This window comes from Heptranchias perlo, chromosome 11 (assembly GCF_035084215.1).
Source record: "Heptranchias perlo isolate sHepPer1 chromosome 11, sHepPer1.hap1, whole genome shotgun sequence".
Taxonomy (NCBI): Eukaryota; Metazoa; Chordata; class Chondrichthyes; order Hexanchiformes; family Hexanchidae; genus Heptranchias; species Heptranchias perlo.
The window spans coordinates 64,821,344-64,893,432 of record NC_090335.1 but is presented as its reverse complement, the minus strand read 5'-3'; the positions used below and the strand labels follow the sequence as shown (position 1 = coordinate 64,893,432).

The following is a 72,089-nucleotide window of genomic DNA, read 5'->3' as shown; positions in this document are numbered from 1 at the left end:
CTGAACTCTGGAATTCGATCAATCTGTCTCAATGCAAAGCTGAAACTGTTTGTGTAGCATAACTGGTTTATAACCTATCAGTAAGTAGCTGTGCACCTCCTTCACCAAAGTGAACTTCCTAATACAAAAATGCAACCTAAAAAAATCCTCGAAACATAAATAAAGAAATCGTTAAAACTTATAAGAAAATAATTGTCAAACATTTTCCATTATTGGTTTTGTCTCATTTTCTCAAATTGTTATATTTCTCACAAACATAGAATTGAATTTCAAACAACACATTATGAGTGATACAGTATGGACAAGCAGTCTCTGTTACCAGCATTCAATGTTCCTGGCCTTATCCTCCCAGGTGATAATTCACACCCAGGCAGTACAGACAGAAATCTACCCCTGTGTTCTAAGTGTGGTTTCACCAGGGCTCAATGGAATTTCAGTATTATTTCCTTGGATTATACTCCATCTTGCATCTTCTTTCTCTTGCCAATTGTTGCTATACAATAATTTCAATGTTTGCTCAGTTAGAATATCCAATTTTTTTCATTTGCACTTTACCAAACTATACCTTACTATGTAATCACATTTGCTATTTTCAGCAGTGATATTAAGTGCTATTTGCCATTCACCCTCCCATTTTGTAAGAGTCTGTAGTCTCTGAACCATATCCCTTCGGTCAGAACATCCTGCTTTCTCACAATTGGTGCTGTGATACAGAGAAACTATTTCCTCTAGTGAGGGAATCCAGAACAAGGGGACATAATCTTTAAATTAGAGATAGGCCTTTTAGATGTGAAATCAGGAAGGATTTTCTCACATAAAGGGTAGTGGAAATCTGAAATTCGATCCCTCAAAAGGCTGTGGATGCTGGGTCAACTGAAATTTTCAAGATAGATTTTTGTTGGGTAAGGGTATCAAGGGATATGGAGGAAATGCAGGTAAATGGGGTTGAGGTACAGATCTGCCAGGATCTAATTGAATGGCAGAACAGACTCGGGGGTCTGAATGACCTATTCCTGTTCCTATGAGACATTCTAATTTCAATACCTTTGTCAGGGTCATTAATAAAAATTATGAACCGAGGTCCCAAGACCAGGTGGACTCTACTTGTCATAACTCCCCAATTACAGCTATTACAATTGATGACTACCTTCTGTTTCCTATTATTGACACATTTAATAGAACAATTTACATCTTTTGCTCACAGTCATAGTCTATGTGCTTTGCTGGGTCCATCTTTATTTCAATCGGCATACTTTCATTAACAGCCCCTCAGTTATAGTGAATCAGTTATAAAGTTACTGAACTATGGCTCTTAACACTTTCCTGTTACACTATATAGTTTGGGATATTCACTTATTTGTCTGCTGCACCTCAGTTTATAATGAAAGTAAGGTATTGTATTTATTCGTAAATATAAACTTCATAAAATGACTTTGAATAACAGTGAATATAGAAAATATTCTGTACTTTATTAAAAATGAAAGTCATTAGCATTTCTGCCGTGGTTTGGGATTGAGAAAGGTAAACCAGAAAGGATCCAGATTTGAATCCTTATCTATGCTAGATCAGCCAGTCTACAGTGGGGTCAGTTTAGTTGGTCTCAGTTCTCCTCGACCGGTGAAGGAAAAAACTTAGCCAGACTTCCTACTCCTCATTGGTGCCCAAACTGGAACGAATGTGTGTGGAAATCAGGTGAAGGCAAGGTTAGACCTGACTGAGATGGCCTTAATGGTTGAACAGCACGCCAATAATGCATGAAGAACGACCACTTGAGTAAGGTAACTAGAGGGCTGCCAGTAAGCATAAAATCAAGTCACCGCCTTCAGGACAGATGGAGAAAATTGAAGAATAAGTTTCTTTTTGTATAAAGTGTGTGTGACATGCAAAATTAATCATCTTTTTGCTGCTATTCAGAAGACAAGAGTAAACAGTTGAAAGTGCACTGCAATATATGCTGAATACTGAGAGACAACAGAAGCCTTAACACTCTCACCAGGTAGTGTTGGCATGCCACGCACTCAAATATGGAATGGCAGCTGGAGTTAGTTTGGGGGATTTCAACTCCTTTTTGCAGTAGATCTGGTTGAGACTGTTCAAGCTCATTTGACTTGCAATTTTAATGTGCGTCAAAGAGCAGAGATTGTTTCATTTAACCAGCTCTGGGCTATATAATCAAACGCAAGTCTCTAGAGAGGAACAGAGTGCTTGAGAATGTGACACCAACCAGCAGCACCTGCTCGCTGCTGGATACACTTATGCTCCTTTAAAAAAAAACTTTTGACGCTTCTGACATTATAAATGAAGTAGTGGTATGCCCAAAACAATTTGCCATTCTGATCCCTAAAGTTTCAGTTCCCACAGGTATAGTACCACCATGAGTTATTGTGAAACCAGAAAACACTCCAGGAGTTTCAACTTCTATCCCCTGTAACAGCCAAACTTGCAGCAGATTGAAAGAGAGATCATTTCAATTTCCGATTATGTCTCCTAATAATGGTAACCAATTTGCTAATGACTTAGAACAGAGTAGAGGCAAAGATGAACTTTAATCTGAAATGCAGTACAGATTGGACCTGAAATTCTTTGTAATGGATCTGTACTGCCAGTGTTAATTGTAATCAAGTATCTGTTTAATCATTTAAATGTTTGGTTTATTTCAATCACCTCCCTCCATAATTCTACTCCAGAATCCTATTTGTGCCCCTACCTTGTCCTCGTGTGATGTCTTGTCAGTGCTAGTGACTGTATTGCCTATTAAGTTATGGTATATTTTCCGACCACAGTAGTCACTGAGGAAGTCTGATAAGATTTTTTACTGGGGTTTCCATTTCTATGTCATAGCTATTGCAGAATATTGTGAAAAGAGCTGTGTGGAGAAAACTTGATTTTAATTTTGATTTTAGGCACAAGATAACAATACCAACTTGCATTTATATAGTGCCTTTAACATCGCAAAATGTCCCAAGGTGCTTCACAGGAGTGTCATCAAACAAAATTTGACACCGAGCCACATAAGGAGATATTAGGACAGGCGACCAAAAGCTTGGTCAAAAGGGTAGGTTTTAAGGAGCTTCTTAAAGGAGGAGAGAGAGATAAAGAGACGGAGAGATTTAGGGAGGAAATTCCAGAGCTTAGGGCCTAGGCAGCAGAAGGCATGGCTGCCAACGATGGAGTGAAGAAAATTGTGGATGTGCAAGAGGCCAGAATTGGAGAAGTACAGAGATCTCGGAGGGCTGTAGGGCTGGAGGGCTGGAGGAGGCTACAGAGGTGGGGAGGGGTGAGGCCATGGAGGGTTTTGAAAACAAGGATGAGAATTTTAAAATCGAGGCTTGGCTGGACCGGGAGACAATGTAGGTCAGCGAGCACAGGGGTGGTGGGTGAACAGGATTTGATGCAAGTAAAAACAATATATAGTCCGTATGGCCCCGATTTTAACCGAACCCACTCGGCGGGAATGGGATGGATGCAGATGCATGTTGTTCACTTGTGACTGAGCGAAATCCATCTTATTTCAGAATTACAAGCTATGATAGCATATATTTCTTCCTTTGTTCTTTAATTACATATATAGAGGGTAGGCAAATGATTTTTCTGAACTTGCTAGTGTTAAAATGAAAGCTGTCTTTTCTCGAGATCACAAGCCAAGAACAAGATCAGGCTGTCCTGGAAAAGCAGGCCAGATTGGTCACTGGTCAGATAAGAAGATAACAGAACTAATTTTCTTTTACTGGTGTAAGTCATGTCTAAACGATTGAGAACTGGTATCATCTCACCTGAGTGGTCATATCCTAATAGCCCTCAAATTTCCTAGTTCAGCGCGTTCCTATAATTCTTCACAAATCCAGATGCAGACTTGAGCAAGTGTAGACAGAACACTAATGGCACCATAATATTACTTGTAATTGAAATTTAAAGGGATTGTGACAATTAAAGGGGAATGTCATAATGAGGGGACAAAAATTCTGAATGCCTTTAGAAGGCATCAAAAGGCACCTTAAGTTATTAGTAGCCTTTGCTGAGGCTGATGGGGCAGGGGGGGTTAAGAATTGACACCCACAAATGAAAGGAAATTATATACTATGTGCAGGATTGAGGCCACAGCCGAAATGTTCTGTCAATAGCTATGCCAGCCCATGGTGCATGTTAGCAGCAGGTGTCCTTACTGCAGATGGCACATCTGACTTCAATTGAAATAAAAATTGGGAGAGATGTTAAACGGGCTGCCAATTCACTATCACCTGTTTTACACTATCGCACAAAGTCAAAATCTACCCCTGTGAGCGCAATAGTGTGTACTTATGTACATCAAAAGAGCTTTGTTATTTTGGTTCCATAAAAACAGTTTTAAAGTACCAGTGAGATTAAGTATGTATTATTGTTTTGATCTACTGATTTAACCCCTTTGATTCTGTACACTTTTACTCCCTACAATGCACATTAATAGTTTTAGCCTAAGTTGCACAGTCCATCAACTGGATGTTTTCCATCAATTTGGAGAGGTTTCGGAGTATACGGAATCCTATATTATTTCCTGTGTATACCCCAATGATATAAGGGTTCATTTTTCTCCTAGCAGTTTGCTATCCAAGATATTTTGCATATAAGATTGTTTGGTTTCATAAGGCTTGGCCAAGAATGCTGACTTTAGCAGAGAGCATGAATAGAATATTGGGAGATAGCCCAAATTGTAACACTTGAACTTATTAAGAACTGATTGATACAGTTCATAGTCTTTTCACTCAGAATCCTCTCAGCGATAGAAAAAATCCTTCTTCTGAGAAATTGTGACATTACTTCAGGTGTTGGGTTTCCTGTCCCACTGAGGATTAATTTGCAGTGTACTGATTAAACTCACCACGACAACTGGTGTGAACTGGACTTGAGCCCAGTCCTCTGAGACGAAAGGGCAATGTTCTAATCCGCTTTGTTAGCTAGATTCCTCTACTTGTAATTTGTGCGATCTTATTTGCTTGACCTGCTAGGAGGCAATGATTTTATATACAGAACAGTGATATTATATTTTGAAAATGAAGACTGAAGTTGAAAAATGACTCCCATTCAAGGAACTATAAAAGTAAAAGAAGCACATTCCCTATCACTCTACTTCAGTCCATATAATGCCAAGTAACTGGTATTAATTCAGTTTTAACTGATAGCTGTAATAAATTAACATAACATTTTACCAAAGTCAATTTATATTAACATGTTAAACTCTAGTCTCCATTGCTGCACAAATAAACAATTAGAATCCAGCCCAGTTGTTGTGGTGAGTTTAATCAGTACACTGCAAATTAGTCCCCAGTGAGACAGGAAACCCAACACCTGAAGTAATGTCACAATTTCTCAGAAGACTGCAACAATTGAACTGTTTCTATACATAATATACATTACTCTAGTCTATAAAATATTACATTTATTTTAAAGGATATTTGGGAGTGATTAATTAACGTTCAACCTTGAGGAAAGTTTAATTTTTTGTGCCAATGCTTAACTGAATACTTCCTCTTAAGAGTAAGGCAAATTGTGTACTTAAAAAAGAATAATTAGATCCCAATTATGCAAATGGCTGAGGAATTATTATTAAAGAACAAGGCACTCTTTATTAAAATTTTAAAACCTTATTGTTTGTGTTATAAATATCTCTGGACTGTAAAAATAAAAAATAAATGACTGACAGGTAACAATATAATTGAGACAGACACAAGGTAAGATTACACCAACCTGCAGAAAAACAGGTATTTAGAAAATGGCAGGGACCATAGGAAATATCTGCCAAGTTTGCAAACAGTCTTGGATAAGGCTGAAAAAGAACTGAAGAGAGAGACAACAGCAAAGAAATGTGACTGATTTTAGACATCAGTTTAGTTTACAATGAAAGCAATGAGAGCCTTTGAGATTCTCATTCAACATGTAACCTGCAGAAATTCTTTCTAAGTCACTCTCTCATTTTATATTAAATCTGAGTGATTCACTTGTCTTTGTTTGGAGATCCTTTCAAGTTATTCAGATTTAGAGGTGTTTCGCAATATAATTTCTAAGATTATAGATGTCAGATTTGAAACTTGATTGAAATCGATATTAAAAAATATCTCATGCTCTGACAGAACTGTGGCCATGAACCAAGAATGTTTATTGCCAGCGATGACAAACAAGACAAGAACAAGACAATTCTGGGGAACCGTGTATTGAAGATTTGAATATTGCTCCCAGATAGAAATTCACCTCTTTTTATAATTTCCTATTTGCCATACCAAATTAGTAAACAATTTTACAACACCAAGTTATAGTCCAGCAATTTTATTTTAAATTCACAAGCTTTCGGAGGCTACCTCCTTCCTCAGGTGAACGATGTGGAAGGAGGAAGCCTCCGAAAGCTTGTGAATTTAAAATAAAATTGCTGGACTATAACTTGGTGTTGTAAAATTGTTTACAATTGTCAACCCCAGTCCATCACCGGCATCGCCACATCACGCCATACCAAATTAGGGTATGGAAAATGGTAATGAGGACATAGAGAGGCTAATAGGATGGGCAGATAGGTGAAAATTGCAGTGAATGTAGAGGAATGTGAAGTTAATATATTTTGGGCGTAAGAATAGGCGAAGAAAGTACATCTTAAATGGTAAGATTTTTAAATGGGAGGAAGAGAAGAAGGACCTCGAAGTGCAGATAAACAGATCATTAAAGGCAGCAGTGCAAAAAGATAACGGCTGAGTGAATCCTTGATTTTGTAACTAGAGGAATAGAATACAAAAGCAAGGAAGTGATGTTAACTTGTGTAAACCTTAGAAAGGCTATAGTTCGAATACTGGTGATGATGATACAGACCGAACACCCCACCACCAGCCAGATAAAATGGTCAACACATTTGCATAATATACTGGCATTCGGGACATATCTCAGATTATGCGCCAGGAATGGCTGGGCCACACTGTCAGGCAGCAGCAGCCAATAAAAGGGCTGCTCAACGTGCGTCAGGCATTTTCCCGGCTGGGGAGAGGGACATCAAGCAGAGGGCCAAGGGTTAGGGGAGGACGGGGACACTCGAATGGAAGTTTGGTGTCAGAGGGACGTGCACTGGGAGGGCAAAGGACAGGGGTGCTTGATTTTTTTTTAAATATGCGTCCTCCCCTACAGTACCCATTCCAAATGGGCACTATCTGGTTGGAGCTCTTCTCAGGTGCCTCAGTCACATTATGGGGTGGGCACCTCATTTAATTAGAACTCAAGGGCCTGACGACGCCAGAGCACAACACTGGGCACTGGCTCCCAGTGTGCTTTGCACTCACTGGCCTCAGGCTCCTGCGCCTGATTTTCCGGTGAGTATGCGCCCAATGTGTTGAAGGGCATCGAATGCCTGCCAACATTTTATTGCCCTCGTTGTGTATATTTCTGGGCATCCCACTATAGGAAGTATGTTAAAAGCAATGGAAAAGGTGCAAGTTAAATTTACTACGATGTTACGGGAATGAGGAGTTACGGTTAAGATGAGAGATTGGAGAAGATGAGGCTTTTTTCACTGCAGCTGAGAAGATTACGGGGTAACCTGATCGATAACTGCAAGGCTATGAAAGGTTATGATAGTGTAACTAGTGATAGATTGTTTCCATTGGCGAGATGGTAATGAGCGGGCACAAATGTAAAATAATCATTAAAAGAATTAAAGGGGAAGTTAGAAAAATATTCTTTACCCAGAGGGTGGTCAGAATATGGAATTCTCACAAAGCATTGTTGAAGCAGAGTCCATAAGTGCTTATAAAAGGGAATTAGTTGCTTGAAAAAGAGGAATATTAAAAGGGTGTAGGGAGCGAAGAGGAAAAGTGGAATTGGATTAGCTCGCTTTTACGGGAAAAACACCAGTGCAAACTTGATGGGTCGATGTTTCTGCACTGTAATATTCTGCGATTTTATATTAGCTATTTTTGTCCATCACTCAGTGTCTGTCCCCGATGTCCAGGTGAAATCCAGAACTCATTAAATGGGGTTTACTGGGGAAGACCTGTATTTCACTAAATCGCTGCACGGTACATTGCTACACCAACACACTGAGCCACTGGGTCAGCTGACCCTCTCTCAGCTGTATATTTTTATTATTTACATTTGTGGCGTTTGACAGATGTATAAACACGATCTTACCTATGTGTACCTGTAATGAAATTATACACACCAAAACGTTTCAATATAATCTGTTAAAATAATGATATTCGCAGCAAATCTCCTTTTCATCTGATGAAGAGATCTATGTTGTCTTTATGGTTAAAACAGTATTTATCCTTTGGGCCATGAAATAAGGGTATAATTTTAATGCCTCTATTTTTATATCCGGCAAGCTCTATCACATTGGTATAAACCTTCCGCTTTTCAAGTAGTTATCAGCTTTTCCAGCCCCTGTGCGAAGGACAGGAAAACAGCTGATCTGGGGTTGGGTGAAGTCACTCCATAATCCACCACAATTCACCTTTTCTTTATTAATTCTTGAGATATGGGCATCGTTGGCAAGGCCGGCTTTTTATTGCCCATCACAAGTTTCCCTTGTACCAGGCTTGCTAGGTACCGAAGACCTATCCCACACCAACGAGGATACGTTGGTGTGGGATTGGAGTCACATATAGGCCGACAGGGAGTTGTGCATAGGCCCCCGGTAGCAGCTGTAAAGTGGCAGAATGTATAAATGCAGAGATTAGACAAGCATGTAGCAAAGGCAGATTGGTTTTAATGGGGGATTTTAACTTTCATATAGATTGGGATAAGCAGACGAGCTCATGTCAGAAAGGTAATGAATTTCTTGAGTGTGTTCAGGACAGCTTTCTGCAACAATATGTCCTAGAAACAACAAGAGGGCAGGCCATATTCATTTTAATAATGAGTAATGAGCCAGATTTAGTTAACAGCTTAACAGTGCGTGAACATTTATCTAATAGCGATCATAATATGATCGAGTTCAACGTTGTGTTTGAAAGGAACAAAGCCGCAACAGCTACTAAGATTCTAAATTTAGGTAATGCCGACTTCAACAGGATGAGACAGAGACTGTCCACAGTAAACTGGGCAAATCTGTTAATGGGCAAAACAACAGAAGATCTGTGGAAGTTGTAGTTTATACCCCTAAGGGGCAAGAGTTCCACTTGCCAGAAAAAACAGCAATGTACGACATAAGAGGTAAGGGATAACATAAAACTAAAAGAAAAACCATACAAAAATGCAAAAAATTGCACAGATCCTGGCAACTAGGAGAGATACAATGAACAGCAAAGGGTGAGAAAACAGATAGTAATAGCTACATAAAGGGAGTATGAAAAGAAACTTGGAAGGGATATCAAAATCAACAGAAAATTTTTTTGCAATTATATTAGGAAAAAGAGGGTGGTCAAGACAATGTGGGCCCCTTAAAAAGTGATAATGGTGATATTGTAAATGAAAATAAGGAAATGGTGAACATGTTAAATAATTACTTTGCATCAGTATTTATAGTAGAGGAAGAGGATAGCATGCCGGACGCCCCAAGGAAACTAATTTTGAATCAAGAATGGGGACTCACCATAATTGATGTAAACAAATTAACAGTAATGAAGAAAATAATGGCACAAAAGAGTGACAAATCCCCAGGACCAGATGGTTTCCATCCCAGGTTTTTAAAGGATGTAGGTGACAACATTGCAGATGCCCTAACTATAATCTTCCAAAGTTCTCTTGATTCAGGAACCGTTACTTTAGATTGGAAAATTGCACATGTCATTTCGTTATTTGAGAAAGGTGAGAGAGGGAAACCAGGGAATTATAGACCAGTTAGCCTAACATCTGTTGTCAGGAAATTACTAGAGTCTATAATTAAGGATAAAGTGAATGAATACCTTGAAAATTTTCAGCTGATCAGTGAGAGCCAGCATGGATTTGTAAAGGGTTGGTCATCCTTCAAGAATCCGATTGAATTTTTTGAAAAGGTGACTAAAGTAGTGGATAAGGAAATGTCAATGAATGTTGTTTATTTGGACTTCCAGAAGGTATTTGATTAAGTCCCTCACAAGAGACTGTTAGCAAAAGTTGAAGCTCATAGAATTGAGGGCAAATTATTGACCTGGTTAGGAAATTGGCTGAGCGGCAGGAGGCAGAGAGTAGGGACAATGCTCAGGTACTCAAATCGGCAGGATGTGACTAGTGGTGTCCCACAGGGATCTGTGTTGGAGCCTCAACTATTCACTGTGTTTATTAATGACTTAGATGACAGGATAGAGAGCCATGTATCCAAGTGATGACTCAAAGATAGACAGGATTGTAAGCAGTGTAGATGGAAGCATAAAATTACGGAGAGCTATTAATAGATTAAGTGAATGGGCAAAGCAGTGGCAAGTGGATCAATGTAGACAAGTGTGAGGTCATCCGCATTGGACCTAAAAAGGATAGATCAGAGCACTTTCTAAATGCTCAAAACAGTGGAAGTCCAAAGAGACTTAGGGGTCCATGTACATAGATCATTAAAATGTCATGGACAAGTACAGAAAATAATCAAAAAGGCTAATGGAATGCTGGCCTTTATATCTAGAGGACTGGAATACAAGGGGGTAGAAGTTATGCCACAGCTATACAAAGCCCTGGTTAAACCACAGCTGGAATGCTGTGTTCAGTTCTGGGCACCGCACCTTAGGAAGGATATATCGCCTTGGAGGGAGTCCAGCATACATTTACTAGAATTTTACCTGGACTCCAAGGGTTAAATTATGAGGAGAGATTACACAACAGGTTGTATTCCCTGGAATTTAGAAGATTAAGGGGTAATTTGATCGAAGTTTTCAAGATATTAAGGGGAACTGATAGGGTAGATAGAGAGAAACTATTTCCGCTGGTTGGGGAGTCTAGGACTAGGGGACATAGCCTAAAAATTAGAGCCAAGACTTTTGAGAGTGAAGTCAGGAAACACTTCTACATGCAAAGGGTGGTAGAAGTTTGGAACTCTCTTCCGCAAACAGCAGTTAATGCTAATTCAATTGTTAATCTGAGATTGATAGATTTTTGTTAACCAAAGGTATTAAGGGATATGGAGCTACGGCAGGTATATGGAGTTAGGTCACAGATCAGCCATGATCTTATTGATTAACGGAACAGTTTCGAGGGGCTAAATGGCCTACTCCTGTTCCTATGTTCCTAGACCAGGTAAGGATGGCAGGTTTCCTACTCTAATGGACAGTAGTCCTTTCCACGGTCAGTTTCCAGATTTTTTGAACTAAATTTAAATTCTCATACTGGGATTTGAACTCATTCTGGATCAATAGTCCAGGTCCTACCAGATTACTAGTCCAGTAACATAACCACAACACCACAGTACCCATATGAGTGATAGATGAGTCGTGATGGATTATAGAGCAACTTCCTGCAGCCCCAGATTAAATGTTTTCCTGACTCAGTGTGAATAACACAAACAAAAGCTGATGTCCACATAAAAAGGTGAAGGCTGTCAACAACATGGAGTATTGGCTATAGTTGCAGCTTAAGTCATGATAATTTCACATTACTGTAGTCTCAAGGTAGCTACTTTTTTTTTCATGCATCATACATTGTAGTGGGTATGGTAGCTGTGTGTTTATGGTCCTAGAGGAAACAACCCAGAGATTGTTAATTCAAATCCCACCATGGTAAATTGAGAGATTGCATTCAATAAATCTGGTAATTTGTGAACTAGTACCAGAAGAAATGACCATGAAAGCTACCAGATCATCATATAAAACACAACTGGTTCATTATTGTCTTTAGGGGTGGGAACCTAATGACATCAGGGCAGCTAGGGATGGGCAATAAGTGCTGTCTTGCTGGAGGTGCCCACATCCCAAAGTTAAAAAAACACATGAGGCCATTGGATTACAGTTTTACAGAAAAACAAACTGAATTGCAGATCCCAAAACATTAATAAAAACCCCAAAATGTAAAGGAATTTAATTTATTCAGTCACCTTGAATCAATAGCCCACAGGACTTTATTCAGGGTTGGTTTTCAGTCGTACATTGTTTTTGGACTTGTCAGCTCTTTCAGAGCTGCATTAGCTTTTTCAAGTTTTGTAGGTTGGCATGTATGTTTAAAAGCAATTACTTCCCCACCCAATATTATTTTACTCACCAAATATAATGTACACATATATAATATAGCATCAGTAGACTGGTCTGGATTCTGTACTGACCAACATAGAGTATGGTTCTAAAAGTGGTACTTGCTGATTTTGCCTTCAATTATCTGCTGAGAATGGGATTCAGACTCTGGCCTCTGAACAGAAGTCCAGTTTTCTATCAAATGACCGGGTAAATAGGTAAAACAATGGTAACAACATTAACACACCAAATATCTCCAGCTTCCCACAAGAGCCCAGTCCCAACTAATCACTTAGATGTCATAAAGTTGGTGTGTTGCAGTAACTTTGAAAATGGAAACCAATGAAAGTGCAATGAAATACAATAAGCACCAGTCATTGGGTGACATCAAATTGAAAACTTATTGAGATGGAAGTTCCCTTGCGCCCCTTTTCGGGCAAGAAATGGGCACCATGCACGAAGTGCACGCTCCACCTGGGAGGTCCGAGGCTGGCCCGAAATTGGGCCTCGGGCCTTATTAACATTATTTTGGAGGCAGGCAGATCAATGTCAGGCTGCTTGCCTTGCTGGCAGTTAAGTCCCAGGGAGAGGGGAAAGAGAGGCCGATCACGGTCCATCAGCGACTCTCAGGAGTGCTGTTCAGCTAGGAGAAGCTCCTCCTGACTCCACATCAAACCTACAAAAATAAAAAACTCACCATTTTGGTCATGCCTGGAAAACCTGATCGAAGCAGGCCAGTGGCTAGCGTTAGGCTTCTCATTAGCACATGCAGGGAGCCTAACACCTTTTAGGCAGCCGCCCAGGACACCTGAAAAATGGCCCGACCCAATATCTTTCAGGTGCTCTGGGGGCACAAGATGTTGGTCCCTGAAATTGGCACTACCCCCTTTTCAATCATGAAATGTTGAAGGGATTTGGCAAAGAGGATTATGTCTAAGGCATCAAACAGAACCTATTTAAAGTCTTTGGGAATAAAGGGCGCTAAATTGGACTGCGTAGTGCCTGTTGTTTTGGCGCTACATGGCCTCTCTGACATCCAAGATGGTGCCTTGGTTATGCACGCACGTTTCCAGCGTGACATGCGCCGGATGCCATCTTGGTATAGGAGTTAGCGCATGCACAAATACCGAACGCCGGAAGCATGTAGGGAGAAAATGCGTGCAATCAGTGTGCAACGCTGATTTAAAGTGATAGACAACATTTTCGACCTTAATGCTCAACTCAACGAATAGTCTTAACCCCGACTGTGAACATATCTTACAGTGCCTGAAGGGTCCCCCCACCAGCACTATTTAAAGGGGCCATGCAGGTGTTGCAGGTTAATTGCTGGATTATTGCTTCTGGCTGCTGGAGGAGTAGGAAGTGTTTTTTGAAGCTCCCTAATGTCACTGAGAGCTCCTGGACTACATTTAAGAGTGGTTTGGCAGGTACTGCCTTACGGGTCGGAAAGTTACAATCATGGTTGAACAACATTCTTGTCAACCATGGGCGGTCTGCTAGGGCTCCCGCTGGGCATTGAGCACGATTGGGAGCATGCAGAGAGGCCACGCCAAGCGGGTCAAGCTGCGAGGAGACGGAGGATGAGGAGGCACAGGGCCCTACTCAATAAGGGCCTTCCGGGACCAATTCTCTTACCTCAACATGACCGAGGAGGATTGCATCCGACGCCTGAGGTTCACCAAGGAAACCGTCACCGAGATCTGACAACTGGTGCGACCACAACCTCAGAGCAGGGTGAGGACAGCATTGCCTGTGGCTGTGAAGGTCACCGTGGCACTGAATTTCTACAGCTCAGGATCATTTCAGGCCTCTGTAGGCAACATGTGCAACATCTCACAGTATGCAGTGCACTGCTGCATAAGGGAAGTCACAGACGCATTGTACCAGATGAGGAACAGGTTCATCACCTTCCCTCTCCACAGAGACAAGCAGAACGAGTGAGCACGGGGGTTCGCTCGCATTGCTGGCTTCCCCGTGGTGCAGGGTGCCATTGACAGTACGCATATTGCCCTGCGTGCCCTGCACATCAACTCAGCCGTCTTCATCAACCGAAAAGGCTTCCACTCCCTCAACGTGCAGCTGATGTACGACCACACGCATCAAATCACGGAGGTTGATGCCCGCTACCCCTGGGAGCAGTCACGACGCCTTCGTCATGCGGCAGTCCAATGTGCCAGCTATCTTTCACCCAACTCGGCAAGTCAAAGGCTGGCTACTGGGCGACAAGGGCTATCCCCTCACGCTGTGGCTCATAACACTGGTCAGGAACCCAAGCACATGTGCACAGCAGGCCGATAATGAGAGCCATGCAGCCACACGCAACATCGTGGAGCACGCCATAGGCCTCCTGAAACAATGCTTCCGCTGTCTGGATCGGTCTGGAGGAGCCCTGCAGTACTCGCCTGAGCAGGTGGGCAGATTTGTGGTGGTCTGCTGCATGCTGCACAACCTCGCCATCATGAGGGACCAGCCTTTGCCACCAATGACTGGAGAAGACCCTGAGCCAGAGGAGGAGGAAGAGGAGGCTGAGGAGGAAGAGGCTGAGAAGGAGGAGGAGGAGGGGGTGGAGCCGGAAGAGGAAGTGGAGGAAGACGCAAGGATGCAGCAGGAACCACACGCCTTGTCTGCAAGGGCTCTGTGTGCTCGCCTGATCCGTGCCCGCTATCAATAATGTGAACTACATCCCCCAACTCACCAACAGTCCTACACTCCCCACCTTTCTGCTCCCACAAGACAATCAAATCGCCCTTCAGCTGATTACTGATTGGTGTCCCTCTCAGCTCATTGCATAAATAAAACCCACCACCAAATGCAAAATCAAAGTCTCATTTATCAATGAATAAATGAAATTATGCAAACATAACAGATCTATTCACCCTTGTGCATTCCCTTTGTGCCTGTTGTTCGTGTGCCTTTACCTATCCTAGTGCTCCTACGAGGTGCTTCCCCAGTGGCTGGAGCATGGTTAGTGGGAGGCTGCTGGCCTTCAATGCGTGCAGATGGCCTTGGGGGACGACCTCGAGCAGCTCTGGGCCGGGAGGGCCCGGCTTCAGACTGCACCATCGCTGCATGGGCTGCAGCAGTCTGACCTGGCTGGCCGATAGGCAAAAACAGGAGCGCTGGCGGAGTGGCGGGGGTGGGACCAGGACTGCTGTCGTCCTGAGAGAAGTATACATACATACAACTCGGATTACGCTGAGAGACTCTGCCGCCGTACCTCTCGCACACTCCGCAACCATCTCATACACCAACTCTACAGCAGACGCCACAACCTCGAAACCAAGATAGAGTCCATACTCTCAACCTGTACTCAGGACACAGCAGACCAGCTACGTTATACCGCCAAACAGACGAGGCAACGGAACTACGCTGCCTACATGAAAACCAAGAGCAGGAAGCTTGAGAAACTCGGCATCACCACCAGCATCGACCAAGCTTCCCCTGGTACCACGGTTGCAACCACAGGGAAGTCTATTGTCAATTTGTCCGACCACACCCTTCAACCAGACGAAATCGAAGTTCTCAGCCGAGGGCTCAATTTCTGCCCCAGGACCAAAATGGACCCCACTAGTCTCGCGGCGGACACAGAGGAATTCATCAGGAGAATGAGGCTCCGGGAATTCTACCACAAACCCCAAGATTTCAGCAGCAAACTCAATGAGACAATCGACGATCCGGAACAGCAGACAGAGGGATCCGCGGTACAGCAACCGAAGAGGAAAGAGTCAAACTGGACTCCTCCGGAGGGTCGCTGCCCTCAGCTGGACATGTATGCTCAAGCTGTCAGGAAATGCGTCAATGCCAGATTCATCAGCCGCACTCAGAAGACAGTCCAGAATGTCACCCGAGCACAACGCAACGCCATCAACGCTCTCAAGACCAACCGCAACATCGTCATCAAACCAGCGGACAAAGGAGGAGCCATAGTCATACAGAACAGAACGGACTATTGCAAAGAAGCTTACCGACAACTGGACAACCAGGAACACTACAGACGGTTACCCGCAGATCCGACCAAAGAACACACCCACCAGCTCAACAAACTGATCAAGACCTTCGATCCAGACCTTCAAAGCATCCTACGCACTCTCATCCCACGTACTCCCCGCGTGGGAGACTTCTACTGCCTCCCAAAGATACACAAAGCCAACACACCCGGACGTCCTATCGTATCAGGCAACGGAACCCTGTGTGAGAACCTCTCTGGATACATCGAGAGCATCCTGAAACCCATCGTACAGGGAACCCCCAGCTTCTGTCGCGACACTACAGACTTCCTACAAAAACTCAGTACCCACGGACCAGTTGAACCAGGAACACTTCTCACCACGATGGACGTCTCGGCACTCTACACCAGTATCCCCCACGATGACGGCATCGCTGCGACAGCATCAATACTCAACACCAACAACAGCCAATCTCCAGACGCCATCCTACAACTCATCCGCTTCATCCTGGATCACAATGTCTTCACCTTCGATAACCAGTTCTTTACCCAAACACACGGAACAGCCATGGGGACCAAATTCGCACCCCAATACGCCAACATTTTCATGCACAAGTTCGAGCAGGACTTCTTCACTGCACAAGACCTCCAACCAACACTATACACCGGATACATCGACGATATTTTCTTTCTATGGACCCACGGCAAGGAATCACTAAAGAGACTACACGATAACATCAACAAGTTCCATCCCACCATCAAGCTCACCATGGACTACTCCTCAGAATCAGTTTCTTTCTTGGACACACGAATCTCCATCAAAGACGGGCACCTCAGCACCTCACTCTACCGCAAGCCCACGGACAACCTCACGATGCTCCACTTTTCCAGCTTCCACCCTAACCACGTCAAAGAGGCCATCCCCTATGGACAGGCCCTGCGAATACACAGGGTCTGCTCAGACGAGGAGGAACGCGATGGACACCTACAGACGCTGAAAGACGCCCTAGTAAGAACGGGATATGACGCTCGACTCATCGATCGACAGTTCCGACGGGCCACAGCAAAAAATCGCATAGACCTCCTCAGGAGACTAACACGGGACGCAACCAACAGAGTACCCTTCGTCGTCCAGTACTTCCCCGGAGCGGAGAAACTACACCATGTTCTCCGCAGCCTTCAACATGTCATCAATGATGACGAACACCTCGCTATGGCCATCCCCACACCTCCACTACTCGCCTTTAAACAGCCACCCAACCTCAAACAGACCATCGTTCGCAGCAAATTACCTAGCTTTCAAGAGAACAGCGTCCACGACACCACACAACCCTGCCACGGTAACCTCTGCAAGACATGCCAGATCATCGACACAGATACCACCATCACACGAGAGGACACCACCCACCAGGTGCATGGTTCATACTCCTGTGACTCGGCCAATGTTGTCTACCTCATACGTTGCAGGAAAGGATGCCCCAGAGCATGGTACATTGGCGAGACCATGCAGACGCTGCGACAACGGATGAACGGACACCGCGCAACAATCGCCAAACAGGAGGGTTCCCTCCCAGTCGGGGAACACTTCAGCAGTCATGGACATTCATCCACCGACCTTCGGGTAAGCGTACTCCAAGGCGGCCTTCGAGACACACGACGACGCAAAATCGTCGAGCAGAAATTGATAGCCAAGTTCCGCACCCATGAGGACGGCCTCAACCGGGATCTTGGGTTCATGTCACGCTACACGTTACCCCACCAGCGAACAAATGTTATCTGTTTTTAATATAACGGGTCAGTTGCTGTCTTTTCTATGTTTCTACCTCTCTATCTCTGTTTTTTTTTGTTTGTTGTTTTTTTTGGTGATTTGTATATTCTGTGAGACCTGGCAGGTAACACCTGTCTGTCTGCACACTGATTGCCTTGGCAACGGGCAGTTGAAGAAACTGTCTGTACTCACCAAGCATTGTTCTGTGAATTATAAATGCGATTTCATCTCGAGGATTTCATTTTCACATCGTTCACCTGACGAAGGAGGTAGCCTCCGAAAGCTTGTGAATTTAAAATAAAATTGCTGGACTATAACTTGGTGTTGTAAAATTGTTTACAATTAGTCCTGAGAGAGGACAGCAGGTCCGACTGCCCATGGCGCCACTGCCACTCTCCCGGGGCGGCGCCTCAGCACTCCTGGTGATCAGCTGGAGAACGGATTGCTGGAGTGCTGTGACGCCCTGGAAGCCCCCGTTCCACAGTGGTCCCCAGACGCAAGATAGCAGCAGTCTGAGCTTCCAAGGCAGACGTCTGAGCTTCAAATGCAGCAGTCAGACCTTGAATGGCAGATGTTTGTGCTGCAATGGAAGCTGTGACATCAGTCATCAGACGTTGCATCATGGTGGGTTCCACAGTTGCGCTGATGGAGGTGACCACCCGTTCCATGTTGGAAGGGATGGTCGCCAAGCTCTAAGCAAAGCCCTGTGCCAAGTTGAAGCTGGACTCCTCCATGCCCCTCTCATTGCGCGCAGGCTTTCTGGCAGGCTTTCCAGTGCCCCAAGCATTTGGTGGTGTACGCCCATCAACCATCTTCTGTAGCCTGGCCCGTCGAAGTCCTCATCTGACTCGTCTGCAACAGAACTAGTGAGTGACCTCGCCCTCTGGCGAGTTGGCTCCTGTGGTATCCGTTCCCTCTGCCCCGGCTCCTGCGCACTTGTGCTCGGTGTCTCACCACGTGCAGATCCCTCCTCTAATCTAGCCTCTAAAGGACTCACAGTGTCAGTCTCTGAGCTGGTGGAAGCAAGTGTCAGATCAAGTGAGGGTGTGGCTTCAGCGTCCTCCTCCTCCTCCTCCTCGGCTGCCGTCACGTATTCTTGGGTATCTGCAATGACAAAGGGAAACAGGTTGAGTTGTGGAGTGGGGAGAGGTGCAAGTAAGAGGTGCATGCTGACAGCATCTGCAACACGTGAGTCAGAAAAGATTATGGGAGGAGGGAGATGTGGAAAAGGAGAAGGCGCAATAGATCTGCAGAGACCCCCTTCATCGGGACCTCCAGCGTGCCATGTTGTGACGGCTGCAGCGAGGGCCCGCACACTGATCCTAAGGGCTGTCTCTTATAGGGAGTTGAGGACATATAAGTGTTCCCGTCCACCCTCAGGTCCCTCCTGCTGCTGGCTGTTATGCGCCACCTTCTCCTGCAAGACAGAGGACAGTGTGTCAGTAAGTCTCCTGCAAGGTGTGTGGGTGATGTGCCTGTCGTGGTCGAATAGCTGCCAGTTTTGTGACCTGTGAGTGGTGGTTGTGTGGCCTGCAAGTGTGGTATTATGTGCGGGTGAGATGCAGCATGCCGAGTGCAGCATTGCGTATGGATGGGCAGTGTTTGTTGGTGGGTGGGTGATGGGGAGTGTGATGCGTGGAGCAGTGGCGCAGTTGGTAGGATGTGCCACTTGACACTCGCTTTCACTCACCTTGACCACTCATGTCAAATCATTGAACTTCTTTCAGCACTACACCCACGTGCATGGTGCAATGCTCCTGGAGCTGCAGTCTGGAGGGTCTCCGGCCACCCTGTGGGTACATGTTGGCCCTCCTTTGTTCCAGGCCTTACACCAGGGCTCCAGAGCATCATTGGAGAAGCGTGGAGCCCTCTCTCGTGCCGGTCCTACTGTCCTCGTGGCCATCTTTCCCTTCTCCAAGTAAGCCATGTACCTGCCATTTGAAATGTGCACCTGCATCTTTAAGGGGTGCAGGCTGCTGATGGCGTGCGCTGTGCACGCCCCATTTCCAACTTCCTCCTTCTCCGTGCAGCCTCTCAGCAGCGCGGGTAGCGCTGGCTGCACAGAAATATCATGATAATTAGCAGGCAGCACAAAGTTCACGTCTGCCTGCGTAGGGGACATCGGGTGCGGGGTACTAGCGCATCATGCTACCCCCATCCGAAAACAACCCTTAACGAATATTTCCCCCACAATCTTTTAACAAGATTGCCATCAAGTGGCTGACCAGGCAAATTGTTCAGCACTGCATTTTCCATAATGTTAGTTATATTATTTTAGTTTTTAGTGAGGTCCGAAAAGGCACATCGTTGAACAGCTTGAATCCATCCTTCTGTGTTTATGGTGTTGAATAATTACAAAATTAAACAAGTGGTTTGAGAACCCCTCAAGGTAGATAATGCAAAAGAAAAGTTTGTGTACAGTATTCATTTGGTGGTTTTGCCATTTCAAACAAATATATATAACGTGAATATTGTAAAGAATAGTAGAAGCTGTTGAAGGAAAAGGACAATATTGGCATGATTTATATAAAACTGTGTTGGCAACCTTACCATGTGAGGTAGGTTGATTATATTTTGGCCTCCAGTGCAACAATATTAAAGGGGTGACTTTGAAGGCACATCAGCAACAAAGAGAGAATAAGGAAATACAGCTGCATGGAATTACAGAGAGGCAAAAAATGTGTACAAATGCGGGACGTAGAGACAGACTCACTATTGATTTTCACTAATCTTATTTGTACTTCTCATCTTAATTTTTTTTTAAATACACATTTGTTTGAGCTATTTTCATCTCTCCATCCTGCATTTTTCCACAACAAACACCAACTGCAACTGAGAGGGTGAGCAGACAAACCTCTTCCAGGTTTCTGCCAGTGCTATTCTCAAACAGAGTCTACAAAATGTGTGAAAGTGACCAAGGGTGGTCCTTTTCCCTTTAGATAGGCACTTGGCAGCAATTTAAAGTGGCATGGCTTAGTTTGCTAAGTAACCATGTTGAGAATGGTTGGTGTAAATCCAGTTCTATCACTTTGTGGTGTCCCGATAGACAATGTATTTTATATGATAATAGTCCTATAGAATAGAGCAACCAAAGAAAAAACAGTAAAAAGTTTTTGAAATTAAATTATGTGATCAATTACATCTAAATTGCAAAGTCAAAGACCTCTGTTGAAAAGAAAGATTGGCAGCTTTGTGTTAAATATGTAAACTGAGAGGAAACCAACAAGTTAACTAGGTGTTGCCAGCTGTTTAGAATGCTTGATCTTCACTTACCACATTGCAACAGCTGCCTACGGCTCTTAAAATTGAATGTCAGGGGATTCTCCAGATTTCAGGTTTGATACTGACCTTAAGTTGCTCCAGGGCACTTTGAATGTCGACACATATGTGCCAGATCCTTCAGATAACCCCTGAGGAAGAAATAGCATGGATTGAGATCAGGTGATTAAGGAGCCAATATGTGCTTTGCACTTTGAGAAAGAGGTGGTGGGGGTCTCTGGGGAACTTTTCTGGAATCCACCCAACCAGTAACCACAACTATCACCTTGATAGACAATGGTGTCAAAAGATAGCTCCTCCCAACTTCCTTTGAAGTAGCATAAGGTTCAGTTTACAGCTTTCAGCACCAGTCATGTATCGAGGCAACTTGTGGATGCGATTCAGGTTTTCTTCTCTTCATATGGAACTTAGATAAATACTTTGGCCTTTGTGACCTTGTCTGTTGCTTCCCAAGTGCTGTATTTAATTGTTAAAAGTGTTAACAATATGCTTATATGGCACGTTCACCTCTCAGTCAGAAGGTTATGAGTTTAAGCCTTACTCAAAAGACTTAAGCACATAAACTAGGCTAATGCTGAGGGAGTGCAATCTTGTTAGAGGTCCAGATCTGCACTTGAGAAGTAAACTTAAGGCCATGCCTGCCTACTTAGGTGATTATTAAAGATCCAACAACAACAACTTGCATTTATATAGCACCTTTAATGTAGTAAAATGTCCCAAGGCACTATTCTATAGGATTATTCCAAGCATAGTCCCACAGTGTTATTCGGAAAAGAACAAATGTAAGGAATCTTACAACACCAGGTTATAGTCCAACAATTTTATTTTAAAATCACAAGCTTTCGGAGATTATCCCCTTCGTCAGGTGAGTGAGTGAATAAGAGGTTCTCAAATCGCATATCTTATATTAGGCTGGGACACCATCACACCAATCAAAGGTGTCGTTGGTGTTCAGACAGATCAGCCACGGAAAACAGTAGGTCCCAGTATGCTGAATACACATTGTGTCAAATTACACAGACAGAGAGAAAGAGACCCGAAAGGCAGAGAGAGAGAAAGAATATTAAAAACAGATAACTTTTTTTCCCCTTGCTGGTGGGGTTACGTGTACCGTGACATGAACCCAAGATCCCGGTTGAGGCCATCCTCATGGGTGCGGAACTTGGCTATCAATTTCTGCTCGACGATTTTGCGTTGTCGTGTGTCTCGAAGGCTGCCTTGGAGAACGCTTACCCGAAGATCAGTGGCTGAATGTCCTTGACTGCTGAAGTGTTCCCCGACTGGGAGGGAACCCTCCTCTCTGGCGATTGTTGCGCGGTGTCCGTTCATCCGTTGTCGCAGTATCTGCATGGTCTCGCCAATGTACCATGCTCCGGGGCATCTAAAATTACCTGTTCCCTGGTTGATTCCATGATGTATTGCTCTAGGAAACCATCTCGAATGCATTCCATGAACTCGTCCTCCAAACTACCTTTGCCAATTTGATTTGCCCAGTCTATATGAAGATTTAGGACCCCCATGATTACTGCATTAACTTTGTTACAAGCTCTTATTATTTCATGATTAATACTCTGTCCAACGGTATAGCCACTATTAGGGGAGCTATAAAGTACTCTCACCCGTGTTTTCTGTCCCTTGATATTTTTTATTTCCACCCATACTGATTCTACTTCCTGATCGTCCAAGCCAAGATCCTTTCTCACCACTGTCCTTATGGCATCCTTTATTATTAGGGCTACACCCCCTCCTTTTCCATTCTGCCTGTCTTTTCTAAACGTCAAGTACCTGGAATATTTAGTGCCCAATCTTGGTCATTGGGCTCAATTTTGAAATGGTGGCGGGTTGGCAGCGACAGTGGGGGGGGTGGGGGGGCAGTGTGGCGGTAAAGGTGCGTGTGGCAAACCCGAATAAAAATAATTCGCGTTTCTGACCCGATCGCAATGATGGTAATTAAAGTTCTTTCTGGGTTTCATGCCCAACAGCTATCCTGATTGACAAGCTGGCTGCCAACAGGAGCTGCAACGCCGGGGTGGAGGGGGGGAAGGGGGGAAGAAAAAGAGAGAGGGCGAGACGTCATCCGGCGCTGGAACGGAAGATCGGGGGGGAGGAAAGAGTGGAAGATCGGGGGGAGAGGGGAAGATCGGGGGGAGAGGGAAAGATCGGGGGGAGAGGGGAAGATCGGGGTGGGGGGGGGGGGGAAGAGGGGGAAATCGGGGTGACATCGGTGGGGGAGAGACGGGGAGATCAGAGAGGGAGACATTGGACATCGGAGCAGGGTGGAAAGGTAGGTTGATTTTGTGTTTTAACTGTGCAATGGTTTTTTATTTAATTTATTTTGTTTATTCTTGCCTGATCTGGCCCTTTATCAGAAGCTGTGGGAAAGCCGCCCAGGTAAGTTAAAAATCAGTCTAACTACCTAATATGTCACAAGTAAGATGCCTTAAATACCTCAATGAGGTACATTTGGTTCTTTAACTATCATCCTGCCGGCGGGACTTCCAGATTCGGGACTCCTGCGTGCACACAGGTGCGTCTGTGGGAAACTCGGAAGTCGGCGGGTTGGAGCCGGCTTCCGAACCCGCTCTGCATTTCTGCAATTTTCGCAACCCCCCACCCCCAATTTAGGTTTAAAATTGAGCCCCATGGGCTCGAATTTAGCAGGCCTGCGGGTTCCCAGCGGGTGGTCCTCCGGGAGCGTGGTCAACACGCTCGGCGAAATTAGTGGGTTGCCCGCGTGATCGTAGCAGGCAACACACAAATAGGAATCAATTACCTGCTCCTCCGGGGTCCACGCTGCTGGCCTGCGCGTCGGCCGGGCTGCGCATGCGCAGTACGATCTGTCAGCTGGAGGCTCTCTAGTTAAAGGGGCAGTCCTCCACTGACAGATGCTGTAACCAATGGAACAAATTGCAGCATGGAGCAGCCCAGGGGGAAGGCTGCTCCCAGTTTAATGATGCCTCACCCCAGGTATCATCAGATGGGGTGAGGAGGAGGGGGAGGACACAGATCTTCCCCCCGGCGGGCGGGAGCAAGCGGCCTGCCTCTGCCACCAAGAAGGCCTGGCTCGAGGTGGCAGAGGGGGTCACCTGCACCACCAACATATCGCCCACCTGCATACAGTGCAGGAGGCGCTGCAATGACCGCAGTAGGTCAGCCACAGTGAGAACACGAAGTCTTTCCCCTACACTCCGTCTGCCACAACACTGCCCCCACCCCACATCTCCTTCGGCACCGCCAAAACTACTCTGTCACATCACCCTTCATACCCACTCAAACCCCATCCTCATCTTACCTGCACCTACTCACCTCGCCAGTACTCATCCTGCCACTAACACGCAACCCAATCCTCATACAATCTCATTGCTCCATCCCATACTCACCCTCTCGTGCATCTCCCTCACGGCCAGCCTCACTCAACCTGCCACCACCTGTGCTGCAGCCACAGGGCATGCATCACATATGTGCAGTAGGCAGCGTAAGGCAAACATGTCGTGAGCATGAAGGGGGTGCACAAGGGTGTCTGAGGGTTTGTCCTGGGTGTTACCTATATTGAATTTCAGAGCAACAAACAGCACACATTATATTGACACCACCACTGCCATGTCTCCGCGAATCCTGTCCGTTGTGTCCAATAATGCCCGCTCCTGGGTATCACTATGAGGACCCACCACTGATGCCACCCATCGTGATACTGCAGAGTAGGTGCAGGTGTATTTGCAGGGCTCTTCCGCGCAGACGACTGAGAGACATCGGCGGTTAGCCGGCTGCACCCTGGAAGGATGCGGAGGAGAAGTTGTGGAGGGCAGTGGTGACTTTGACAGCGACAGGTAAGCAGTTGGTGCTGGGGCCAGCCAGGAGCAGCTCGGCATGAAAGAGCCTGCAGATCTCCACGACTACATGTCGAGCGAATCTGCGCCTCCCTGTGCACTGCTGCTCGGAGAGGTCCGGGGAGCTGCGCCTCGGTCTGTGGACCCTGTGGCGAGGGTAGTGCCCTCTGCGATGCGTCTCTCCCTGCGGTAGCCCTCCCTCCTGCTGTGCAGGTGGGCGTGCAACAACACCGTGTTGGGGGGCTCCACGTCTCTGCGGCGGACGGCGTGGACTGCGAGGCTGCTGGGGCTGATCATGCTGTTCGTCCTGCGAGGGTGTCCACGCACCACCCATCTGGCAGGTGTTGGTCTGAGGGGTTGTGCAGGGTAGGTGGGTGGTTCCTCGGACTGGGGCTGCGGTTTCGTGTCGGTCTGTCCTCTGGCTTGGCGGGGGGTGATGGAGGGCAGGGATTGCCCTATGTGACGCGGTGGCCTCCTGCGTGGGTGAGCGCTCTCCCCCGTGGAGTGCACCTTGGCACCTGCCACAGGCTGCTGGCTGCAACACACCTGGTTGGAGAGAGACTGTTTCCCCCAGTGTGTGAAACTCACTGCCTTGAACCTAAAATCCCACACTTCCTCTTTTGACAGCTGCTTCAGCTCATTAACTGACCTCAACAAGCAAGGTAAGTACACTCAAGTGGAACCCCGCTGGCTTTAATTGCCTGCGGGATTCCCACCAGTGGGGCTTGCGCGCGCAGCCCCGCACGTCAGCGCGGTACCCGGAAGTGGCCGGGATTTCGGCGCGATCCGGTCACGTGACCGGATATCGGGATTTTTGGGGCCCCCCCGCTGGAAACCCGCAGGTAACCCGACGCGAAAATCGAGCCCCATGTCTCTGTAATGGCTATTAAATCAAACCCATTTATCTCTACTTGTGCAATTAATTCATCTATCTCGTTATGAATGCTCCGTGCATTCAGATAGAGTCTTTAACTTTGACTTTTTACCATTCTTTCGTGCTTTGACCTTACTTGTTGATGCTCTTTTATTGGTAAACTCTCTGTCCCTTCCTGCCACACTCTGCTTATCTTTACCCAAATCACTACACTGCTTTGTTGCCTTGACTTTTCTCATTAGGTTTCTAAATTTCCCCTCACCCCACCCCGGCCCCTTTTTAGTTTAAAGCCCTATCTACAGCTCTAGTTATTCGATTTGCCAGGACTCTGGCCCAAGCCTGGTTTAAGTGGAGCCTATCCCAGCGCAACAACTCCCTCTTGCCCCAGTGCCAGAAGCTGTGATTATTCTCCTTGGAGCAGAGAAGGTTATGGGGAGATTTAATGGGGGTGTTCAAAATTATGAGGGGTTTTGATCGAGTGAGGAGAAACTGTTCCCACTGGCAGGTGGTGTGGTAACGAGAGCTCACAGATTTATGGTAATTGACAAAAGAACCAGAGGGTAGCGGAGGAAGAAAAATTCATACACAGCGAATTTTTATGATCTGGGAGCAGATTCAAAAAGGAATTGGATATATACTTTAAAGGAAAAATTTGCAGGGTTATGAGGTAAGAGCGGGAGTGCGGGACTAATTGGATAGCTCTTTCAAAGAGCCAGCACAGGCACAATGGGCCAAACGACCTCCTTCTGTGCTGCAAGATTCTATGGTTCCATTTGATTAGCCTTAAAATTACAGCCTGGTGTCTATTATAAAAATCATAGAATAGTTACAGCACAGGAGGCGGCCATTCAGCCCATCGACCTATGCTGGCTCTCTGCAAGAGCAATCCAGCTAGTCCCACTCCTCTACCCTTTCCCCGTAGCCCTGCATATTTTTTCCCTTCGAGCACTTATCCAATTCCCTTTTGAAAGCCACGATTGAATCTGCCTCCACCACCCCTTCAGGAAGTGCATTCCAGATCATAACCATTCGCTACGTTAAAAAAGTTTTTCCTCATGTCGCCTTTGGTTCTTTTGCCAATGACCTTAAATCTGTGACCTCTGGTTCTTGACCTTTCCGCCAATGGGAACAGTTTCTATCTACTCTTCTAGACTCCTCGTGATTTTGAACACCTCGATCAAATCTCCTCTCAACGTTCTCTGCTCTAAGGAGAGCAACCCCAGCTTCTCTAGTCTATCCACATAACTGAAGTCCCTTCTCCCTGGAAACATTCTAGTAAATCTTTTCTGCCCCCTCTCTAAGGCTTTCACATCCTTCCTAAAGTGTGGTTCTCAGAATTGGACACAATACTCCGGTTGTGGCCGAACCAGTGTTTTATAAATGCTCAACATAATTTCCTTACTTTTGTACTCTTATACCTCCATTTATAAAGCCCAGAATACCATATGTATTTTCTCAACCTGTCCTGCCACCTTCAATGACCTGTGCACATATACCCCAGGTCGCTCTATTCCTGCACCCCCTTTAGAATTGTACCCTTTAGTTTATATTGCCTCTCATTTTTCCTACCAAAATGTATTACTTCACACTTCTCTGCATTAAATTTCATCTGCCAAGTGTCCACCCATTCCATCAGCCTGACTACGTCTTCTTGAAGTATATCACTATCTTCCTCACTGTTTACTACACTTCCAAGTTTTATGTCATCTGCAAATTTGGAAATTGTGCCCTGTACACCCAAGTCCAAGTAATTTGTATCAAGAAGTGGTCCTAGTACCGACCCCTGGGGAACACCTCTGTATATCTTCCTCCAGTCCGAAAAACAGCCATTCACCTCTACTCTCTGTTGCCTGTCACTTAGCCAATTCTGTATCTATGCTGCCACTGTCCCTTTTATTCCATGGGCTTCAAGGAGGATGTTTCCCCTGGCTGGGGGGTCCAGAAAAAGGGGTCACAGTCTCAGGATACAGGGTAGGACATTTAGGATTGAGATTAGGAGAGATTTCTTCACTGAGGGTGGTGAACCTGTGGAATTCTCTACCACAGAAGGCTGTGGAGGCCAAGTCACTGAATATATTTAAGAAGGAACTGGATAGATTTCTAGACACAAAAGGCATCAAGGGGAGAGAGAGGGAATATGGTATTGAGATAGAGGGTCAGCCATGATCATATTGAATGGCAGAGCAGGCTCGAAGGGCTGAATGGCCTACGCCTGCTCCTATTTTCTATGTTTCAACTTTGATGTCAAGCCTATTATGTGGCACTTTATCAAACGCCTTTTGGAAGTCCACATACACCACATCAGCTGCATTGGCCTCATCAACCCCCTCATCAAAAAACTCAATCAAGTTAGTTAAACACTATTTGCCTTTAACAAATCCATGCTGGCTTTCCTTAACTAATCCACACTTGTCAAAGTGACTGTTAATTTTGTCCCAGATTATTGTTTCTAAAAGTTTCCCCACCAGAGGTTAAACTGACTGGCATGTAGTTGCTGGGTTTATTCTTACACCCTTTTTTGAACAAGGGTGTAACATTTGCAATTCTCCAGTCCTCTGGCACCATCCCCGTCTCTAAGGATGATTGTAAGATTATGGCCAGTAACTCCACAATTTCCACCCTTACTTCCCTCAGCAACCTAGGATGCATCCCATCCGGACCGGGTGACTTATCGACTTTATATACAGCCGGCCTTTCTAGTACTGCCTCTATCAATTTTTAGCCCATCCAGTATCTCAACTACCTCCTCTTTTACTGTGACTGGCAGCATCTTTTTCCTTGGTAAAGACAGGTGCAAAGTACTCATTTAGTACCTCAGCTATGCCCTCTACCTCCATGAGTAGATCTCCTTTTTAGTCCCTAATCGGCCCCACTCCTCCTATTACCCGTTTACTATTTATATGCCTATAGAAGACTTTTGGATTCCCTTTTATATTGGTGGCTTGTAAGTTCTTTGGTTTCAATTTGATGTCTGGGTTCTTATTTGGTTTTAGTTTTCTATTTAGTGAATCAGTGTGGATTGTTCCTTGTCTTTGATGCATAATAATATTCATGTAAGAGGATAAACAATTGACACATGACTGCTTGTTTATCAAGAAATAAACTTGATAAAATGGGAATTTCTAAATCCAGCATGCAATACAAACAAAAAATTTTCATCTATAAATAAGTCAGTTTACAGTACTCTAATGAGAGCAACACACAATGAAATTTACTCATAACACAATGAAACTAAGCTGCTCAAAGCCTCTTTTTAAGTAGTTGTAAATAGGCAATGTAATGAAAATTTTACAAGCCATATTTTAACAAAGCTGTGGTATTCAATTTTAAATGTTTGTCAACATTTTCTTAGGTTATCTCCAGTTTCTGTTAGCAACTGTCAAATATGGGCGTCAAATACAATATTCAAACTGCAGATATGGCCCTACCCCAATTTATGCAATCTACCCCAATTTATGCAATCTACCCCTAATTCAAAATCTTTTTTGCACTAAAAAATTCCATAATTCAAATTAAGCAATATAAATAAAACAGCAAAGTAATTATTTAGTGTTTAAAAAATTCATATTCAGGTAACTAAAATTAAGCAACATCGAATTAATAGTCCGTGGCGCCAGAAATACCTGCCCAGCTAACGTACCAATGGGCAAAGTCTCCAACCAACTGCCATTATAGGATCTGCATTCTTCCTGGATGCCAACAAATACCCAGCTGCAACATGCAACAAAAAATGCAATACCAACAAGGGCTTAGGATCCAGTGGTACTGAACTCTTCAATACTGTAACATAATCAGCATCCAGGACTGATTAAGGGTGCCAGTCATAATGATGGCCCAAGTTTCAGGGTTGGGGGAGGAATAAAAGGGAAGTGATCGAGAAGTCAGTTTACCAGCTGAAGTAGAACCACAAACAGATTACTTCAGGAAAATGTTTATTGTTTCTGTATACTCAACATAAAAAGGAACAAAATAAACAATTAGACTGGGACCAGCTTCCATCTGGAAATTAAGTTCACAAACAGGTTGAAATATATTTTGCAGTTTTGAAGTTACGGCAATTTTCACTTCTCTAAAACTGTGGCCATAGAAATTATATGCAGATAATATTTAACTGAAACCTTACTTTACTCTGCAGATACCTTCACATTATGGTTTTATTTACAAGGTTTTCTGATTTATTCTACTCAGCAAATGTAAAGCAAAGTTATGAAATTAACATCCCATTTAAAATATTTTACAGCTTATATAATTGCATAAGTATGATCAAAGACGTAGTAGAGGTAAAAGTGAAGTCCTGTACGTTTATATGAAAAGCAGCATATAGCATTTGAACAGTATGTGCAACGGGTACATACAGCATTACATGTATACCTTTATTAAAAATGGTGAAAATCACACACATAAATCTGTGAAACATACATTGTAACAAGTACCTTATTAGATCAAAACTTTTAATTACTTAAAAATCTATTCTGAATCTACCTGGCAAAAGTTAAATTACAAAATAGTAAAATAAAAACCATTTCATTCATCTTTTCATCGGTGTTTTCAAAACTATATTCTAAAAACCTCAACATTGTAAAACTCCTTAAATTCTTTTTATGTACACAAGTTCAGATGTTAACATTCATACAAAATTTACATTCCTAGAAAGTTTAAAATATTTGGAATGGGAACCTGGGAACCAAATTCAACCTCAACAGTAAATAGTTAACAGTTCAAGGAAGATTTTTTTTGTAAGGAATCAAGCCACCATACAGTAGCGCATCACTACATACAAGAATAATCTACTCAATGTTCCTGCAGAAAAAACTGTAAATAAAACAAGCATAGTGCATAAGGAACACACCAGTTACATTAAGAACATTTTTGTAACCTGTGGCTTAAATTTAAGCAGTTCTTTTTATATATACATACATATATATATATATATATATATAAATAAAAGCCCTGTAACAGAATACACTGAACCTGAGACTAAAGGAGGAAAAATCATGATAAACTGGAGGAATATTTATCATGTTAAAAGCACATTTGTCACTTTGTTCAGCATTTGTGCTTTGAGTATTCAGGTAACTTTCCCTTCAAATAAAATTTAGTTTAAAGCATCATTCAGCAAAAGGATAACTAACACATTATATATGTCAGGAGGGTTTCTAGTATAGCTTTTGGAACCAAAAAATGACTTGTGCAGCAAAGTTTTCCTTTGTTCAATTAAACCAATTAGCATGTTAGATTTACATTTCACATTTAAAAGGCCATCCTATCCCTTTTTAATGGTTTATCTAGGCAGCTACCCGTAGTTTGACAAAGTAAAACCAAACATACAAAGCATTCTTTTCTTTAAAAGCAAATTTTAGAAGCTCTAAAATAATTGATAAAATATAGCTTCAGCTCTGGCTATTTTTAAATAAAATGTTAATATAGTCCTATTTCTACAAGGCCCATTCTCATTTTCCCCTCTGCAAGACTGCCTGTTCCACAAATATGTAGAGTTTATTTAGAGGATAGTCTACTCATATAACTAGAAAGATTCAGAAGGGAGCACGAATGTAAGGAGTTCAAGGGAATATAACTTTCTGGAAACTAGACCACAGGTGAGTGAATAATGGTGCACTCTGAACAGATTTTGTTTAGAGTGAACCCTAATTCTGTAGTACAAAGATTTAGAATTTCCTAGCTAATTTCAACATGTTAAAACCAAGACAAGGCTGAGATGAGAGGATAGCTCCAGTCTTTTCAGACTAGCAAATAATTTTAAACTTAATTCAAATATTCAAAATTGCTAATCCAGCAAACACAATGACATTGTAAGAAATTATACTGGTGAAAATGATACAAAAATTCAAGCTTACATCTTAATGTCATTTCTCTCTAAAATACATCCAGCTAAACAAAACATGAGTGGGGGAGAGAGAGAGAGTGTGTGTGTGTGTGTGTGTGTGTGTGTGTGTGTGTGTGTTGGGGGTGGGGTGGGACAATAAATGTTTAATCACATACCACTGAACTGGTTAGATTAGCAGATGAAAAAACTTCCTGAAACATTAACTGGCCTTTTCTGTTACAAGACTTAAAACAGTAAGTACCCTTTTGCAAAAATTCAAAAAGTTCCCTTAATAAAAATAGCTGGTATACTTTTGAGTTAAAACATGCAACAATTTAAAGATACATTAAGAACACATCTTAAAAATATTCAAGTAGTGAAAACTGCAGCTATACGTTTAGTTTCATAAATATAAATTTATAGCATGAACGAAAAAAGATTGTTCACTAGTTAGGAGTTAAAAGTGTAGACAGTTGATTGGGTAACCACATTCTTTTAAATATAGATTGAACATACATTTTTCTGTAATATTTACAACAGTAATTATATCCAGTTATCTACAAAACATTACAGTGTTAGCACAATTGCTTAATTGTAGCGGTAATGGTTACATCAGCAAGTAGATGACTGACAGTAACCACAGATCAACATCAAATAAGATTCCTATTCTATCAAGTTACTAGTTTCCAAGCTCCAGTGCATAGAAATCATTCATGCTTTTGTTTTATGCCCACTGAGGGGCTTTAGTAACCTCCATATATTTTTTATTGTACACAATTAATCTCAAAAGGCACAGTTTTTATCCAGCCCAAATAAACCAGTAGTAGACCACAGGGTAAAAAACAGTGCTGCAGTCAAGGTATGTACACTAGATAGAAATAAAACAATCAGGTGAGATTTTGTTTTTGGGACAAAGAATTGACCATCTCACTTTCATAAGACAACCCACTTTTAAGAGTTAGATATATAATTTTAAAATGGCTTGAATTTTTTTTTGTGGGTAGATTTTGCTTCACAAACAGTTTTGCTCATTGATGGATGATTAAGTTCGAAGTGACACAATGGATATTTAATCTTCTCATGGAAATGTAAGCACCAGGGTGTATGTGAAATTCAGCCTGTTTTCTCATAATTCCTGTTGTTTTGAATGGTAGCATAAATTTGGATGTGTTAAAATGAATTAGGTCATCAGTCTGCAACTCACAACTATAGCCATTTGAACTCTTTGGCCCATACACCACTTCGATAATTCTCATTGCCTGAAACAAATGGAAAACAAATTACATATCTTAGCAGATTCTATCTGCAACAGAATTTTTCCAGTTACAGTTCCTAATAAAATAGTTTACAAACTTACTGCCAATTTAGCAATTTACTTGAATCTAAATGGAGAAAAGAAACATTTTTGATCCGTATAAGAGAGCATAATGGACTATTTTGTTTGTCCATCTTATACCCCAGAAATCATCAATTTTATGTAAACACAATTTCATGCTGATTCAACATTTATTAAACATCGCAAACCTTTAACTATGTTCATCTGTTAATGTTGTAAATTAGTAAAGTACAATGGACTGATAGAAAAATAAACAGGTAAAGTAATATCCTACTATTCTCAAGTATTAAAATCATGTCTTTCTTGTTTATTCCTAATTACTGGTGTATTTTAAATGAAAACATTTCCTTTTATGAGCCACTTTTTTTGTTTCTCCATGGAAAACAAGATTGTAAACTGCCACATTGCTCAAATTATTGGTCTCAAGAGAAATTGGTTTACGGCACAATGATTTTAAAAAAAAATAGCACCATCTATCAGTGATACTTGGAAGTAAAAAACGTTGTTTATACTTTTCCAGTCACAATGTAGATGACAATTTATTTAATATGAAAATAAACTTCCCATTAAGTTTTCCGATTCACCAACAAACTACAAAGGAACTTATTTGTGGGTATCTGCAATTAGTTTCTTGGTGGCAAGAAGAACCACCCCAGTGATTCACCTTCACATTTTACAACTTTCAATGTGGAGGAACATTAGTTTCATATACTCAGATAACTTGGTTAAAATTGAGAACACCGTACCAGGGAATGACTGCATGTTCACAACACATTAAAAGCAGCACCTCAGGTGGCCAAGATGCTATAAAAAGTTAATGGAATACTGGGTTTATGGCGAGAGATATAGGGGTGGTAGCACATGCACTACCCCCCTGCGCCGAACGGACCCTCCGCAGGCAGCAAGTGAAATTCGTGCTGCCTGCTACTTACCCTGAAATCTCCGTACAGCAAGCGCAGCCCTCGCTGAACGGAGAATGAGGAAGTTGAAAATGGGGCATGGCCAGCACACGTCATCAGCTGCCTGCACTACTTAAAGGTGCAGGCACATTTCTAATGGCAGATACACAGCCAAGGAGGAGAAGGGAGAATGGCATCACGAGTAGCTGCACCAGCAAGAGAGCGGGCACCAAGATTCTCGGATGATGCTTTGGAGGCTCTAGTGGAAAAGTGGACCAGAGGAGGGCAGCATTGTACCCGCAGGATGGCCGGAGGCCGTCTAGACTGCAGCTGCATAGGCATTGGCAGGCCGTGGCACAGGAGGTGAATGCGAGGAGCATTGCAGCACGCATGTGGGTGCAGAGCCGCAAGAAATTTAATTACTTGACACGAGTGGTCAAGGTGAGTGAATGCAAGTGTCAAGTGGCACATCCTACCAACTGCACCAATACTCCATGCACGACACCTCCCGTCACCCACCCACAAGCAATGCTGCATCTCACACACATAATACCACACTTGCAGGCCACACAACCACCACCCAAGTCTCACAAACTGGCAGTTATTCGACCATGACAGGCACATCACCCACACACCTTGCAGGACACTCACTGACACACTGTCCTCTGTCTTGCAGGAGAAGGTGGCGTATAACACCCGCCAGCAAGAGGGACCTGAGGCTGGATGGGCACGTCTACATGTCCCCACCCCCTCAGAGGAGACAGTGCTCAGGATCATTGGGTGGTCCGTCGCTGCAGCAGTCACAACATGGCACGCTGGAGGTCCCGATGAAGGGGGTCTCTGCATATCTAATGATCCTTCTCCTTACCCACATCTCCCTCCACCCATAATCTTTTCCGACTCATGTGCTGTACGTGCTGCCAGTACGCACCTCCTACTTGCTCCTCTCCACAACTCAACCTGTTTCCCTTTGTCATTGCAGATACCCAAGAACACATGGCGGCACCCAAGGAGAGGGAGAAGGAGGACAGTGAAGCCACACCGTCACATGATCTGACACTTGCTTCCACCAGCTCAGAGACTGACACTGCGCGTCCTTTAGAGGTTAGGTTAGAGGAGGGATCTGCACGAGGTGAAACACCGAGCACAAGTGTGCAGGAGCCGGGGCAGAGGGAACGGATACCACAGGAGCCAACTCGCCAGAGGGCGAGGTCGCTCACTAGTTCTGCTGCAGAGGAGTCAGATGAGGACTTCAATGGGCCAGGCTACAGAAGACAGCTGATGGGTGCACACCAATAAATGCTTGGGGCACTGAAAAGCCTGCCAGAAAGCCTGCGCATAATGAGAAGGGGCATGGAGGAGTCCAGCTCCAACTTGGCGCAGGGCTTTGTGCTGAGCTTGGAGCCCATCCTTTCCAACACAGAACGGGTGCTCACCTCCATCAGCAAACCTGTGGAACCCACCATGATGCAGCATCTGATGGCCGACGTATTAGCATCCATTGCAGCACAAACATCTGCAATTCAAGGTCTGACTGCTGCATTTGCAGCTCAGACTGCTGCTATCATGGCTCTGGGAACCACTGTGGAACGGGGCTTCCAGGGCATCACAGCACTCCAGCAATCCGTTCTCCAGCCGATCACCAGGAGGGCTGAGGCGCTGCCCCGGGAGAGCGGCAGTGGCACCATGGCAGTCGGACCTGCTGTCCTCTCTCAGGACGATAGCATTCCTGCTTCCACCCCTGCCACTCAGTCAGTGCCCCTGTTGTTGCCTGTCAGTCAGCCAGGCCAGACTGCTGCAGCCCATGCTGAGATGGTGCAGTCTGAAGCCGGGCCCTCCAGGCCCAGGTCGTCCTGCAAGGCCATCTGGATGTTCCTCCATTGAAAGCCAGCAGCCTTCCACTGCCCATGCTCCAGCCACTGGGGAAGCACCTCGTAGGAGCACTCGGATAGGTAAAGGCACATGAACAACAGGCACTAAGGGAATGCACAAGGGTGAATAGTTCTGTTATGTTTGCATATTTTCATTTATTAATCCATAAATGAGAGTTTGATTTTGCATTTGGTGGTCAGACCTTTTGCATTTGGGAGCAGGAATGCTGTCGTCCTGAGAGAGGACAGCAGGTCCGACTGCCATGGCGCCTCAGCACTCCTGGTGATCGGCTGGAGAACGGATTGCTGGAGTGCTGTGATGCCCTGGAAACCCCGTTCCACAGTGGTCCCAAGAGCCATGATACCAGTCTACTCTCAATCATCAGCAAAGTGATGGAAGGTGTCGTCAACAGTGCTATCAAGCAGCACTTACTCACCAATGCTCAGTTTGGGTTCCGCCAGGACCACTCGGCTCCAGACCTCAATATAGCCTTGGTCCAAACATGGACAAAAGAGCTGAATTCCAGTGGTGAGGTGAGAGTGACTGCCCTTGACATCAAGGCAGCATTTGACCGAGTGTGGCACAAAGGAACCCTAGTAAAATTGAAGTCAGTGGGAATCAGGGGGAAAACTGTCCAGTAGCTGGAGTCAAACCTAGCACAAAGGAAGACGGTAGTGGTTGTTGGAGGCCAATCATCTCAGCCCCAGGACATTGCTGCAAGAATTCCTCAGGGCAGTGTCCTTGGCCCAACCATCTTCAGCTGCTTCATCAATGACCTTCCCTCCATCGTAAGGTCAGAAATGGGGATGTTCGCTGATGATTGCACAGTGTTCAGTTCCATTTGCAACCCCTCAGATAATGAAGCAGTTCGTGCCCACATGCAGCAAGACCTGGACAACATCCAGGCTTGGGCTCATAAGTAGCAAGTAACATTCGCGCCAGACAACTGCCAGGCAATGACCATCTCCAACAAGAGAGAGTCTAACCACCTCCCCATAACATTCAATGGCATTACCATCGCCGAATCCCCCACCATCAACGTCCTGGGGGGTCACCACTGACCAGAAACTTAACTTATCCAGCCATATAAATACTGCGGCTACAAGAGCAGGTCAGAGGCTGGGTATTCTGCGGTGAGTGACTCACCTCCTGACTCCCCAAAGCCTTTCCACCATCTATAAGGCACAAGTTAGGAGTGTGATGGAATACTCTCCACTTGCCTGGATGAGTGCAGCTCCAACAACACTCAAGAAGATCGACACCATCCAGGACAAAGCAGCCCGCTTGATTGGCATCCCATCCACCACCCTAAACATTCACTGCCTTCATCACCGGCGCACTGTGGCTGCAGTGTATACCATCTACAGGATGCACTGCAGCAACTCGCCAAGGCTTCTTCGACAGCACCTCCCAAACCCACGACGTCTACCACCTAGAAGGACAAGAGCAGCAGGCACATGGGAACACCACCACCTGCACGTTCCCCGCCAAGTCACACACCATCCCAACTTGGAACTATATCAGCGTTCCTTCATCGTCACTGGGTCAAAATCCTGGAACTCCCTTCCTAAGAGCACTGTGGGAGAACCGTCACCACACAGACTGCAGCGGTTCAAGGCGGTGGCTCACCACCACCTTAGAGGGCAATTAGGGATGTGCAATAAATGCTACATCCCATGAACGAAGTTGTTTTTAAAATTTGGTGGTGGTTTTTATTCATGCAATGAGCTGAGCGGGACACCAATATGTGTTGGGATGGAGGGCGATTTGATTGCCTTGTGGGAGGGGAAAGGTGCGGAATGTAGGACTGTGGGTGCGTTGGGGGATGTAGTTCCCATTATTGATACTGGGCACATATCAGGCCTGCCTGCAGCGCCCTATCGCCCGCGTCCTCATCCTCCTCCTCCTCCTCACGATCTTCTGCAGTCATTGGTGACAAAGGCTGGTCCCTCATGATGGCGAGGTTGTGCAGCATGCAGCAGACCACCACAAATCTGCTCGCCCGCTCAGGGGAGTACTGCAGGGCTCCTCCAGACCAGTCTAGGCAGCTGAGGCGTTGTTTGAGGAGGCCTATGGTGTGCTCCACGATGTTGTGTGTGGCAGCATGGCTGTGCATGGGTTCCTGACTGGTGTCATGAGCCACGTCGTGAGGGGATAGCCCTTGTCGCCCACTAGCCAGCCTTTGACTTGCTGAGTCGGATGAAAGATAGCTGGCATGTTGGACTGCCGCATGACAAAGGCGTCGTGACTAATCCCAGGGTAGCAGGCATCGACCTCAAAGATGCGACACGTGTGGTCGCACACCAGCTGCACGTTGAGGGAGTGGAAGCCCTTTCAGTTGACGAAGACGGCTGAGTTGATGTGCGGGGTACGCATGGCAATATGTGCGCAGTCCATGGCACCCTGCACCATGGGGAAGCCAGCTATACCACTGGCTAACTAGTTGATTAAACAGAGATGACATTTTATTTACACCAATAATCCTTGATCCTGTTCTATACATACGCATCTAAACGAGTGAGACAAAGCGAGAAAGCAAGAGACAGCAAGAGAGCAATAAAAGGACAGAGGTCTATCAAGGTTACAAAATCACCAGGTGTAATTTGTTCCCTTTTTGACCTATTCTAAACATTACCTAAATAATTAGGCTTTATCACTGATATGAAGCAATTTCTTTTTATCTGAGGATCTACATTCTTTTCAGGCAAACATCAAAAGGTGTGGCTCTAATTTACACAAATATTAACACACTGCTCTAGTTACAAAGCTCATGCAGAAAGTTATTGTATTGATTAGAGTAAGCTGCAACTTCTTCAGTTTCATCCCACTGCTGAGCAAAAAGCTTACGATGCTCTGCCACTCATTTAAATGCTGGAAGAAGGGTTTTCTCTCCCTTCAAGTTACTGGATAGTAAAATACTTGAGGATATCTTTAATTGAAGGTAGATAAAAGGAAAAAAAATGAAATTTCAATCAAACATTAGCCTAAAGACCATGTAATGCAATGTTACAATAACTTGTATTTATATAGTGCCCTTAATGTAGTAAAATATCCCACAGGAGTGATTGCCAAACAAAATTTGACACTGAGCCACATAAGGAGATATTAGGACAAAGAGGTAGGTTTTAAGGAGCGTCTTAAATGAGGAGAGGTGGAGAGGTTTAGGGAGGGAATTCCAGAGCTTAGAGCCTAGACAGCTGAATGCACGGCCGCCATTGTTGGAGCAATTAAAATTGGGGATGCACAAGAGGCAAGAATTGGAGGACTGTAGAGATCTCGGAGGGTTGTAGAAGGTTACAGAGATAGGGAGGGGCGAGGCCATGGAGGGATTTGAAAACAAGGATGAGAATTTTAAAATCGAGGCTTTCCCAGACTGGAAGCCAATATAGGTCAGCGATCACAAGGGTGATGAGAGAATGGGACTTGGTGCGAGGTAGGTTACGGGCAGCAGAGTTTTGGATGAGTTTATGGAGGGCGGAAGATGGGAGGCCAGCCAGGAGAACAACGGAATAGTCAAGTCTAGAGGTAACAAAGGCATTTACATTACATATATTACACAATGACAGTCTTTCTATGGATTCATTTTATTGTGCTTTAATCTGATATTCTGCAGCTACAGTCAGGGAGACAGCAACAAATATTAAAACTTACTTGGACTTTGTTTTCTTTGATTCTGTCATACAGAGTTTACATCTGTACTGCTTTTCACTATGAAAGCGAAGATGAACTTGGACATTCTTCCGGCAAAAGAAGGATTTATCACACAACTGAAAACAAACATTTTTCACAGGTTACCATTTAGAAATTGTAGGAGTTATGAACAATAAGATTTATGCTAATATATGATTTACGGCAATCAGGGCCACTGATTTGCAGTAACAGATTAAGTTGTAGTCATTATTACATGGGAATCAGAGGTATAATGGACAACAATGCAATTAATTTAAACCTCAGATCATAAGAAACAGCATGATGCAACCATATCAATTTTCAATACCTGGGCTTTCAACTGGTTAGAAAAATCAGACACTTATATGGGATAAGAAGAGAAAGAGGGGGGAAAATGAGGACGGAAGTGCATATTTAAAATTGTTTTCACTTTTTTCTTAATGCACATTTTTGTAATACTATTTCTGACATAGCTTCATTACTGTAGTATTAATACTTCCAGCATCAGCACGGGCTGAAAAGTTACAAAACCATCCCATCCTTGGGAAATGGTTAGTTCCCGAACCAGTGATTTATTACATTTATGAAGTGTCACTATTTAAAAGTTGTTTACATTCTCTTAAAAGGAGACTTCGTCCCTCCCCCACTCCAAAAACTCAATTTCCTAGAATAAGCTTCAGAATTTTTTTTAAAATTAATCAATGCTATTGCCAATATGGAGTCCGATGAGTTGTGTCTCCCTCCTTCCTTGGCTGTTCTAGGATGTTACAGAACATCTCCGTGCAGCTCCATAAGGAGCAGTGCAAGTTGTGACTTCAAACTGGCCAACAAACCAATCTGGAGCTGTTTAAACACAATAAACTATGTTACCAGCATGGGATGCAGATTTCCTAGACAGCCGCATGATTTTGTAGAGTGCCGAGAGAAGTCAGGTTTTAATAGCAGCTGTGGAGTCACACTGTACAGTGTTTACTATGGACCTACTTCAGGATAACCCAGTTGATGACCTCTCAGAGTTGCCCAGCAAGGAAGGACGCATGATCCAAGTTTGTCCAAACTAGCAATATGCGCCCATCAAAATTCTCCTGAGGCTACCTTCTTGTATAAAAGGGAAGTTATTGGAATAAGAATACTCCACATAGGCTCCTTCCCCTTTTAAGCAAAAACTTTTACTAATCTTATTTACACAAGTTCAAAGAACGGTCATAGTACTTACCAGACACGGCCAGTGCTTTCCCTTAACGTGTCTCACTCTGTGTATATACAGAGAGTCACAGTTTGTGAATGTTATGCTACATTCATAACAAGTATGAGATTCTGAAGCTTTGGTCTTTTTCACTTTTTCTTCAGCTACGGATTTTCTTCTCGTAGTCCGTTTTAATGTTTCATTAACTTTTGGCTGCATCTTCTTCAGGATTTTTGCAGCTCCCCGCAAATTCTAAAAATATATATATATATTTGTAGGAATATTACATGTAATTACATGGGCCTGCCATTCTCACCAACTTAAAACATATGCCATTTCAAGGGTGTGCTGTGCTGGCAGATTTAACATTTCATTATATGAACAGCACCTCTGAAACAAAAGTTGTATATAGGAAGTGATTATTTTGCCAGTTCCATGATGCTGTTATGTATCTACGTTTTTTACATGAAGCCAATTTTGCTTAGTATTCCTCAGTACCAATGTCCTGCTGCTGTTGGAGTACAGTTTGGCTTCTGTATAATAGAGGGATCACTTACTGACTGCTTAACTGGCTAACTTGCCATTTTATATATCCAGTTAAAAATAAATTAATAACTTTGCTCATGAGATTTGTATTCTCTTGCAACCTGGTAGATCCCTCTAGCTGCTATTCTAAACGCTAAGGATACATTCATACTACAACTGTAATATTGGTACAAAGTGGTTTCCTGGAGAAGGTACTCACACTCCACTTGATACTCCAGTCCTTGATACCCAATTTACACTTTTCAATCTTAGTGCCGATTTGAAGCCAAAATTGCTTCATACCAATGTTAAACATATAATGTGAGTGGACTGTAACTTTACATGAAGGGTCAGCTATGTAGTGCATAGATAATGGCAGGGGCTAAATTCTAGCTCAAGCAACACTTACCCTGTTGGCCAAGAAACCAATTTACAGTACCCTAGTATCGCCTTCAATGAGCAGACCTCCTGCCAATAAGCAGCATGGAGAATATGTGGTTTCACATGCTAGTAGGCGGCAATGATTTTCCAAGAAATTCTTCATACAGATCATGTATCAACTAAACTTATGATATCTGACACTGGAGATTTAAGGCAGTTACACACAAGGCAGTTACACACACAAAAAAGGAACATAACAAAAATCTCCACTCTCTTTCCACTGATTTTCCAGTGGAATTGAGGCGGGTCAGGGGAACAAACAGCACATCCATTTTCCCATCCATCTTATTTGCTGTTGAAAGTGAGAGTGTCCACCCACACATTTGATTTGCACTAGCAGCAGAGGCCACTATGCTGGGTAGGCAACCCAATTTCTCACCCTCCTACAGGCACACTCCATGACCAAAGGGTTTCACAACCAAATTGCGGATTTCAGACCACAGTGTAAACTTTGAGTTCAAAAGCGTATTGGAGTGAGGCCATATTGGGAATTGTAGCAGCAGTGCAGGCAAGATCGGAAATGTTGTGCATAATTATAATATAATTGTTCCCAAGAATAATAATGTATGAAATATTATTCATTGCTGGTAAATTTTACAAATTTGTGCACATGCACTCGAGCGTAACATCACCACTCATATATCACGGCACAATAACATTAATGGGCTTTAGGGTGATTTGAAACATAGAAGCAGGAGTAGGCCATACAGCCCCTCAAGTTTGTTCCGCCATTCAATTAGATCATGGCTGACCTGTACCTCAACCTCATTTACCCACCTTTGATCCATATCCCTTGCTACCCTTACGTAATAAAAATCTATCAATCTCAACCTTGAAAATTTCAATTGACCCAGCATGCAGCCTTTTGGGGGAAGAGAATTCCAGATTTCCACTACTCTGTGAAAAACTGCTTCCTGATTTCACTCCTAAATGGCCTAGCTCTAATTTTAAGATTGTGCCCCCTTGCACTGGATTCCCCCACCAAAGGAAATAACTTCTCTACATACCCTATCAAAACCTTCTATCATTTTAAACACCTCAATTAGATCACTCTTCAACCTTCTATACTCAAGCTAAGTTAATGCAACCTGTCCTCATAATTTAACCCTTCAAGCCCCGGTATCATTCTGGTGAATCTGTGCTGTATTCCCTCCAGGGCAAATATACCCTTCCTGAGGTGGTGTCCAAAACTGAACAAAATACTCCAGATGAGGTTTGACCGAGGCTCCGTACAGCTGAAGCATAAATTCTCCCCTTTGTATTCCAGCCCCCTTGAGATAACCTGGCAAGTAAGATTGGGTTTGGAAGGGTCTAAAAATTGGCTCTCCAAGTAAGAGGTGAATGAAGTAGCAATTATCAATTCACTGGATGCAGTACAAATGCATCCTGAAAAGCGTTTTAAATTCCCAAGACCAGTTACTCGGCATAAGCAGATGTTAAGATTTGCTAAATGTTTCAAAAATAATACATTAAAAACTCATTTTGAAAATTCCTATTATGTTTAAATTTTTGCAAAGCCAACATAGGTCACATTCAAAAGGATGGCCCAAGTTACACTATTCAACAGCAGTGGCTTTATACAGCTAACTATTGGTTTGAAATAATCAATAATCCCACATTGTAGGAAGCTGTGCTGAATAGGCAACAGCAACCCAAGAATTGCACTCCTCACAGAAACCACTCTAGGAGTGCCATCAGGTTGTGTCTCAAAGCCAGAAAAGACCTACTCAATTAGCATTACAAATCACAAAATACCAGCTATAAAGTGAAAAGTGCATTTGGCAACACCAGTTATATTGCGGGCTGCTATTGGCTCCAAACTATACTCTGCCTGCCAAGAGGGATGTCACACATGCAAAGTACCATTATTCCTGTAGTTAGTTATGGGAGAGTGGGCGGGAACATCCACGTCCTAAGATTAGTAAGACTCTACAACAAGTTTACAAAGTCCCAAGATCTAAAAGACCACTTTCTAAATTCAACTTCAGACTACACCCCACACAATGTCAAGCCCAAGTGTTGTTAAATGGTCTGCCCATGCAGACTGTTTAAAAGTCACATCAGGACCTGACTTCAAACTGTCAAGCTTATGTACACAAAAAACTGCTTTGTATTGATATGAAAGTGGCAGTATCGCTAAACTAAGATTTATTCGGCATTTGGCCTTTTCTGTATTTGACCTGGGATTTCTGAGACAGGGTGCTAATAAAAGGTATTCTAGATTGCTAACTTAAAGCAAATATAGATCAGAATCTTATAACACAAAAGGAGCCCATTGTACCTGGGCTGGCTCTTTGAAAGAGCTATCCAATTAATCCCACTCCCCTGCTCTTTCCCCATAGCCCTGCAATTTTCTCCCCTTCAAGTATTTATTCAACTCCCTTTTGAAAGTTACTATTGAATCTGCTTCCACTACCCTTTCAGGCAGTGCATTCCAAATCATAGTAACTCACCGCTTTTGCCAACTAACTTAAATTGGTGTCCTCTGGTTACCAACCCTCAGCCAGTGGAAACAGTTTCTCCTTTTTACTCTATCAAAGCTCATGATTTTGAATGCCTCTATTAAATCTCCCCTTCTCTGCTCAAAGGAGAACCCCAGCTTCTTTAGTCTCTCCACATAAGTGAAGTCCCTCAACCCTGGTACCATTCTAGGAAATCACCTCTGCACCCTCTCTCAGGGTCTCGACATCCTTCCTAAAGTGTGTTGCCCAGAATTGGACACAATACTCCAGCTAAGGCCTATCCGCTGATTGATAAAGGTTTAGCATATCTTCCTTGCCTCTATTTATAAAGCCAAGGATCCCGTATTTTTTTTAACAGCCATATCAACTTGTCCTGCCACCTTCAAAGATTTTTGTATGCAAACCCCCAGGTCTGTGTGTTCTGGCACCCCTTTTAAAATTGTACCATTTAGTTATATTGCCTCTCCTCCTTCCAAAATGCATCACTTCACAATTCTCTGCGTTAAATTTCATCTGCCATGTGTCTGCCCATTTCAGCACTCTATGTCCTCCTGAAGTCTGCTGCTATCCTCCTCACTGTTTCCTACTTTTGAGTTCTGTGTCATCTGCAAACTTTCCAGGTCATTAATATATATCAGAAAGAGCAGTGGTCCTAAAACTACCACTGGGGGACACCACTGTAGACTTCACTCCAGTCTGAAAAACAACCGTTCACCACAACTCTCTGCTTTCCGTCCCCTGGCCAATTAAGTATCCACACAGCCACTGCTCCTTTAATCCCATGTGCTTCAATTAACTATGATCCCCATTAACTTGGGAATAAAATGGCTAACCAGAATTTTCATTCCCATGGTTTATCCAGTCATCCAACCCCTTACATTGAAAATACTGCCCTTAATTCTCCATAACAAAGGAAGCATACCTTTGGTAGGTCCTTGGAACCTATGAGTTTCGAACTAGCACTGGCTACTCTTTGCAACTTTATTGCCTTCTGCGAGGTAGACAGTTGTTTATCTTTCTTTATAGTGTTAACATGAGCATCGGGATATCGTGCCCTTTTTTTCCCGAGTGTACTCTTAATGTTCAAATTTATTAGCTTCTTTCCATACAAGACAACGGGTTTAATTTTCTTTACTTTTGTTGCTGCACTTGCTTTCATCCTTTCTGAACATGATGACTTTCTTCCACCAAAGCTAGGCTCAGTTGTGTAACAATTCTGTTTTCTATTGACCATCCCCCTTTTGTTGGAAGTGGCTATCTTAGAACTGCCTTTCAGAACCACCTTTCCTTTAGTTGCACGGTTGTCCTTTACCATGCGTCTAGGAGACAAATCAAATTGTTTACTTTTAGTTCGGTCAGGTAGTCTGTCAATTTTTTCCTTATGTTGAGGGGACATAAAAAATCCAAAGGAAAAACCAGCTTCAATCAGTTTCTGTGTAGGTATGCGTTTCCTTTTACCCAGTACTGGAATACTTCCATCAGTTTTTATGCTGTGCAAATAAGCACCCAAATTTTGGTCTTCAGCATCTAAAGATCGGCACCCGGTGTTTTTTAATTTCCTTCTAGTTTCCTGTGTTTCACTTGAAGTGGTTCGAATCTGCTTTCCTGGGTCCTTGACAGCAGTTTTTAACTGTTCTTGGTTCTTTGTCTCTTGTTTAGACTTCACGTGCAATGGCTTTGGCTGGTCATTTCCTATTGGCTTCCTTTCTAGTAAAGTTGGTGCCTTCTGCTCTCCTCCTACTCCAGAAGTGTTTTTACAAACATTTGGAACTAGTTTTTTCCCTTCATATTTCCCCTTAAACTTTCCAACATTATCTTCTTCCGCTTTTGCAGACAATTGGTTCAAAGGATTCTCATCTAGAACTTGCTTTGCATTACTTTTGGATGGCACTGCCACACAAGTGTCTTCAGAAAATAATTCCATTGGTTTAGGAGTCTGATTAAAATCATGGCTAACTAATGATAGTTTATGCCTTGGTAGTGTTCTTTTTGATATGCATCTTCCTAGAGCAGCATTTTGTGGACAACTTGGCATTTTATAGTCCAAGTTCATTAACTCACACTTTCTACAATTTGAAGCAGAATCGTACGACCGTCTGGTCTTCCATCTGCCACTATGTCCATGATCTGTTAAGCAAGATGACATCTTAGATGTAGTGCTTCCAAGCAAGGAAGAACTTTTTACATGTAAATCATACGTGGCACATCTTCTGCTTTTTCTAGTCAATGGATTCCCTTCTGTATCTTTGCTGTGACTTGTCTGAGTTTTTGATAACACTGCTTTTTGCTCTGCAGAGATCACACAAAACTTGTTACCATTCTTCGAACCTTTTGTAGAAATACTGGGATTTGTTTTGCAGTGTTGTGATTTTTTTGTTAAAGAACCATCTCTACTGTTACTGCCTTTACTCCCTTGTTGGATTTTCTTGTTAAGACAACTGCTCCAGCCTTCTTTAGTTTTAGCTTTAGGGCTATTTATTTGTGTTGTAGGTGGAATGCAAACGATTTCCTTTCCAGTATGACCCTGAGACAAATTATTTTTGTGACTGAAAGGTTCAGGTTTGTTTAGTGCAAACAAAGTTTTGTTTAATTTTTGATTGTGTCCCTTTTGTTTCTGTACTGGTGGTAGAATTTTTTCAATGACAACAAAACAATTGGCAAGTGCTTTTGCTTTAACCTGGTCTTCTTGCAGTTGAGTTTTTGCACTATCTATTTTTCTTCTCCTTGTTCCAGTAAGCAGTGAATAATTTTTTATTTTAGGCTGTCGAAGTCTCCTTTTTTGTTTCCAACCAGCCTGTTCTCCGCCGTCAGCAACAGAAGTTTTTCTCCGCAATCCTAATACACTAAGTAGTTTGTACTTCTCAGTTGTGTTAGGAGAATAAAGTTCTTCTTCAGTGGCCGTTTGTCTAACAGGTGATCGGAGAAGTGTGCTCACTCCTTTACAACCAGAGTTGTCCTGAGTGCCTGCAATATTATGATCTAAGTGCTTTGATACTCTTGTATGTGGTTTGGACTTTATGGGAGTTTTCTCAAAGCTGCATTTTCTTTGATGACTAACATTTCTTGACATGTCAGCAAATTTCAAGTCTAAAGAATCAGGAATGTTACTCAGTGCCTTATTTGCAGATGGACACCTTTGCGGAGAGAGGCATTTAACTTTTGAGAAGAGTTTAGATGGAGTTTTATCATAAAAGCCTAATAATTTAAATTGTTTACTGGGACTTTCTAATGTCTCCACTCCAAGGCTATCAACAGAACTTTCAGAATGTACTGGTGTCAATTTGTCTTTGAAAAGTCCTGACTGCATTTCATGAAGCTTAACAGTAAAATCTGTGACTTTTGTTTCTCCTTGAATCATTGCTGAATGTGGTCTTGGAGAAAATACATTTCTACCAAAATTATCCAGTTTCTGTGGTGCTGCACCATCTTCTAACTGACCAAACTTATAGCAAATATCAGAAACATGCTGTCTAGGTCCAGTTAGAGATTGATCAATAAAAACTTCAAATGAGGAAAATTCCTTTTTTTCTTCTTTGCTGCCTTCTTCCTTATGTGCTTTGCTGTTCCAAATTCCATGCAATTTGTACAATGTTGCACACATCTCAACCACTTCCCAAATCCGCAGGTGTCTGGCTAAAGCAGATGTTTCAGCAAAATAAGCTGGTTTCAGGGACAATGAAGATGTATAGGAAAATTCTAACAGTGGAAGGAAACTTTTGCAGCTGAAACCTAGAAGGCAAAGAGTAAATATAATTATATACCAGAATTGTTCTACCAATTCATCTCATTACAACAGTGAATTTCCTGGTACCCCATATGTCAAATTCTGCTTCTACAAGCAATAGCTATTCCATTTTTAACTAGAGTTTTGAATTTTCATAATTTCATTAACAATGGAGGTAAAACAATGGGAAAGAAAAGCTCTTTCACCTTTGAATTGTGTGAAACCCATACACAGCCCAAAACTTTGATGGCACTATCAACAAACACAGCAAATTTTGACTTCATCCAATAATGTGGCAAGCATGCAAACATATACAGCATAATTCATCAGAAGTTTCAGGGCCACCAGCACTATGCATCTCGAAGGTTTCACGAGCACTGGTATTTTAGGTCTTTCCTGCAAAAGTTGCACTGATTCTCCTAAATTTCATCACTGAGCATATTTTGCAAACTTTTTGCTCTCATCTATATTTCCAGTTCATCTTAGACGTGTTCAGTGGAATCAAAAGCAACAGCTTATCCCATTGAATGATTGAACATCACGATCTGGTTTCCATTTCCTTACGTTTGTGTGTACATCTGAGGGCACTGCTATTCTTTCAAAACTATTTTTCATCGTGTACTCTGTTTGAATCATAAATCTAAACATCAGGATACACATTACTAACAGTATATGCAAAGCCAAATTACACATGTTTAAACAATGAAAGCAGTTAAACTACTTTATCACGAGGAAGCCACTCCGACTTAATAGTTGTTAAATCGTAAAGCAATCATTCTATTATATAAAGTTACTTAATGAAAACCTTTTCCTGTGTTACAAATTGAGAATACTAAATGTCTCATTAATATAAACTTTGTAAGTCGGTGCCTCTCAGTCACAAAAAATGCTTTTCACATTGAGCACATTTTTCAAACTTTGAAGTTTTTATGTACAGTTTTATTTAGTTTTCTAAAGCTTCGGGAATGAGGAAAGCCACTGCAACCATCCTGATTTAGCAACTATGGTAACAATACATGTCCATAGTTACTGGTCTTCCGATACAAGAAAAGGCTTTCTAAACAACAGCTGATGGAATAATTTAGCTTTTTGCCAAGGGCAACATAGGTATATAAAATTTAAATCCATGTTCCCATTAATTTGCATTTTTCTCAAGTTGCTGATGCCAACAGATTTTGGCATTCTAATTCAGGCTTTATCCACCATTGGGGCAACAACGGTCAGAACAGCCCTTTCCAAACTTTCAAGAAATTCAAACAAATCAGCGAGTAAGAAACATAAGCACAAATTAATTACATATATTACATAGAATTTTACAGCACAGAAACAGGCCATTTGGCTCAACGCCCCACACGAGCCTCCTCTCATCTTACTTTATCTCACCCTATCAACATATCCTTCTATTCCTTTCTCCGTCATGTACTTATCTAGCTTCCCCTCAAATGTATCTAGGCTATTCACCTCAACCACTCCATGTGACAGTGACTTCCACATTCTCACCACTCCCTTGAGTGAAGAAGTTTCTCCTGAATTCCTTATTGGATTTATTAGTTGAATTATTAATTACTATTTATTGAATTGACTCAGCTAGGGTTCAACAGTCAGATTGCCCGCTCTCAGGAGCAGCATGTGGTCCTAGGGCCATAGGTTGGACATTCCTGGCATACAGCACAAGTAATAAGCCCTTTACAACCAATATGAGAAAACCCTCAAACCTTAAAAGCTTAGATGTCAATCCTGGTCATTCAGTAGAATCCAGAATACTAAAAACAGGCCATTCTACTGCCAGTCTGTAGCTACACAACAGTGATTATATTCTGATCAAAGCTTAGAAGTATAAATATGCGCAATTGCCACAAGTATGGCAAAAACTCATTTTGTAACACTTGTATAAGAAAGTACTAGAAAAAATAAAATAACTTGCATTTATATAGTGTCTTTCATATCCTCAGGATGTTCCAAAATGCCTAATAGCCAATGAATTGATTTTTTGTTTAAAAACAAAGTCACTGTCCACAGCAAGGCCCCACCAACAGTAATGTAATAAATGACTGATAAATCTGTTTTTTAAGGTGTTAATTGAAGGATAAATGTTGAGCAGAACACCAGAAGAATTCCCCTGCTGTTCTTCAAATAGTGCAATGGGATCTTTTACATCCACTTGAACAGGCAGACCAAGACTCGGTTTAACATCTCATTCAAAAGAATGCACCCCTGGACAGTGCTGCACTGAAGTGTCAGTCTAGATTATGTGCTCAACTCCCTAGAGTGGGCTTGAACCCATGACCTTCTGACTCATTGGCAAGTGTACCATTACTGGGTCAAACTGACACAAGAAATAAAACATGTTAAAAGTAGTATTTAAAAGTTCTTCACCTTTCAAATCCACAATTTTATTAGAAGTAGATCCTTTCTCTGAAAACAGCTCCTGGAAGTATTCACTAACAGCTGCTAACACAGCACGGTGAGCTGGATAGGATGTTTTCTCCACTATCAAAGTTACATCACAAAAAAGTCCTTTAGAACGTTGACTGTTCAACCTCTCAAGCACTTTGGTGCAGTGTGTAGGCAATTCACGAGTTATATGCTTTTCTTCTGAAATCTGTCAAAAAAAATATATAAATTTAACTGTTTATAACATATTTCTCCTCATTCTTTCATCTTCCCTTTCCTAGTCCCAAACGTATCATTCCCCAGCCACGGAAGCAGACAGTACATTACCAGCCCCTCCAGCGCTGTTCTAACTTGTCCAATATATCCACGATAGTGGCTTTGACTGGCTCTTCCTCAGATTTTCCCTCTGTCCCTCCCATCTGGGAAATCATTATATCTCTGCTAGGAGCCTTCCCACACAGCCTCAAACAACTGGAAAATCACAACCACAAACCAGCATCTTGGCATTTTGTGGTGAAACATGTTAATACATCAAAACAGCAAATGGGACAGACAAGAACAATTGCTACCTGGTATATCTATGATCTACAATGGATGTAATTTACATGATAACCGTTGATCATTGTTTTTGAATTTCAACATGCATTAGCCGCTAAACAACGTAAACACTCAATACACCAAAAATATAATTTTGTTTGTGTCACCAATACAACTATTATAACACAAGAAAAAGAACTGCTCAGCAAGCAAACAATTCTGCAATAGTTTTGTAGAACTGTTAATGATCAGCCTTTTGTTTAGACCCGTTTGATCATTAGGTTCTTCAAAGTAATGCTTACATGAACTCTAGTAAAAATCAACATGTTCCTGAGATTCTATTAACCTAAGGCTTAGGGTCCTCTGAATTGATTTGATTTTAGTCTGAATTTTGACACAAAGTACAAACCTGCCTCCAAGAATGAAGTCCTTTAACTGCACTTAATGGAGCACTACACAAATTAAATTTTTTAAAATCTGATGTGTAGACTGAGAAAGTTTTCCAGATTCTGGTGATTTATTAAAAAGCTTTAACATTTTTTAAGCACATAAGTAAGAATGAGTGGGATCACTTAGAGATGAAGGGATCATCTTAGAAAGAAAGAACTTGCAATGTATATTTTTCACAACCTCAGTACTCCATTAAGTGCTTCTGAAGTGTAGTCACTGTTGTAATGTTAGAAACATGGCAGCCAATTTGCACACAGCAAGGCCCCATAAACAGCAATGTGATAATGACCAGGTAATCCATTTCAGTGATGTTGGTTGAGGGATAAATATTGGCCAGGACACCGGGAAGGACTCCCATGCTCTTCTTCAAATAGTGCTTTGGGATCTTTTACATCCACTGGAGAGGGCAGGTTTAATGTCTCATCCGAAAGATGGCACCTCTGACAGCGCAGCACTCCCTCGGTGTCAGCCTAGATTGTGTGCTCAAATCTCTGGAACCTATAATCTTCTGACTCAGAGGCAAACGTGCTACCACTGTGCCAAGGCTGACAGCTGTATCCTTGTACTCAAATGAGGGAATGGCAGAGGTGCTTAATAAGTAAATCACTTCAGTTTTCACAAAGGAAGCTGCAAATGTATGAGTATCTGAAAAGGATATAAACAGTCACTACTGTACATAAACATTCTAAAGGATATATCAGGAAATAATAGGATGTTAGTCTTATCTTGGCTGTAACTAAACTAGTGCAAGACAAAATTAGCAAACAATTAGAAAGATGTGGACCTATAAATGATAAGTGCTTGACTAATTTAATTTTGAAGAAATCAGAGTGTATAAAGGGAATGTGGTGGATGTCGTACATGTGGACCTTCAGAAGCATTTAATAGGGTTGGACAAAAAATACAAACTGTTACAAAGGGAATACAGTTGTATGAATAGGAAGATGGCTGCAGGCCAGAAAACAGAGTGCAAGAGTAAATGAATGATTTGCAGGTGGGTGAATGTGGGTAGTGATGTGCCCAGGGATCTGCACTGTGACCTCCCTCTTTGGTTTTCCATTTATGTAAATGATGACTGGGATATAGGCACAAGAGAAATATCAAAATTTGCTGGCATTACATTAGGTTGCATGGCAAACTGTAAGGAAAAATGCAGGAGATTATCGGTAACAGATGGGCTAGTGGAATGGGCAGATAAATGGCAAGTGCAGTTCAAAGCAAAAAAAGGGTGGAGTAATACATTTTGTCAAAATGTTCAATTTGTACAAGATCTTGTTTAGGCCACAATTGGATTACTTGCAGTTCAGAGCACCCATTATAAGAAAGGATAATAGTCATGGAAGATTCACAATGTCAGGAATGAGAGGTTGTGGTTATGAAGAATGGTTCAAAAATTGAGTCTTTTACCACTGGAAAAGAGGGATGACCTAAAATAAGCTTTCAAAAATTAAAAAGTTTTGAAGGGGTAGATAGTGAAAGATTGTTTCAGCAAATCTGCAACAACATGGCATAGAATCAGGACTGTCATTAGAAGAGCAAAGGAGAAAATTAGAAGAGTTTCCTACCTACACATACACACAGGTTATTAGAACTGGGACGCTTCACAAGTGGCAATTGCAGCAGTGGCTATTGCATCATTTAAAACAGAATTGGATAAATATTTGAAAATAGATATAAAATGATACACGGGCAAGGAAATGGGATTAAAACACTTAGCTCCAGTTGAAGAGCTAGCACCAGCACAGACATGATGGACTAAACAGCCTCAAAATCTAACTGTGAGGGAAATTATGACCGGTTAAACTGAACAAACTTACTGAATTTATATGATCACTACATTATAGCCTTTCCATCCCTCTACCAATACATTTGTTCTAATCAAATCCAATATATATGCTTATTTCCCCCACTTACCAGAGGATTATTTCTCCCATCTTTACACTGACTGCATCCCTGGACATAGTCTCTGATGTCTGAAAACATTCCTAAAAAAGATTAGTAAAGGTGCATCAAAAGATATGTACAGTTAAAAAATGTACACTACAACAAGTACTTGTACCATTTGCTGTTACACCACTTCCTTTCAAGGAAATGGCAATGGATCTTATTCTCAAACATCCAGGTAAACTACATGCAGCTTCTGATGGTACTATGGGGAAAATCACACAACTAATACAAAAGAATTTCCTAGAACTCTGGAACCCATATTTACATTCTTACACTCTTCTAGACCATGTGCCTGGGAACCTGCTCATACTCCTGATCACATTACATAAGTTATGGTGGACCTATAGTTTTGATTGATATATCCTTCTCACTAGGATACCTATATTCTTAAATGAAAACAAAGTCAAGGAATCTACAAACAGAAGAGTAAAGCAGCTCTCAATTGCATACTATTAGTGTCTGAAACCTTGCATTGCCCAGCAGATTGGCTCTAAGGATTTTCAGTGTTCCATTGTTTACTAATGGTTTTTAGCTGCACTTGTTGTGCATTTACTCTTGGTGCTGACATTTAGAGTTATATTTGATAAATCTAAAATTGGATGCAAGATAATGGGCCAGATTTTGCTGTAAAAATAACGGTGAGGCTAACAACACTAACTGTTATTTATGTGCAAACTGGACAGCAACTTCCAGCGACCGCACAGGCACAGTTAAATGCAGACATCTGGAAGTTGCTGTCCTAGATGCCCTGTGCTCCAAAAGCTGCATGAAAACGGCAACTCGCCATCTGGCTTCTCATTCAAATTGAGTAGCGTGAAGTTCTAGTACTTACCTCTGATACAGACTAAACTCTCCAAAAAAGCTTAGGGCTTGTCCATTCCATTGTAAGTATCCTTTTAACAGCATAGTAAGTCTTAATTACTGCCAAACAACCTCTCTGGCACTGAAAATTAACTTTTACAGCTTCTAATTTTTGTTGGAGATTTTTTTAAAAATTTAAACTAATTTTTTTTTAAACTTTTTCTTTCAGCCTCTTATCTCTCTCTCTTAATCCAGTCTTTCTTTCCCTCACCGTATGCACCTGATTTGACATTGAATTCACTATTCTAACTGACACTTCCTGGTTCAGACTCTGCGCTGCTCACTAACGATTCTTCATTCTGACTGGTTAAGGAGATACACAGTTGCTTGCCCTGTTTACTCAGATCCCAGATGCCCTGTAGAAGTTTGATGGTTGGCCGACAGCAACTTGCTGTGCAAAAGCCCATAGAAAGTCCATGGGCAAGTGCAAGTTTAACTAACGGCTAATGCCGTTCATTCACCACTCAGAGCAAAATCCAGCCCACTGTCTCTTTCTTCACTTTTTGAAGTTCCTTTGATTTTACAGAATTCCTATTTTTCTATCTCACCCTTGCATTTCTGGCATATTTGGATTTTCTTTGTAAATTACAATCTGGTTTGTTCGTTTCTCTACATTTTTTCCCAAATATATTCATTATATTGATCCGTGCCAAAAGCTCAATTGCTATTTCAGGCCTTACATATTACTGGAATTATCTACATGATTGTAGGGCGGGAAAGTTGAGATAGAAGATCAGTCATGAACTTAATGAATAGCGGAGCAGGCTCGAGGGGCCATATGGCTTACTCCTGCTCCTATTTCTTATGTCCTTATTATTGTAGTGACTTTTACTGCTAAAATTGTAGGCCTCAAGGCTGCAGGTATGCAAGCAACTCTTGAAGGTCTTAATATTTCACTGTGTTCTTTTTTCACATTGTTAAAAGTGTCTTTGTTTATAAAAAATTATACTCTATACATTACAATTTGTATTACAATGGATGCTCATCCTGGAGAAACCTACTATGCAGCAGGACTTTTCTTTTTCTGATTTTCCTAAATATATTAGCAACAAGTTCACTATTCATCTCCTATACAAACATTTCCACATTTTGATAGCTATAAGGTTCCTTCAGATCAGTGTAGTCATCGGTCTTAAAATTCTTATGCTTCTTGCTGCAAAAGTGACCGTGGATATTTCACTTTCCAAAAAAGATCCATTGTATGTGAGGGTGTTATGTATACGCATGTGAGAATCTCAGCATCAGTTTTATCCTGGTCTACAATAGCAACTATTTCTTGTACACAAAAATGATAAATTTGATCTTCAAGAACTTCAGATTCCCATTAGTGGTTAGATAATATTTCCTCTAATTAGCCAATCCTTCAAGTGACAGCCTTGAATTTCAGAAAGCTTTTTTGAAGCAAGCCTTTCAGTGGATATGGTCAAAAGATGACATTATTTCAGATGCATACAGTAGTTTGTTCCTTCCTAGGTACCTGCAGGCAGAATAAACCCCAATAAAAGGGAAAACTCAATCTATAGCCATCACAATACAGAAAACATACCACATTGGACTGAGTCTCAATTTTTCAACAGCTTGTTGTATGTTCCAGATTTCCAGTACTCCAGACAATATAATTTACCTTTATATATTTCGGGAACATTTAAAGGATTCCAGAGGTAACAATTTTAGGCAAAAAATACAATTCCACAAATGTACTTTTCCCAAATAGAAAGGTCTGACCAAAACAGAATAAAGTATATCCCTCGACTGGTCTCTCAAGTCTGAGTGGCATGGGTGACTGGCAAGGTTCGTAAGATCCACTATGAGGCATCATGCTTAGTATAAATTCCTAAAGCTGCCTTTTAATGTTGCTAAAATGGACTTGGGCTTTGAAATGAAAGAACTGACTTGAACTATTATGAATTTTCTCAAGCCATGACCCTGAGAATGTAGGTAAATGACCTGACATTTTCTCACCTGTGCTAACCCAATATGACCATGGCTGATCCTCCATCTCAATACCATATTCCCGCTCTCTCCCCATACCCCTTGATACCTTTCGTGTCCAGAAATCTATCTAGCTCCTTCTTAAATATATTCAGTGACTTGGCCTCCACAGCTTTCTGTGGTAGAGAATTCCACAGGTTCACCATCCTCTGAGTGAAGAGATTTCTCCTCATCTCAGTCCTAAATGTCCTACCCCATATCCTGAGACTGTGACCCCTCGTTCTGGAACCCCCCCCAGCCATGGGAAACATCCTCCCTGCATCCAGTCTATCTAGCCCTGTCAGAATTTTATATGTTTCAATGAGATCCCCTCTCATTCTTCTAAACTCGAGTGAATGCCGGCCGAGTCGACCCAATCTCTCCTCATATGACAGTCCTGCCATCACAAGGATCAGTCTGGTGAACCTTTGCTGCACTCCCTCCATGGCAAGTATATCCTTTCTTAGATAAGGAGACCAAAACTGCACACAATACTGCAGGTGTGGTCTCACCAAAGCCCTGTATAACTGCAGTAAGACATCCTTGCTCCTGTACTCAAATCCTCTTGCAATGAAGGCCAACATACCATTTACCTTCCTAACTGCTTTTTTTTTATTCGTTCATGAGATGTGGGCATCGCTGGCAAGGCCAGCATTTATTGCCCATCCCTAATTGCCCTTAAGGTGGTGGTGAGCTGCCTTCTTGAACTGCTGCAGTCCGTTTGGTGAAGGTTTTCCCATAGTGCTGTTAGGTAGGGAGTTCCAGGATTTTGACCCAGCGACGACGAAGGAACGGCGATATATTTCCAAGTCGAGATGGTGTGTGACATGGAGGGAAACATGCAGGTGGTGGTGTTCCCAAGTGCCTGCTGCCCTTGTCCTTCTAGGTGGTAGAGGTCGCAGGTTTGGGAGGTGCTGTCGAAGAAGCCTTGGCGAATTGCTGCAGTACATCCTGTGGATGGTACACACTGCAGCCACGGTGTGCCAGTGGTGAAGGGAGTGAATGTTTAGGGTGGTGGATGGGGTGCCAATCAAGTTGGCTGCTTTGTCCTGGATGGTGTCAAGCTTCTTGAGCATTGTTGGAGCTGCACTCATCCAGGCAAGTGAAGAGTATTCACTTGCTTGCTGCACCTGCATGTTTGCTTTCAGTGACTGCTGTACAAGGAACACCCAGGTCCCTTTGTACATCAACATTCCCCAATCTATCACCATTTAAATAATACTCTGCCTTTATGTTTTTCCTTCCGAAGTGGATAACTTCACCTAGTTTTGTGTCGTCAGCAAACTTGGAAATATTACAATTGGTTCCCTCATCCAAATCATTGATATATATTGTGAATAGCTGGGGCCCAAGCAATGATCCCCGTGGTACCCCACTAGTCACTGCCTGCCACCCCGAAAAAGACCCATTTATTACTACTTTCTGTTTCCTCTGTGTTAACCAATTTTCAATCCATGCCAGTATATTACTGCCAATCCCATGAGCTTTAATTTTGCACACTAACCTCTTATGTGGGACTTTATCAAAGGTCTTCCGAAAATCCAAATAAAGCACATCCACTGGTTCTCCCTTATCTGTTCTACCAGTTACATCTTCAAAATCTCCAGTAGGTTTGTCAAACATGATTTCCCTTTCATAAATCCATGTTAACTTTGTCTAAACCCGTTGATATTTTCTAAGTGTCCTGTTATCACATCCTTTATAATAGACTCTAGCATTTTCCCTACTAATGTTAGGCTAACTGGTCTGTAGTTCCCTGTTTTCTCTCTCCCTCCTTTTTTAAATAGTGGGGTTACATTTGCAGGAATTTGCTCCAATCTTCAGGAACTGTTCCATAATCTATAGAATTTTGGAAGATGACAACTAATGCATCCAACTATTTCCATGGCTACCTCTTTTAGTACTCGGGTATGCAGATTATCAGGTCCTGGGGATTTATCGGCTTTCAGTCCCATTAATTTCTCCAGCACTATTTTTTTTACTAATATTAATTTCCTTTAATTCCTCCTTCTCACTAGTCCCTTGATTCCCTAGCATTTCTGAGAAGTTATGTGTGTCCTCTTCCATGAAGACAGAACTAAAGTATTTGTTTAATTGCTCTCCCTGTTCCCCATCATAAATTCTCCCGTTTCTGACTGTAAGGGACCTACATTTGTCTTCACTTCACATGGTGTCTCAACTGATGACCAAGAAATGCCTACTCTAACATGGTCTTCAAATTAAGTTCCAAAGCTTTACCGCAAGTGCTAAAATTAGACCCATTTCTCGTGAAACACTACTGTCAACTCATGCACTTGGTGCTGATTCAAACTTGGCAAGACCCATCAACTGATCAAACCCAAGTCCACTTGTTGAGAATACATTGATTCTTCACATGAAATGGGACAACAGCGTATATTCAATATTTGCTGATTTTAGTATTGCAGAAAAGCATGTTATTGAAAGTGAGAAACAAAATGTGGTATTCAAAAGGCTAAGAACTGAAGGCACATACAATTGCAAATCAACTCAAGTATTACTTACCATTCCACAGCACATTTCTGATTTCACAAACTCCTTGGGCAACAAATTACAGCCTGGAAAATTGTTCTATGGGCATACTGGTCCAGGAACACTATTCGCAATGTATTCTGGAACTTTACAAGAAACCAGCTTTTACCATAATACTGCAATATTGTTTTTCTGCCACTAGAGGCTCTTAATGAGCTACCCAAATTGCAGCGCTCCATAGTGGTAGAAAATACTGAAGTAGGTGCTCCAACAATGGCCTTTTAAACATTTTGCTGGTACATTTTCTCTCCTAAACAACAAGCCAACTGCATAAAAAGCATCAGATTTCCAACCCATAAAATTTCCATCCTAAATTAGCAGCAGAAATTGAGATTTTATATATCTTTACATTCAGCAATTCATGCCAAGGGTTCCATAACACAAATTAAATTGAGCAATTGAGAACTTCAAAAATATAACTGATAATTCAATTGGTATTGTTATGAAGTTGAACAAAGCAATTATTGTTTGACCAGGAGATGGGTCATATTTCAAAAAAAAAATATTATTAACCTTTTCATGTCATTGAGTTGTCCACAGAAACTCCAGCTACATCACTTCCTTTGTACCACAGGAAGCACAACTTAAAACTGTAAAACGATCTAAATTTCCTCCATCTCTGAATTTCACTTCATATGTTTTTCAGCTTGTTGGTGTACTAACCGTTCTTACAGTACAACATATAGCACCCCCCCCCCCCCAATAGAGTTCTGTATCTCAGCTAGGCCTTCTGGACAAGGGCCTAGCTTCCCAGAATCAAGTTGAGAGGAAGCATCAGCCCAAATCACTCTTGTGCACATCCACCTGCCAGTTCAATAGTACGTTCACTGCATGGGTTCAGATTATCTACCCCACCCCACCCTCTAGGTCTGGAAACCACCAAATGCTCTAAGGAAACCTAAAAATGAGGAACAGAGCAGTTTAATAGTGCAGATAGAATTTAAAAGGAAGAAAAATTACCAAAAATTAGTAATTTTAAAGTTTATGGAAAATAAGTTTAGAAATCGTGCTAAGCAATATTCGTTCACACTCGGAGTTTTGACAATTGCTTGGCTGAAAAAAAACAATCCGGTGCAATCATATGAATCCAACCAGCACTTAAAATATCAAACCAATTTCTTAACAGTTTTCGTAAGTTGGGCACATAAAAATGTAATGTTTTTTTTATCAAGTTTGAACCAAGCCAAACAGCAGTCACATGACAAAACATCAGATCTAGTGGGGGGGGGGGGAAGAGAGGAGGAATCCTTGACACAGTCAGATTCTCTTGGAAGAAAGTTGCATAAAGAAATATCGGTTTTCCATTGAAGATTTTGATATCCTCGGAGGCAAATTCATTCCATCACCGAAGGGAAGGGGATATTTAAAACAAAAATCTAGAACCGTGTAAAGATACTTTCGCTCCTTTAAAAACACAAACCCCCCCCCCCCTTTCAAGAAAAAAAACTTATCGAAACTCGAGTCAGACGACGGACCCACCTTCCCACCAATAGTTCTCAGAAACATTTTTGTACGTCTCTTCCATGGTGCAGTGGCAGTGCCCGGCAGCCGGCTGCTGGTGGAAAGACGCGATGACAGCGCGCCTCTGCTCTTCGGCGGCGGCCAACAGCACCTCGGTGTAACTGGTAGCCCCTCTCTCCAGCCTCTTGCGGTACAGGGTCCCGTCTATCACTTCGTAACCGGAGGCCGCGGAGGAATCGCCCGAAGCGGCGGCGATTTTCCTTCGAGAATTTTCTTCTTCCTCCTCCTCCTCCTCGTCGTCGTCCCCGTCATCGTCGTCCTTCTCACTGCCTCCACCGCCGATCCCCTCTCTCTTCGAGCCGGGGAAGCACGGCTCATCCCTGTCCTTTAAATACCGGGTGACCACCTCATACGTGCCGCTGTCGCCGGCCATTTTCCAAGCCCCCTTTTCTTTAATAAATTAGTTGATTTTTTTTTCTCTTTTTTTTTCCCCCCCTCTTTGGTGTGTTTTTTAAAATTTTTAAAAATCTTTCTTGTCCTTTCTCTCTGAGTTATTAATGCCGCCGGTCACTCCCTGCACCCCCCCCCTTCTTTTTATAATTAATTTACTCGATACCTCCCTCACTGGTCAAAACCCGCGGCGACAATTCAACTACAGCAACTCAAAGCTTCCCCCCCACCGCCGCCGCCGCGCCACTGACTCCTTTATATAACCTCGGAATCAACCTAGCTTGATGCCAAGAGACGAATCGCGCCTTCGCGAGGAGACTATTGGACCATCGTAGGTAGTTACACATTTTGATTGGTTTATCCGCGGACAGGGGGCGGGGCGAGAGTGAAAAAAAAATCAATGACGAGCGTCACTTCGCTATCAAGGTAGGTTGGTGGAGCATTCGCCCCTGCTGCCTTGGGGCGATGCGAGGCGCCACGCGCCAGTAAGAAGTCAAGTAGACTTGAGTGGTCAGTGCATTGTCAGTACTGCAAATTAAAGGAAAAGTTTTTAAATTGTTCTTTGTTCCCCCCCCCACACAACAAAAATTATATATTTTTTTGCTTTTTGCCAACGTGATGAGACAAAAAAAAGATAAACAGCATTAGCTTTGAAGCAGAAGAGCTTTCAAAAGATACATATTTAATTAAGTCAGTCGCTGTTTCGTTAGTTTAATCAGAAGGGAGGGAATGTGGGAAAGGTTGCTGTATTAAAGGGACCGTTAACTGGCAGAGTTCACGAAAAAAAAAGCTTCGTTGATAAATATGAGAGGGGAGAAAACGAACCGTTTAAGAAATTGAGGCAGATGAGCGGATGTCTCCAGGAGGAAAGATTGTTTTTAGATGACTCGTTCATTGCCAAACAAACGTGACTTTTCAACCTGAAGAAAAGCTTAAATGAAGACGAAAAACGCTTATGCAGCGGAAATATAATACAGTCTAAAGATAATCAGAGAACTTTTAATAAAAACAGAAATGCTGAAAATACACAGCAGATCCGTCAGCAGCTGGAAAAAATGGTTTATCCTTTCGAATACAGGCCCTTTGTAAAAACGAATGTCGATTAAAATAAAGATTAATGCTACAATGGTTTGACATCCTTCAACTGTGTGTTTAAAATAATCTCTACTGGGAATGATAACATATGTTAGTAAATGAATAACAAATCTTCCTAAAAGAACAAGCCCTTAGTATTTGGAAAGCAGTGTACTTTCTGTGATCCCAATAATTGACAAGACCTTCCCACCTCAAAGAGGAAATGCACTCCATATTAACCAGCAGAACCTGTAATATTTTATGAAGGCAGTTATACAAAATGCACTTCTCTAGTACATTTAGCTCCAAATACATGTATACGTTATACAAATTTAAAGTGCCAATGTACCAAATAACCTCCCATTTACTCTCATTATAGTACAATATTTTACTGTATTGATTTACTTTCATTATATTAGATGGCAATATACCAAGTAATTTTCTCACTACAACAGTGACTACGCTTCAAAAATATTTCATTAACTGTAAAGTGCTTTGGGACGTCCTGAGGTCGTGAAAGACGCTATATAAATGCAAGTTCTTTTTCTCACTGTTTCTAACTGTATAAGTTTCTAAATCCTGGAGGGAGTCTTAAAGCAAGAATCTCTACTGTTGTTATCAGTAATCAATTTATATAATTAGAGGAACTTACTTGGAAGAAAGTTACTGAGATTAACAGTGTAAGTGAATTTTAGAAGTATCCAAGTCTGAAATGGTAGGAATGCTGAAGCAAACTGGATTAATAGTTGTATCCACTCACGTTAATTCAAACAGACATCACCAGGTGTGGCTCATTAATTGATCTCACTCAATGGCATCATGTTTCATGATGATGGCATCGGTAATGTCTGTTTAACAAAAATAAATTCAATAATAAAAACAAATGGATAATAAAATTAATCAGTTATTTTAACAATTTGTTAAAAGGTGCAATGGTTGCACCATTGTATAATACTCTTTGAAGCATAAACTTTTATCCAATTATTCAAGTTTTCATTGTTCAGCAATTAAATATTGCCACAACAGCATATTTCTTTTTATTCGTTCATGGGATGTGGGCATCGCTGGCAAGGCCAGCATTTATTGCCCATCCCTAATTCCCCTTGAGAAGATGGTGGTGAGCCACCTTCTTGAACCTCTGCAGTCCGTGTGGTGAAGGTACTCCCACAGTGCTGTTAGGTAGGGTGTTCCAGGATTTTGACCCAGCCACGATGAAGGAACGGCGATATATTTCCAAGTTCGGATGGTGTGTGACTTGGAGAGGAACGTGCAGGTGGTGTTGTTCCCATGTGCCTGCTGCCCTTGTCCTTCTAGGTAGCAGAGGTCACGGGTTTGGGAGGTGCTGTCGAAGAAGCCTTCACGAGTTGCTGCAGTGCATCCTGTGGATGGTACACACTGCAGCCACGGTGCGCTGATGATGAAGGAAGTGAATGTTTAGGGTGGTGGATGGGGTGCCAATCAAGCGGGCTGCTTCGTCCTGGATGATGTTGAACTTCTTGAGTGTTGTTGGAGCTGCACTCATCCAGGCAAGTAGAGAGTATTCCATCACACTCCTGACTTGTGCCTTGTAGATGGTGGAAAGGCTTTGGGGAGTCAGAAGGTGAGTCACTCGCCGCAGAATACCCAGCCTCTGACCTGCTCTTGTAGCCACAGTATTTATGTGGCTGGTCCAGTTAAGTTTCTGGTCAATGGTGACCCCCAGGATGTTGATGGTGTGGGATTCGGCAATGGTAATGCCGTTAATGGAGATGGCAATGTCCTGGGGCTGAGATGATTATCTCCAACAACCACTACCATGAACTCCGTGAACATCTCCAACTCCGTGAACATCGCCATCCTCAATGATGGCGGAGTCCAGCACGTGAGTGCAAAAGACAAGGCTGAAGCGTTTGCAACCACCTTCAGCCAGAAATGCCGAGTGGATGATCCATCTCGACCTCCTCCCGATATCCCCACCATCACAGAAGCCAGTCTTCAGCCAATTCGATTCACTCCACGTGATATCAAGGAACGGCTGAGTGCACTGGATACAGCAAAGGCTATGGGGCCCGACAACATCCCGGCTGCAGTGCTGAAGACTTGTGCTCCAGAACTAGCTGCACCTCCAGCCAAGCTGTTCCTGTATTGCTACAACACTGGCATCTACCCGACAATGTGGAAAATTGCCCAGGTATGTCCTGTCCACAAAAAGCAGGTGAAATCTAATCTGGCCAATTACCGCCCCATCACTGGGAATCAGGGGGAAAACTCTCCAGTGGCTGAGTCATATCTAACACAAAGGAAGATGGTAATGGTTGTTGGAGGCGAATCATCTCAGCCCCAGGATATTGCTGCAGGAGTTCCTCAGGGCAGTATCCTAGGCCCAACCATCTTCAGCTGCTTCATCAAATGACCGTCCCTCCATCATAAGGTCAGAAATGGGGATGTTCACTGATGATGCACAGTGTTCAGTTCCATTCGCAATCCCTCAGATAATGAAGCAGTCCGTGCCCACATGCAGCAAGACCTGGACAACATCCAGGCTTGGACTGATAAGTGGCAAGTAACATTCGTGCCAGACAAGTGCCAGGCAATGACCATCTCCAACAAGAGAGAGTCTAACCACCTCCCCTTGACATTCAACAGCTTTACCATCGCCGAATCCCCCACCATCAACATCCTGGGGGTCACCATTGACCAGAAACTTAACTGGATCAGCCATATAAATACTGTGGCTACGAGAGCAGGTCAGAGGCTGGGTATTCTGCGGCGAGTGACTCATCTCCTGACTCCCCAGAGCCTTTCCACCATCTACAAGGCACAAGTCAGGAGTGTGATGGAATACTCTCCACTTGCCTGGATGAGTGCAGCTCCAACAAAACTCAAGAAGCTCGACACCATCCAGGACAAAGCAGCCCGCTTGATTGGCACCCCATCCACCACCCTAAACATTCACTCCCTTCACCGCCGGCGCACCGTGGCTGCAGTGTGGACCATCCACAGGATGCACTGCAGCAACTCGTGAAAGCTTCTTCGACAGCACCTCCCAAACCCGTGACCTCTACCACCTAGAAGGACAAGGGCAGCAGGCACATGGGAACAACATCACCTGCACGTTCCTCTCCAAGTCACACACCATCTGAACTTGGAAATATATCGCCGTTCTTGTTGGACTATAACTTGGTGTTGTAAAATTGTTTACAATTGTCAACCCCAGTCCATCACCGGCATCTCCACATCATGGCTACCATCGGCACCACAAACTGCCGGCTCACAGTGGAAAGGATATCCAAGAAGATCGCGCATTTAGACACAGACATCAAGTTTTTACAGAGCTGCAAGAAAGCAGACAAGATCCCGAAAGGACTACAGATCACAAACCCACTCAAGTCCACATACAACTCGGATTACGCTGAGAGACTCTGCCGCCGTACCTCTCGCACACCCCGCAACCATCTCATACACCAACTCTACAGCAGACGCCGCAACCTCGAAACTAAGATAGAGTCCATACTCTCAACCTGTACTCAGGACACAGCAGACCAGCTACGATATACCACCAAACAGACGAGGCAACGGAACTACGCTGCCTACATGAAAACCAAGAGCAGGAAGCTTGAGAAACTCGGCATCACCACCAGCATCGACCAAGCTTCCCCTGGTACCACGGTTGCAACCACAGGGAAGTCTATCGTCAATTTGTCCGACCACACCCTTCAACCAGACGAAATCGAAGTTCTCAGCCGAGGGCTCAATTTCTGCCCCACTACCAAAATGGACCCCACTAGTCTCGCGACAGACACAGAGGAATTCATCAGGAGAATGAGGCTCCGGGAATTCTACCACAAACCCCAAGATTTCAGCAGCGAACCCAATGAGACAATCAACGATCCGGAACAGCAGACAGAGGGATCCGCGGTACAGCAACCGAAGAGGAAAGAGTCTCACTGGACTCCTCCAGAGGGTCGCTGCCCTCAGCTTGACATGTATGCTCAAGCTGTCAGGAAATGCGTCTATGCCAGATTCATCAGCCGCACTCGGAAGACAGTCCAGAATGTCACCCGAGCACAACGCAACGCCATCAAAGCTCTCAAGACCAACCGCAACATCGTCATCAAACCAGCGGACAAAGGAGGAGCCATCGTCATACAGAACAGAACGGACTATTGCAAAGAAGCATACCGACAACTGGACAACCAGGAACACTACAGACGGTTACCCACAGACCCGACCAAAGAACACACCCATCAGCTCAACAAACTGATCAAGACCTTCGATCCAGACCTTCAAAACATCCTACGCACTCTCATCCCACGTACTCCCCGCGTGGGAGACTTCTACTGCCTCCCAAAGATACACAAAGCCAACACACCCGGACGTCCTATCGTATCAGGCAATGGAACCCTGTGTGAGAACCTCTCTGGATACATCGAGGGCATCCTGAAACCCATCGTGCAGGGAACCCCCAGCTTCTGTCGCGACACTACAGACTTTCTACAAAAACTCAGTACCCACGGACCTGTTGAACCAGGAACACTTCTCACCACGATGGACGTCTCGGCACTCTACACCAGTATCCCCCACGATGACGGCATCGCTGTGACAGCATCAATACTCAACACCAACAACAGCCAATCTCCAGACGCCATCCTACAACTCATCCGCTTCATCCTGGATCACAATGTCTTCACCTTCAATAAGCAGTTCTTTACCCAAACACACGGAACAGCCATGGGGATCAAATTCGCACCCCAATACGCCAACATTTTCATGCACAAGTTCGAGCAGGACTTCTTCACTGCACAAGACCTCCAACCAACACTATACACCAGATACATCGACGACATTTTCTTTCTATGGACCCACGGTGAGGAATCACTAAAGAGACTACACGATAACATCAACAAGTTCCATCCCACCATCAAGCTCACCATGGACTACTCCTCAGAATCAGTTTCTTTCTTGGACACACGAATCTCCGTCAAAGACGGGCACCTCAGCACCTCACTCTACCGCAAGCCCACGGACAACCTCACGATGCTCCACTTTTCCAGCTTCCACCCTAACCACGTCAAAGAGGCCATCCCCTATGGACAGGCCCTGCGAATACACAGGGTCTGCTCAGACGAGGAGGAACGCGATGGACACCTACAGACGCTAGTAAGAACGGGATATGACGCTCGACTCATCGATCGACAGTTCCGACGGGCCACAGCGAAAAATCGCGTAGACCTCCTCAGAAGACTAACACGGGACGCAACCAACAGAGTACCCTTCGTCGTCCAGTACTTCCCCGAAGCGGAGAAACTACGCCATGTTCTCCGCAGCCTTCAACATGTCATCAATGATGATGAACACCTCGCTATGGCCATCCCCACACCTCCACTACTCGCCTTTAAACAGCCACCCAACCTCAAACAAACCATCGTTCGCAGCAAATTAACCAGCCTTCAGGAGAACAGCGTCCACGACACCACACAACCCTGCCACGGTAACCTCTGCAAGACATGCCAGATCATCGACACAGATACCACCATCACACGAGAGGACACCACCCACCAGGTACATGGTTCATACTCCTGTGACTCGGCCAACGTTGTCTACCTCATACGTTGCAGGAAAGGATGCCCCAGAGCATGGTACATTGGCGAGACCATGCAGACACTGCGACAACGGATGAACGGACACCGCGCAACAATCGCCAAACAGGAGGGTTCTCTCCCTGTCGGGGAACACTTCAGCAGTCATGGACATTCAGCCACCGACCTTCGGGTAAGCATACTCCAAGGCGGCCTTCGAGACACACGACAACGCAAAATCGTCGAGCAGAAATTGATAGCCAAGTTCCGCACCCATGAGGACGGCCTCAACCGGGATCTTGGGTTCATGTCACACTACACGTAACCCCACCAGCGAACAAATATTATCTGTTTTTAATATAACGGGTCATTGACTGTCTTCCTTCTCTCTCTCTCTCTCTCTTTTTTTGGGGGGTTTGTATATTTGGTGGCCTTTTTAGGTGACACCTTTCTGTCTGCTCACTGTGATTGCCTTGGCAACGGGCAGTAATCACCGGGCATTGTTCTGGGATTTTAAAATGTGAAGGATTCGAAAATGTCATTTCCATACCGTTCTCCTGACGAAGGAGGAAGCCTCCGAAAGCTTGTGGAATTAAAAATAAATTTGTTGGACTATAACTTGGTGTTGTAAAATTGTTTACAATTAATAAAATAAAGTAGGGGTAATATATGCTGGATGCCTGTGTTTCTTGATGAACAATAATTGGATTACCACAATACACATCTCTAAATTCAAGGATATGTTTGTTAGATATCTCCAATCTCTGGGGCTTTCGCTAATAGGAAATAAGCTTTTGTTTGTAACTGTAACTATTAGTAAAAACACATTCTTTTTCCCAGCAAGAATAACAAACAAAATAAAAGTGAAGATGGAAATGGCAAAATCGAAACTAAGTGCTTGAACTGAGGTTCTGAACCTTGTCAAAATTTAGCTAATAATCTGACGAGTGAAACTGAAACAACTAGTGATTGGTACAAAATATATAGGCAGGTAAAACAATGGTTGATGCAATTTAATACAGGCACGAGTAAAGGACTATACATCGAAAAAAATTGACAATACAAGTATTCCGATGATGTCAAAATAGTTAAAAGTGTAGTTGAAAAAAATCTGAGGGTAAATTCACTGATCCTGCACTCCCAGCTGCAAGCCATGCCTGAAGAGAGTGCAGGTTAGAGAAGGGACTTCAACACAGTAGTGCTGATTCACGAACCTGTGTTTCTTTTAAGCATAGATCCCAGCTGTGACTAACGAATTTACCTTCTAAGATTTTAGTAGATTCAACACTCAGCATGTTCAATCACTGGAGAGCAGCAATCGACTGAGCAACAATGAACTACGCACCCAAAACAGTAAAGTACAACTCTAACAAAATCATGCTAAAACTGTACAATGTTCTGATCAGGCCACATCTTGAGTACTGATTCCAGTTCCGGTTACTGAGGTATAAGGGAGACATTCAAGTCCTGCAGGCTGTTTAGAGAAGAACAATGAGACTAATTCCTAATGTCAGAAGACTTTTTTTTTTATTCGTTCATGGGATGTGGGTGTCGCTGGCGAGGCCAGCATTTATTGCCCATCCCTAATTGCCCTTGAGAAGGTGGTGGTGAGCCGCCTTCTTGAACCGCTGCAGTCTGTGTCGTGACGGTTCTCCCACTGTGCTGTTAGGAAGGGAGTTCCAGGATTTTGACCCAGCGACGATGAAGGAACGGCGATATATTTCCAAGTCGGGATGGTGTGTGACTTGGAGGGGAACGTGCAGGTGGTGTTGTTCCCATGTGCCTGTTGCTCTTGTCCTTCTAGGTGGTAGAGGTCGTGGGTTTGGGAGGTGCTGTCGAAGAAGCCTTGGCGAGTTGCTGCATTGCATCCTGTGGATGGTACACACTGCAGCCACTGTGCGCCGGTGGTGAAGGGAGTGAATGTTTAGGATGGTGGATGGGGTGCCAATCAAGCGGGCTGCTTTATCTTCGATGGTGTCAAGCTTCTTGAGTGTTGTTGGAGCTGCAGTCATCCAAGCAAGTGGAGAGTATTCCATCACACTCCTGACTTGTGCCTTGTAGATGGTGGAAAGGCTTTGGGGAGTCAGGAGGTGAATCACTCGCCGCAGAATACCCAGCCTCTGACCTGCTCTCGTAGCCACAGTATTTATATGGCTGGTTCAGTTAAGTTTCTGGTCAATGGTGACCCCCAGGATGTTGATGGTGGGGGATTCGGCGATGGTAATGCCGTTGAATGTCAAGGGGAGGAAAGACTGACGAAATTTGGAATTTTTACTTTGAAAAGAGGCAATTGAAAGATGACCTTATGAGATAGTAAAACGTAAATATGAAACACAAGTTTAAACTGACAGTAGAGCAAGGAGTATAGATTCAAACTACTGAAATGCAAATTTAGTAAGTTCTTCACACAGTGTTGTCAATTGATGAAATTAACTTGGATAGAGTAGCAAAGTCAAAACCCTGGAAAAACTTAAGAAATGGTGGAATGCTGTGATGGAGAATAGAATTGAAGAGCTAAGATTGACTGGCTCTCCTCATCCTCATCCATATCCATATGAATATCCATATCTATTTTGTAATTTTGTAATGGTCAGTTAGTCCAATATTTGGCCAATATTAAAATCAAGCTCAGTGTCATTTACATCAGCACTACTGTTTTATTAGGTTCTGGATCTCTAAGTAGTTGATAGGTGGCATATTATTGAATAGATAACAGATTAGTTTGTGTTTCTGCTATCTGATCATTTTATTAACAGAAAATTAAGCTTTTTCTGTGAAACAGTAATACTGTTATTTTCTAATCCAGTTACACAGTGAATCAGCAGTATTTAGCCACACAAAATAAACAAAGCATTCAACAAATTATTGTATATTAAAAGTGAAATCAAGAAATAACATGATATTTTAATATTTACTAAATGTACATGAATATGGAAGCAATGAAAGGTATTGCATAATAAATATGTCAGTATTAAGATACAATATAAGTGTACAAAACTCATAAAAATAATGTAAATTAATAATGATGAGGTCGTTGGCTGACTTCAGTTGACGGAATTGCTCCAAAGGGCAGGAAACGCTAATGTACATGCAATACCAAGTTCTTGTACTAATTCTGAAATGACATTCTTTTCTTGAAAAGATCTTACATATTTTGGAAAACCTGAGACTAATAATTTTAGAAGATACCACTGGTATTAGACCAGAATACCCTTGGTTAAGCACATAATCTAGGCTGACACTCCCAACGATTACCACGGGAGTGCTACATTGTTGGGGGAGGTCAACCTTCTGATGATGTGTTAAATCAAGGCCTACATCTGTCTGTTCTCATTGTTCCAATGGACATTAAAAATCCCATGACACTATCCAAAGAAGTGTAAACAATTCTCCTGGTGTCTTGGGCAACATTCTTCCCTGAACCAAACCAACAAAAAAACAACTCAGCTGGTCATCCATCTCATTGCTGTTTATGGGATCTTGTTGTGTGCAAAATGACTGCTTCTTTGGCCTACATGACAACAGTTACTACATCTCAAAATAATATACTGTATGTGAAATGTCTCGAGATGTTTCTGAGGAACTTGATAAGGTGATGAGTAAATGAAAACCTTTTTCTTATTGTTTATATAATTTAACCAAACTATTTAGACATTAAGCAAAGCGGCCATAAGTAGTCATTAAGTATTGCAAATTTATTTTTGGGATAAAAAAGAGGTACATCCTCAATTGTTAGTGCCTAAAAAATGTGACAATTAACGAATGAATATTCACTGATTTGTGGAAGCTAAAAGGGTTTAATGTGATAGGTGAGGTGAGGTTTGTCACTAGAGTTCAAATCCATTTAATCTAGGTTCTGCGTTTCAAACCCTTTCCTAGCCAATAAAGCACCAGCTGATGTACCACTGAAAACTGGAAAAGAACAGATGTTTGATCTTGCTTAATTTCCGTGAAACTAATTTTGTGAGAAAATATTACCATGTTCCATGTGTATCACTAGTCAAATTAAAATAAACACAGCTCTATTCATGTTATTGGTTTGCAATCATTCTCACTGTTTGCTCTCATGAGAGTTTGCTGTTGGCAGTGAGTCTGACCTTGATGTGATACAACTGCATCGTCACATGTATAAACACTTTTCAAATACACCAGGTAAAGAGGTAGAAATATTCAATTTTCAGATATCTGTATCACAATTCTCAAGAATATCCACAACTTTTCAAAGAGTTATTGATAAGTTCTGAGAAACCATCCAGTGGTCTCTGTTTATCAAATAAAATATTTAGAGAAAATTAATATTACCATCTGATCTTCCTCACTTCTTATCACAAATAAGTATGATTAAAATTTTGGAAAGCTCAGGGTAGGAAAGGATGAAAATTTAACTGCTTCAGAAAGCAAAAATATAAAACAAAGTCAAATTAGTGTATGTATAATAACAACAATAACTTATGACACTCCTCATAGAAAAATACCTCACAGTGCTTTACAAAAGGAAGTTGTGGACACTAAGTAGGAAGTGAAAACAAATTCGGCAGCAGGGAGGAAGGGCGGGCCAAAAGCAGCATTGAACAGATAGGTATTTAGAAAGCAGGAAGAGAGGTAACAAGGTCAAATGGCTGTAGAAGAAAATTCCGCACTGCAGGTGAATGGTGGCAGAAATACCGGCCTCCGGTGGTGGAGTTGAGGGGGCAGGAGAGAGCAGTAATCTGGAGTGAGAGGAACGGAAGGTGCGGGCTGGAAAATATTTCCCAGATGCATAAAGTGAGGTCGTTGAGGGATTCAGAAACAGAGACGAAGATCTTGAATCAATTTGATGGGTCATGGAGCCAGTGGAGCTTGGTGAGGACAGGGGTGAGAGGAGTGTGGGAGAGAACTAAGGCGACAGGGTTATGGATTAGTACAGCGTAAAAGCCAAAATTAAGTTAAATGTACTGTATTAGTCAGCATTTAAGTTTATTCTGCATCTATAAATTATGAAGTTTAAACAAAATATGCATCACAGTGCATTGTCTGAATTTGAGATTCTATGTGAACATTTTTACTGAAAAAATTGATTGGACAGGCTTAAAATTGTTTTTTCCACTGCATAATAAGTACTAGGACATGTGCAATTACATTTATTTTACA

The 72,089-nt window shown here is 42.8% G+C and overlaps 1 protein-coding gene across 1 annotated transcript; it reads right to left on the bottom strand.

The window, feature by feature from the left end:
• Positions 1–29,683: 29,683 nt before the first annotated feature.
• Positions 29,684–60,553, bottom strand: si:dkey-229b18.3 (uncharacterized). Its single transcript, XM_067993274.1, has 7 exons — positions 59,896–60,553; positions 53,002–53,072; positions 50,083–50,308; positions 44,905–47,711; positions 40,585–40,806; positions 39,351–39,466; positions 29,684–32,851 (listed from the first exon to the last, which is right to left on the bottom strand). Exons 1-7 carry the CDS (start codon positions 60,308–60,310, stop codon positions 32,845–32,847), a joined length of 3,864 nt encoding a protein of 1,287 aa, XP_067849375.1. The 5' UTR covers positions 60,311–60,553; the 3' UTR covers positions 29,684–32,844.
• Between the last annotated feature and the right edge of the window lie 11,536 nt (positions 60,554–72,089).

Coding starts and splice junctions, on each gene's coding strand:
- si:dkey-229b18.3 (XM_067993274.1), bottom strand. CDS start 60,310: ATGGCCGGCGACAGCGGCACGTATGAGGTGGTCACCCGGTATTTAAAG. Junction 50,309..53,001: donor ATGGGAGAAATAATCCTCTG/GTAAGTGGGGGA, acceptor TTTTTTTGACAG/ATTTCAGAAGAAAAGCATAT. Junction 40,807..44,904: donor GTTCCAAGGACCTACCAAAG/GTATGCTTCCTT, acceptor ATATATTTTTAG/AATTTGCGGGGAGCTGCAAA.